This window comes from Coenobita brevimanus, chromosome 42 (genome assembly GCF_032717465.1).
Source record: "Coenobita brevimanus isolate Jiangsu-jjx chromosome 42, ASM3271746v2, whole genome shotgun sequence".
NCBI classification, from domain to species: Eukaryota; Metazoa; Arthropoda; class Malacostraca; order Decapoda; family Coenobitidae; genus Coenobita; species Coenobita brevimanus.
This window is the reverse complement of record NC_136995.1, coordinates 1,914,211-1,986,299: the sequence shown is the minus strand read 5'-3', so window position 1 is coordinate 1,986,299 and position 72,089 is coordinate 1,914,211. Positions and strand designations below refer to the sequence as shown.

Here is a 72,089-nt window from a genome sequence, read left to right as displayed (position 1 = left end):
ATATGTACTTATCCATCTCATATCCATTAACTGTATATCTGATGTTCTTTATGTCAATCTCTCTCTCTCTCTCTCTCTCTCTCTCTCTCTCTCTCTCTCTCTCTCAGTAGCACCCCTCCTTTCTCTAAGTTGTACACCACTTTAATGCTCTCTTTCTTGTCTCTTATATATTCTCTTTCCTTCCTCGTGGTTCCACATTCTCAAATCTTTTATCTAATTTCCTGTCACTCTTGTTTATTCCTTCTGCCCCTCCCCTCCCTTATTCCTTTTCATCTTTATTTTTCTTAATCTATTTTTCTATCTACCACGTCGTTCTCTTGGTTATAAATTAATCACTTCTTCTCTTTCATCTTTTATTCTCCTCTTCTATCTTTCTAATATATAAATAACGTCGTTCTCTTCGTTATTATCAGTCTAAAGCAGGAAAATTACGGTAAGTGATTATTGCGAGGCTCCAGTAACCCCTTAGAAAGTAATCTTCAATGATTAATGTTACTTCCAGAACTACTGTGAACAAAACTGATAAAACATACGTGCGACTGACAAGGAAAGCACCAGAAACGCTGTGAGGGTTTGCCGCAAGTCGGGGGGAAGGTGGTGGACAAAGGAAGAGTCTGATGGTGAGGAAGAGAATTTTTGGAAAAAGGATTAAGTGCCACAGCTTAACATACCGGTACGTGGGCAATACTCTGCAAGAAATAGAATAATAATAATGCAGTAATAATAATAAAAATATATATACAGACGCAACTCCATCATCTGTTACAGTTAGGTATAAAAAAAAACTGTTGCCTTAAAATGTGAAAAAGGCAAATAAACGTATTGGAAGCGAAACCCAAAACAAAAGGCAGAACAGGAAAGAACCTCACACGCCTGCCTCACAACACCACCGGTCTGTTGTTGACATGTAGCGCTCGCTCTCTCTCTCTCTCTCTCTCTCTCTCTCTCATTGTTTTTTATCACTGCCTGTCCCCCTTTTTCCTTCTGCCTCTACTTATCTCTGTTCTTAATAATACTGTACTTGCATCTCTACCTCCCTTTATAGGCTTGCCATATACAACAGTTCTCTCTCTTTCTCACTCTCTCTCTCTTTCTCACTCTCTCTCTCTCTCTTTCTCACTCTCTCTCTCTCTCTCTCTAACAGCCTCCCATTACACTGCACTGAAAACGTATCGACCCCACCAAAATAATGTAGTTCTCGCTTTCTTTCTCTTTTCACTCTCTTCTTTCTTTCTTTCTTTATCTCATGACAAAGGAAAGGTGTGTGTGTGTGTGTGTGTGTGTGTGTGTGGTTAAACCCTTCACTACAATGACGTCTTACAGAGGCAAATGTAACAGTCTGGAAATAATAGGAATCTATGTAACAATCGTTAAGAACTTTTAGTGAATATGTAGTGTGGTAAAGGTGAAAATGATGATGATGATGATGATGATGATGATGAGGAGGAGGAGGAGGAGGAGGAGGAGGAGGATGGTGGTGGTGGTGAAGATAAAAGTTACAAAACTTTAATGAAGCGAGGAAGAGGCCAGGGACGTATCCTTGCTCCCGCACTTTTCAGCACAAATGGATTGGGTACTGGACCGTGCTGAGTCGAAGTCACTGCGGGGTATCAACTGGCAATTTCAGGGTTACCGACCTTGACTTTGCTAATGATGCAGTTATCCTTGCGTAGATGCTGAAAATACTACTGAGTACAATCGACGAATTTCACGAGAACGCGAAAACATTTGGATTAAGGGTCTCTTGGGCCAAGACCAGGATCCAGGCATTTGGTGGCTTGTTGGATGAAGCGGTTCAGTCTGTCCAAGCATATATAGAAGTCTTGGAAACATTCACTTATCTTGGTAGTGTGGTCCATGACAACGGTACATCAGGCAGTGAGATCTCTCGTCGCAATGGGCTGGCCTACGGAGTTATGGATTCACTCAGTTCGGGTATTTGGTGCTGTTGTTATTCGTGTAGAAGGACGAAAGTTCGTATCTTCACGGCGCTGGTGCTCCCTATCCTACTTTATGGCTGTGAGACATGGACACTAAACAGTGACTCGAAGCGGCGAATTGACTCCTTTGGTATTGTGTGTCTTCGCAGGATCATGGGATATCGCTGGAACACCCGGGTGCGTAACGAGCGGCTACTGAATCGAGACCTATTACCCATATAATACGTCAACGCCAACTCCAGCTATATGGGCACTTGGCCCGCTTTCCTGAGGCTGATCCTGCTCACAGGGTGATCTCTGAACGAGTTAACCCAAGGTGGAGGAGGCCAAGGGGAAGGCCACGTAACCCATGGCTGGAGCGGGTCGATCACTCCTGTCGGGAGATAATTAGAAGGGGAAGAGTCGGTGTCTGGAGGGCTGCACAGAGGGACCCTTGTCGGTGGAGTCTGAGGGTGAGTGAGGCTATGCGCCCTACGGTGTTTGCCCCTTCTTGACTGATTGAGGTAGAATGATAAGGGGGGAGGAGTTGGGCTATACCATTTTTTGACAAGTGTGCATCTCTAGGCGCGGCTCTGTCAGTCTCTCTCACGATTTTTGCCATCCTATTCTTAAACATCTAAAAGGGCATAGCCAGACCACAAAGTCTCTCTCTCTTTCTCTCTCTCACGTTGTATCTATTTTCATTTTGGAATATTACTACCACTGGAAGCAAATTGCAATACCCTGCTTCCCTCTCTAAACTGTGTGAAGAGGAAATGGAGTGATATCAGCTCACTGGCGGCAATGAGCAAGAGCGCGCGTGCGCATGCATGCATACACACACACACACACACACACACACACACACACACACACACACACATACACAGAATTTATGGTTAGTCAAGGAGCAGTCTAATACAGAATCAGCGATGTGACAGTACTTTAAATCCATTTAAAATCTGGCCTAACCTAACCTTGTTCCGACTCAACCTGACTCCAACCCAACCTAAACCAACTCAATCTCACTCCAACCCGACCTAAATCAACCTCACTTCAACCCAACCCAACCTAAATCAACCTCACTTCAACCCAACCCAACCTAAACAACCTCACTCCAACCCAACCCAACCTAAATCAACCTCACTTCAACCCAACCCAACCTAAATCAACCTCACTTCAACCCAACCCAACCTAAATCAACCTCACTTCAACCCAACCCAACCTAAACAACCTCACTTCAACCCAACCCAACCTAAACAACCTCACTTCAACCCAACCCAACCTAAATCAACCTCACTTCAACCCAACCCAACCTAAACAACCTCACTTCAACCCAACCCAACCTAAACAACCTCACTCCAAGCCAACCTAACTAAATCAGCCTAACTCCGACCCAACCTAACCTAACTTAAGGAACAGAGGGGCCGAGTCAGTCATGGAGAGGGGGGGGTGTCCATAAGCAAGTTAGGAAACCTCTTGAACTCGGCAATGTGGCAATAGATCCACTTTGCATGCACTTGGGAGAGACACGGAGGAACCCACCAAGTTGTAAGTGGTAAGTTGGCTGTGGTGAGACGCTGATACCAACTTGATGACGCGTGTGTGGGTGGTGACGGTGACGTGAGAGGTGAAGATGGTGATGGTGTGATGGTAATATAATGAGATGATGATAGGAGGTGGACTGATGTTTGTGCAGTGATGGTGACGCTTGTGTGGGTGGTGACGGTGGCGTGAGAGGGGAAAATGGTGATGTGGTGATGATGTGATGCTGAGTGGTGATGAGATGGTGACAGGGAGGTGTGGGTGGTGAGGACAGTGACTGAGGAGGAAGGAGGTGGAAAGAACGGTGGCACTGATGATGATGGTGGTGGTGGTAGTGGTGAGAGTATAGTGCTGATGTGGTAGTGATGGTGGTGGCCCAATGGTGATGTGGTGGCGGTAATGGTGTTGATGGTGATGACTGTGGTGTGGTGGTAATTTTGTGTGGTAGTGTGACATGCTTTGGTGTGGTGGCAGTGGTGATGACTGTGGTATAGTGGTGCTGTAATGGTTTATAACAAGTGTGGCTGTGATGGTGGTGTAACTCACCGTGATAATGGTACGGATGTTGGCGATGTAGGTGAATCAAATACCCAGTTATTATAAGTTATCTGGGAAGGATTCACAAACGGAAGGAAGACATACGGAAAGAACAACAAAAGTAAGCAAAAATAATAAAATGATAAAGCAATATAATAATAATAATAATAATGATAATAATAAAAGTAATAAAATTATAACTAATAATAATAATGACAATCAGAACCATCCACCTAAGGTAAACATAAATATAGAAACTGATCAACTATCCAGCTTTAATACCGAAATAATAATCATATTCATTATTCTAACCATTTCCCACAATTCAATGGATTAAATTCTGAAAAAGGAAAAAAGGATCACAAGAGGAGAGCGACCAATAAAGCAAAATAACGAACTCAGTAAATTTTCACAGGTAATGATGATGATGATGATGATGATGATGATGATAATAATAATAATAACAACAGTAATAAGTAAAAGAGGAGAAGAGGAGGAGGAGGAGGAGGAGAAGAAGAAGAGAAGAGGAGGAGGAGAAGGAGGAGGAGGAGGAGGAGAAGGAGGAGGAGGAGGAGGAGAAGAGGAAGAAGAAGATGAGGAAGAGGAGGAGCAGAAGGAGAATTATCAGCATCATCATCATCACAATTTCCCATATTTCAACTGAGTGGGTAACATTCAGGCTCTTTGGTATTACTGAAGGGCGCTAAGAAGCCATAACCACTCAGTGTCTAAAAACATACATCAGCTTTCAAAATCACGCCTATGGGAGAGAAGACATGGCCGAACTGAGGGTTTGAAGGAACACAGTCGTTCCTATGGTAAACATTCACTAGGTCTATATATCAACAAAATCAGGGAAAATACACGAGTGCCACCCAAAACTAACAAGCCTAACTTAATCTTGACCTACCCTTTAAAAAATGACCCAAATGCTGGCCAAGCAAGATACTACCCAAAACTAACGTAACTGCGACGTGCGAAATATACGGCAAATGTTATTCTTCACTGGCGCCCTTCAATAGCACTAGAATCATGCAAATGAGAGAGAGAGAGAGAGAGAGAGAGAGAGAGAGAGAGAGAGAGAAAGAGAGAAATAAACTGCACTTCTACGAATGAACATAATCTTGACATTTACCCGCAATCCATAAATGCATCAAAAGCTAATACGATACGAAATACTCCATGAGAACTCCCACTACCAGATTTTAAAAACCTGACGACAGGGAATTAAGGCTGAATACGGATTAATTCAGCTGACACCCAAATTCTCCGTAAATTCCCTAATATGATGAGCGCTAAGAACGAACAAAGCTGCTTTCACAGTTAGGCTTGGTCCCGTTATGTTTCGTTTGCAAGTAAAACTGATGAGGTTTATATTAACTTCAATCAGGTTACATTTTACACGGCAAAAAATTTGTTGAAATGAAAGCTCTCTTACATGTGCTTACAAATATTAACTTACGCCTCCCACTGTTGTCTCCATAACCAACTTCAGCTGAGTCTATGACGCCTTGGATTTTACATTATTTTCACTCTAATTGGCCCCCGACACTTCACCGCCATATACGTGTGAATATTGGTGTGAAAAAAGCACAGGGCGCGCTCATACACTTTCCTAGGCTTCAACTGCGCAGATTTCTGTACTAGTTTACACTATTTTCATGCATACTGGTACCAGACACTTCAAATAAGAATGGATATTATGATGAAAATGTGTGACCATGATCACGCTTTCAAGCTTTTGCACTGGTGGTGCATTAAAATGATTGCTCTCATCTTAATTTTTACTCTTACCACCTCGAAACACTTCACAACCAAATAAAAGTGAACATTTAAGTGTAAAAGTATAAACATTTTCACAGATATTCTCGATTCTGAGTTTATTTTTACGTTTCCTCTCACTTATACAGCGATCACTTTACAACCATATTTGAGTGAATATTAGAGAAAAATTGCGATCATGACAATTTCTGATAACTCACTACGATATACATACCATATATACAGAAATAACTGGTTAAGATCTTTTACAAATATTTCCCCATGGTGGTGAATCTTGCCACACACCTTCTTTAGCAAGTAAAATGATATACAGTGGTAAAAGATAATTAACAAAGGGGGGGGGGGTGGATTTGTAGTCTTACTTTATTTTTGGCATACAATTCCTTATTTTACTTTGTTCAATTTAGGAAAAGGTGAGAAACAACGCCCACTTACCACTTCAGCCAGAAGGCGAGTTATTTTCGCTGCTCCATGACGATTCTGTGCAGCGTTACCGTAGACGATACTGGAGGGGCTAAATAATCCTTCCTTTATCTCTGTTACAAGGGGACTCGTCTAGGCTGAGTAAAATCGTCTGGTGTTTGCAGGAATAGAATGCCAGAGCCGTCAGCACCATGACAGGGCTAACGCACTTCAGTATTCCGACGCAGTTTTTAGTAGTCAACGCACAGAATAAGGCTTTCTGAATTGTGACGTTTTTACCACATACTTTTTTTTATTTTGGCTCAGTTCTTGTTTTTTAAAATTGCTTTACGAGCCTTTCTCACACGCAAAATTGGGGGGAAAGGGGAAATGGCGTCATATCGCACACACTTTGAATTTTTGAAAAATGATGATGCCTGTATAATTGTGTATTCCTACGCGTACAATAAAACCTACAAAAACAGAAATTATATGAAGCAAAAAGAAACAGAAGTGAAATATGGCTTTAACGCTATACAAATCATGTCCAAAAATGAAAAAAAAAAAAAAATGTTGCAGGACACGAAATATATAAAAATTTGACTAGTGAACACGGGCACTACTTAACTGAGCGGATGAACACTGCCTCCTCGTCTTGCAAGGCCTTGTAACAACCCTTGGCGATTTCAAATGCATACATCTTAACATCCGCCTGAATGCCCTTTATTTCCTCTCGATATACCAACACCTTACAAAATGGCCACGCATGTCTTTTCTAACACGCCATATGCAAAAATAAATAAATAAATACAAGAACTAGCAAGAAAATGTTGACTAAAAGTTTAACGACTCTTGGGGGGGAATGTATTCTTCCGCGTAAGAAACTAGTGCCAATGTCTTACCTGCTCCGCTCTAGATTATAAAATTTTCGCTTCCTACAACCTTCCCATTATTTCTAGACACGCCTCCAGCTCAAATATATACTATAGGTGGGGCATCTGGAAGAAAAACGATTATAAATAAATTGCTCCGCTCATCAGCTACGCCTGAAAATGGTACAACACCACAAACGAAATCCCAAGGTTAATATCAAACCAACTGGGGTGCTATTCTCTCAACTTACCCTTTTAGTTTATTCTTCGCACGACCATGCGATTATATTCCACTCACTAAACACCCTGATATGGTTAACAGCTCAACAGGGTCAAAGGAAAGCGGTGGCAAGCAGGCTAACCAGTTAATGATAAACCACCAGCATCCTCCCCATTTAAAAGACAAAATTCGATCATTTGTCCCCTTTCTAGCACACAGCCACATATTATTATATTCTGCTATAGTTTATGATTACACAGGAAGAACATGGCGATTACTTACCTTTAAAAAGGCTTAAAATTGATGAAAAATTACCAAGGTACTGCGCACCCACCCACTCGTTAGACAGAGTCCGCCCAAGTAGTTAATTGAACATCTTAAGCAACTGGCGTCCCCAAGCATCACTTCGTTCTGCGTTTATTTCTGTATGACAAGTTAATAATGTTCTTGTATGCTGTTTATGAAATCTATGTCGCTAGAAAGACAGCATACAAGAAGTCAGTAAAGTGTAATAAATAAAATATTCGTAAATACCTAAGGAGGGTGACAAACTGCCCTACTAGAATACGGCCCGATGCAACACAAATATCGGATCTCTATATATGGACAATTACTTTCTTTAACACCATTCTAGAGAAATCCCAACGATCTTGTGTAATGCAGTAATGCAAATAACAATATCACCTCTAAAATGTACTTTCATCATTCATTCCGTCGTAGTCCTACTTTTGCATTAAATAGCTTTGAATCAAACTGGACATCACTTTATGATCCGGAAGAGTTTCAAAGCCCATATAAACCCCTCACTACTGGAGACCCCTTCCAGATTTAATAAAACAGTCTAGTGATTGCTTGATTCAAAATGAGACAGCCGCTGTTATAAAGAATGCAGTACACGTATGATCAACAAGCACCTCTTCACTACGATGACATATCTTGCTTTAATTTTTATTAAGTTTGGGAAAACGCCTTTTCCAAACCTAACGAGTTATACATAGCTTCCATTTACTACTCCAGTACAGATGCATTTCCTAAGCTAAATATCGTGTGAAAATAGAAAAAATAAAACCAATAAAAGGCGGGAGTAGAGCACTGACTCGCCTTGACCTCCTTAAATATGCAAACGTGAGCCAGTGTTGCGATGTCAGGCTCCCGTGTTCCCTCCTTCCTGGATATGAGAAAAAGGGAGACTCCTTTCAAATTCATTCTTAAAGATGATGTGCATCCCTGACAAAAAGGTTCACAAGGGATGGGGAGGGGAGGATTACAAAATTAATAGCCTCATACAATGAGTCTGAGACTGGAGTTCATTTGAAGGTGACAATGTAGACTAGGGACGAGCATTCCCCAAGCAATTAGCCATCCACAAAAGAAACGCCATTATTCTCGATGACGTACACTCCTTAAATACACAATGAAGAGTTTTAATTCAAGTACTCTGTGGTACTACTGCCAACTACAAAGCTGCCAACCTATTTGCATCAGGGCTTGAACTGGGTAAATGCATCTCAGTATAAGTTATGTTAAATGGGTACTTAGGGTAATATCTATCAAAGGTAACTGTGATAAACTGGATGATGCAGTAGCCCTGTACCTTAGGACAATGAGTGAATAACCTGCCACAGACACAATGGCCAAAGTTATGAGATGAGCACAATGGCTAGGTGGCTCTTCGCCCTTATAAAAGCTGCTCAATAGGGATGCCTTCTTGCAAGACATTACTGATTGGCTTCACTGCCTGATTACAGTCATCCCTCAAAGGCGGGTAGTGGACTGCAGGAAAGCAGCTTGTCTGTGGTCCACCACTTTCACATTCTGATGAGCCTGAGGTTGCAACTACTACTACTATTCCACAAGACAGGATTTTTCTGGGAAATTTCAGTTTTTACATTCCTGTAGTTCAGTTAGATTTCATTACTGAACCTTCCAATTACTATCATTGCCTTACTTGAAAGTATGCTTTCCCTGCCAAGTGTTTTATGAACATAGGCCTATTCTATAGCCATTCATTACTTAATAAGCATACAAATTGTCTCTTGTCCTGCAACCATATCCTTCACGATGCAGAGAAAGAAAATAAATACAATGAATATACAACGCAAGCAGGTATGCTACAACTGCCTTTCAGGCAAGACTTCAGCAACATGCAAGAGGATATATGGGTGTAATGTGCAAAGCAAAGCCCACAATAATAAGTGTTACAAAATCTGATAAAACACAAATACAGTAAAGATGATCATGTCTCCCAACTAACTCATGGCAATGAAGGACAGAGATGTCTGGTGGCTGGTTACACACATCCCGCTGTACAAGGTTAAGATCAGGCAATGACAGAGGTCCTACAGAACTGGCACACTACATTTTAGATGTGTATATTAGCATGTAAGTATGGCATGCTACCTTGTTTTCTGTATCCAATCACCAAAAATGTTAAAAATGTTAAGGAATACAATACTTATGGTCAATGATTCAATGATTTGCCAATGTGTTTGTTAACAACATACTATAAATGAATAAAACCTTCATTCAACATTCAAATCTTTTTAGTGACTTATGTCAAAGCTACCACCTGTCAGTACAGGTGCATATAATATTGTCACCCTTCCTATATTCCACTGAATTATTAAGTCTCAGTACGTCTACTTCTAATCTCTTGCTAAAGTTTGTATACAAGGAAGTTCCTGAAAATCTGGTGACTTATCAACTTCCTGTTATGTTGGTGTCTGTATCTGAAGCTGCTCAGTGAATCAAAGATACATTCTCACATTGTTCACCCATCTATTCACACCTAGAACTGAAACAGGAACCTGGATCCATAAAGTGACAGTCATTTACCCCAGCCTTCGTATCTACAACTCAAACACAGGATTTGTAAAGCAACACGGACTTGCTGGAGTCTGGGGGAATGTTTGTTGGATGCTTTCCCTGTCAGTCACATTCCCACCTCTACACACTACACCAGTACCACCAGACCTACCCTCCCAATGACAGCTGTAAGAGTGGTGTTAATAGCAGTCCTCAGTGCCTTCCTCCCTGAGGGGTTCATTGTCCCCCAACCCTGCAACACAAACACCACACTTGTCCATCACAGCTGCACCATATCACAGCTCACATCCATCTACCTTCGCCTGGAGACCCTAAATACCTGCATCAAAGTGTACATGTCAGATGGGAACTGCCTTGGTATCAATAGCAATGCACTGGGGAGTGGCTGCTGTTGTGGCAGTTTGCAACGAAACACAGTCACCACCATCAGTTCCCAGTATTTAGTTTCTGGACTCTGGGAAAACATTCTGACTCTCCTTAAAAATGTAAAACACCAAATTAATGTTGATGCAATTCAAGAACTGGATGAACTTCCCCGTGTGTGTGTTCCTGAAGGGGCAGATGAGTCAACCACTTCCTCCCTGGGCATTTCTGATGGTGAGGCATTTCTGTATAACTCTGACACCACAATTTCCCTCCTTGTCAACCCAGGCTTCCACTATATGAAAGTTTCAATGGAACTCAAGGCCTGCAACAAAAAAATTGTACACAGAGGGATCTACTACCTCAGCAGCAGAGAACTACAGAGCTGTAACTTCACACACGGCTGGCTCAAACTGCACCTCAACTACACAAGGAAGGCCGACACACACTTTTATCAGCTGGCCATTCCAACTCTTCACTTACTCCACAACATCACATTTGAGACCTGTGGGAGCTTCCAGCATTACAAGATAAAAATGAACAACTCTGTGTTATGTGAGAGGTGTGGATCTACACCATACAATGAAACTACACCAAACAACGGAACTACGTCAAACAGCAGCCATACACAACCCCACACTCCTCCACCAAATCTCACCTACCTTCTACTCCTGATATCAGCAGTGGGTGTTTGGCTAACAGTCATCCTGGCTCTATTCTCACTACACTTGACCCTCAACATCAGATTCCTGTGAGCTCTTGGCCAGGTAAATGCAAAATATATACAGTATCATCATCCTTTTAACTCCTTCAGCCAAAGTAAATAATTTGTACAGTACTTTATCCTTGACAAGGCATCATTTTTCGTCTGACAGTGTGAGTTTGTGTATCCTCAACACCAGGTGATTTTATTCAGTTCAAGACACACTATTTAAACTCAAGGCATCTGATATACCAGTAGCATTATTTACTACTCTACTCACTGGGAAGCTCACCTAAACTGAAATAAAACATTACCTGTGTCTGGCAAAAATAAGATAATACATCCTTGGGCTGAAATGATAAAGGCTGGGTTTCTTTCCTTAGCTAAGTAAAAATCATTTGGCAGTAGATAAAATTAAATCCTGGTGTCCTTGCTGTCTTTGGGGTGACAGCAAATGAAAATAGTCATTATATCCCGCTAGTGCACTTGTTCTCACTTAATGGAACCAGGCCACTTCTACAACTTAAATGAGGTATTAAGCTGTGGTTGCCTGAGTTATGGGGGAAGAACGAGTCTCCTTGGGTATTACACTAATCAAACCTCCTGTCTGACCCACTAGGCCATCAACTGACATGATGGGATTTAGGTACCTCCATCAAGTCAGAACATATGCACTAAAATTATTTCAACGTTTATTTAGTACAAAAAATAAATGCCATACAAAAGAGTAACCTTCCATACTCTGTTAACGCCAACAACTTAACACGTAACTGAAGTTCATTTACTTAACTTGGCCGAGATTTTCATCCTTTTGTAGCAAATTTCACACAGGCTAGCTCAGTGGCAGAAGGTAATGCAACCTTTTCACAGCACTTCGTAACTGGTGCTGTTACAGTCTGAATCAGTTGCTACAACTCCGAAGTCAAGACAGAGAAAGCAATTTACAATTTAATTCCCCAGCCATACCAATTCGAACCCACTTTGTCATGTGGGAGTAAAATTATCAATACCAACACTTCACAGTGTTATCTTTTTCAATATGTACTAGCACATTAATCCAACACAATTAACCTTGATCCACTGCCAGCTGAATTCATCTTGACTGAACTACTAACTTCCATAAATGTTACTAATTTTCAGGGTTGTGATCAGTATTATATTCATCCACAGACTGTATACAATACTCAGTGTGTCTGTATCACTGTCCACATGAGGAACAAGCTCCTCATCAGTCATTTTATGCCATTATGAGAGAAAAATAGTTCTGTCACCCTCACATATGTCTGTCAAACTGATTCTTGTGGTGAGGGACATAACTAGAGTTGCCACAAGTCACTGGGCTATATACTGTAATACAATTACTATGGGAAAAATGGAGGGGAGGGGGTCAATGAAAAACTGCATTACAGAGATTGAGCACACCACTGATGAAACATGTTTCATCACATCATTGTAACAAAATACATCACAAACATCACTGCTGCCACAACAAAGGCTCAAATGTTACATATGGGTTCTGGAAAGGAGTATACTGCACTGCTTGTCTTTAAGTTCTCTATGCCACCGTTATTTAGCAGGTGTGCTTTCAAACAACAATCCCAAATTTAAAGTCATGCATATTTTCATGTGATACACATACACTCCTGAACAAGTTATTAGTAAAGATGGGTTTACTAAATGTTGCAGTGTCATACTTATTTTTTCCTTAGACTGGGAGGGAATGATAATCTTTTATGTTATAATGATAATTTTTTTTGACTGGAGCTTCCTGTTGTGTTAAAATTTTCTTCCTGTTGTGTTAAAATTTTCTTTCTCCGAGGGTCATCTGGAATGGTAATCTTCTCCATTTTCCTGGCCATCCAGATAATGTGCCACCTCGATGTCTCACACACCAGGCTCATCAGTTTCACCAACCATCTGAAGTTTGCTGGGCACTTACTCCACACCCTCACATCAAAGCTACGCCCAACAGCCGTGCTCAGTTTCCATGATGCCTCCAGCGGCTGGGGAACAAAGTGCTCTGCCCCTGTACTCTGTTGCTTCTTCTTTTTGGTGCAGGAGTTCTTAAAAGCAGGTTCCTCCTGACATGATGTAAATAACTGGGTACTTCCATCTACGTAGCCATCCTTATGAACTTTACTAGGGGTCAGGCGCAGCATGGAGCCTCGTGCCTTGAGGTCCTCCTGCACATCTGTTAGGTGGCACATCCAGTCCAGGGAATGGGAGGTGAAGGACACTTTCATCAGCTCATCCCCAAACTGAGGGGGAGAAAAAAAAAAAAAAAATCAACACAGACTTTTTCCTCAGCTCATCACCAAACTGAAAACTATTACCTGCAATCAGCATACAGTTCGTTTTTTTTTTTTTTTTTTTTTTTTTTTGGTGTGTGCTCGACTCTGGGCATAGGCTTCTCAGCCTGCTCCCAAGGCCCAGTAGTCCTCCTACATATCGTGCACCTCTACATGTCATCACTTCGGCGCTAACACCCACCGTCCATATTGAATACATGCTAGGGCTGTCTCATACAGGACTGGTGTATTGGTATTAGCAGGGGTATTTTTAAGACATGTCGGCGAGTCTTCTGGTAGATCGGTAAAGTCTACCGTAATGAAATTCAAATCCTTAAACTCTTCCCTGCACCAGCAGGGATTTGAACCTGGGTCCGGTAGGACCGCAAACAAAAGGGAAAAGTTTTCACTATCTAGGTGACCATGATCAACACATGCAAGAGTGTTGGAACCTTTATAAATGATATGATACAATATATGCTGGTATACTCTAAACACACAATGAATATTTGATTTCCCCCAAATGCTAATTCTTTTCAATACAATAAATGTACACTAAATAAAACAGGTAACTAACTAAGAGTAAAGTTTGTAAAATGCAACTGGTTTTACAGCCTCTAGTTGTCATGTTGTGCTACTACCCTTGCTAGCACTCCAAGTAGCACCAGACACAAAAGTTTTGTCATTTACAGCGTCAACAACATATAAGTACTGCTGTATCTGTGAGAGGCTGACCAAAAAAGACTTGGAATGAGGTCATAGAGTGTGACCTCTGGGATATGGGACTTAATGGAGGAGCTGCAAGAGATCAAACAGCGTGGACAGTTGCCATTAGGTACCACAGCTGACACAAGCAAGCCTGTTGGAGCTTTCATAAATGAATAAGTGAACTGTACACTGCATTCACTCTGAAGTTTACAGTATGGTGCTGGGAAGGATGGCATCATGCAGTACCAACAAGCATACAAATGTCCCCCGACTCCTCCCTTATCCCCCAGAAGAAGAATGGCAGACTACAGAAAAATGAATAACTTCAGACTTCCTCCCTCAACTCTCTCTCTATTCCCCCAAAGGAAGGATGGTAGATTACAGATAATGAGTAACGTCAGACAGCAGTCCACCAGGTTCACATCCAGATAAGCCTGTGGCAACTACTTCAGCAAAACCAATAGATTACATTGCAAAGCCCTTGTTAACTCCTTCAATATAAGGACATCTATCTATCTATTGCCAGACGCCTCAATCCCGTTTGGGGTGGCCACAAACAAATCGCCTCCAAGTCGCCCTGTCCCCCGCCATTTCACTGCCCTGCTCCCAACTCACACCCCCCTCTCTCATATACCTCTCCACCCCATCCCTCCATCTCATCCTCGGCCTCCCCCTCCCTCTTCCCCCCTCCACCTCACTCACATACACTCTCTTCGTCAGTCTTTCACCCTCCATCCTCTCCACATGGCCAAACCACCTCAGTGTGTTCCTCATAACGCTTCCTATCACATCCACATCCACATCACAACGCTCCTTTATATCCTTATTCGTCAGCCTGTCTTTCCACGTGACTCCACAGGCTCCTCCCAAACAACTCACTTCCACTGCTCCCACTCCCGACCTGTGTCCCCCCAACAATGTCCAAGCCCCACCTCCGCACGCCATCTTTTTCATATTACTGTTGATATCCACTTGGGGATATGAGAATGGGAGACACTGTTAGAGATTGAGCGGCCTAGAGGCAGGAAGAGGAGTTATAAATTACAAGCAAACACAAACTGACTAACTTATTATCCATATTGTGTGTGGGCAGCTACTGACTGCAGTTCACAAGTGTACTGGCAGTTATATACCAACCTTAACATGTATAGGCAGTCATATACTAACCTTAACATGTATAGGCAGACATATACTAACTAACATGTCCGTTTGTTCATTTTTTAAGGCTCCAACATGCTTGCATGTGTTGGCTTTGGTCACCTAATGGCGAGTCTCCACGTTGCATGATCTATTGCAGCCTCCCTGTTCAGTCCATTAACCTTGAGGTCACACTTAATGACCTCGTCCCACATCTTTCTCGGTCTACCCCTCACAACCCCACCCCCAATATGGGCAGACTTACAGTATACTAACCTTAACATGTATAGGCAGACACACACTAACCTTAACATGTATAGGCAGCCATATACTAACCTTAACATGTAGAGGCAAACATATACTAACCTTAACATGTAGAGGCAAACATATACTAACCTTAACATGTAGAGGCAAACATATACTAACCTTAACATGTATAGGCAGGCATATACTAACCTTAACATGTAGAGGCAAACATATACTAACCTTAACATGTAGAGGCAAACATATACTAACCTTAACATGTAGAGGCAAACATATACTAACCTTAACATGTATAGGCAGACATATACTAACCTTAACATGTATAGGCTGACATATACTAACCTTTAACATGTATAGGCAGACATATACTAACCTTTAACATGTATAGGCAGACATATACTAACCTTTAACATGTATAGGCAGGCATATACTAACCTTAACATGTATAGGCAGACACACACTAACCTTGACATAGTCCTTAATGCCTTGATCTGTATCTGTTCGGTGTTTGCTGAGGAACTGGTGTAGTGTGTCTGTGAGGGGTACGCGTGATGGCTGGTACATGTTGTCACCACGCAGCACGTCCTCTAGGTTCTCTCCTCGTGCCTGCAGGACTCGGTTGGCAAGGGCTTGCAGGGCTTTCTCTGTTAAGGGTGCAAGGAAAGAGGGTGTCAGTGATTTGTGCATGGAAAAAATAATAATAATAAAAAATAAATAAATAAATCCAACTTAGGAAACATCTCTAGCACTGCATATGCTTAATAATCCTCTAACAGCAGCAACTGAATTTCTGCTAAAGTACAACTTTTTTTTTTTTTTATGGAAAGCATAATGTAAAAAATAAGGTCATTACTAAAAACTTTTTAAAAACAATTTTGTAGCTTTGATCACCCTGCTGTGGTACTATGTACCAGTTTAGTAACTTCTGGCCATTTAAGACAGAGAACAGCAAAATTGGAGACTCAAGCCTCTTGAAAGCTACCAGAGACAGAGCAGAGCACTCTTCCCCTACGCTGGCCCACCTCTGACTGAGTGAATGACAGAAGAACCACCATATACAATAAGACTTGGAAAAAAAAAAAAAAAAAAGAGGGGGGGGGGGGAATGTGTCACGTGATGCAGGGCTAAAGCTACATCGAACCCTTTCAGTTCAAAAAATCTATCCTAAGCTGAATAAAAAAAATTAATAAATAAAAAATCAGATGACAAAAATAGTGAAAACAACAACACCAACACATTGAAGGAGTTTCGGGATTTACTGAAGTGAAGGAACATACTTACTCCTGATTAGATTGGTTCTATGAACATTCCAGGTTGCATGCATCCAGTGGCTCTATGTTAGAAAGGGAGGGAGAGGGTGCCTAGTGAATAAAATGAAAAGTACATCATCCTAATGAAAGGGCTGGGGGGATACAAGTGGCTCCACTCCCATGTGACCCACCCTTCAATCACAGTATAATAATTATACAACATTATAACAACAATTATTGTTGTCTCAGTGGATGCCATGTGCTAGTCTGCCTGGTCATTGTTTACAAATCTGACTCACATGTTATTGTTACGAGTTTTCATATCAAACTGGGATAACATTTGCAGTGCTGGGTGCCTTAGGTGGATCACATGGGAGTGGAGCCAACTGTACATCTTGTAGTGATGGGGTCTGAAGTCACCCCTCACTCAATCCTTCAATCTGCATGATGACTTTTTATTAATTTTTTCCCCATTACCAAACAACTTTATTAACTTCAGGGGAGACTTTTCAAATTAGGAGGTTGGCTACAGCCCTCACTGATCCATTCACTACAAAAGGACTCCCATAAAAAAAGCCACTGGTGTTGGCTGACTGTTTCAGGATCCAACCCCACCTTCTTTCTTGGGTGGGATTTATGGTACCAGTACGAATCATCAACCTCATCACCACAAATGATCTCCGAGTGAAATCACCTTCAAGTGGAACAACTTTAATGCAATGAGTCTGAGGATGTTTTTTTCATTATCAGCTTATCTTGATCAGTCTAGGATGTCTTTTTTAATTCTGTTCTTCCAACCTCCAGACACCTGTATTCAACTCAAGAAAGAACGCTGGTGCTGATGGGATTAATGAAGGTTACGTCTAACCCCACCGGTTTCCTCCTTACCTAAATAAATCATCTGGGGGCATCAACAAAACCAAAAATAAGTCACCTGAAAGAAGAGGTTAAGCTTAGGATAGACTTTTGATCTGGCAGGTTTGATACAGCCTTAACAAACTTCGTAAAAACATGAGGTCTTTAGGAGGTTACGTAAAATCATCTGGTGGCAAAAAGAGCAAACTAAATAGATTATACAGAACCTTAATAAACCTCTTCCATACAAGAGACCTTTCCTAAGTTAATTAAAATAATTAGGTGGCAGCAACATCAAACTACAGAAGAAGTAACCTGGACAGAGAAAGTTATAGGAGTTTAATGGAACCCATAGTACTGAGAGGATGTAAACTCACAATTATTCGTTATAATTTAGCCAAGCCTTACATCAAATGACGTGAAACACCGAACAATGCACTGCACTCCCCCGTCAGTTCAATATTCAGCATCGGGCCAGATATTGTATTACTATCTGTCTCGACCCACTATCCTGAAAACTTTCCCATAAGAGATGAAAACTAAGCATAAACTACAATAAAAATAGTGATACACAACAGTAATACAGCACTGACTGGCTACCGAATATGAGTCAGTTGATACACCTCAATGTCGGATATTGCATAATTTTACTGGAAATTGCATTAATGGAGTTGAACCAGCAGTGCCGGATATTGCTTTGGGCCAGATATTGCAACAATGGATACTTAGAGAGTTTACTGTACTTACTCCTAATAGAAGTGGCCCTGGGAATATTTTCAGTTATCATACATCCAGTGGCTCTGACTGAGGAATGCTGGGAGTGATCACACAATGAATCATCATCATTATCTTGACCGATTTTCCACCTAACGACTGGGTGAAACGCGATACAGAAAACAAGGAAAAAATAAGTAGGAAATTGGTGAAATAGGATTGTTTCATTTTGTTTTGTAATGGCTCCAATGTGCTTGCATGCATCGGCCTTGGTCACCTAATGGCAGTTCACCACGCTGCTCGATCTCTGGCAGCTTCCCCATTTAGCCCCTTATCCCTGAGTTCACAGTCAATGACCTCGTCCCAGGTCTATTTCGGTCTACCTCTCGTAACCCTACCTCTAATGTTAACACTTCTCACTTGCTGCACCTAATTATCATCCCCCATCCTCTCCACATGCCCAAACCATCTCCATCTGCCTCTCCTCATCACAACACCAATACACTCCAGTCCCATCCTACCTCCCAACTTTTCCATCATAAAGCTAGCCCTCCCAGGCCTTGCACTCAGGGACGCACTGCACATCAACTTAATCATTGTCATTTCTGTACGTTTGAGCCTGCGAATATCCTCTACCTTTACTGCCCAGGTCTCACTACCATACGTCATTACACTCCTAACACATACTGCACACAAAGATCCCTTAACACGGAGGGAGAGCCCTCACAATGTCAGGAGAGGAAACAGTTCCCTGAACTTTTTTCAGTCACTCCTCACTCTAGTCACAGAGCTAGTTCCAGCCCCACCTCCAGCAGATAACATGTCCCCCATATAACAAAACTCTTCCACACACTCAAGTAACTCACCAGCAAAATTAATCCTTTCACACCTGACGATCTCCACAGACTCTCCCTGACACACAGCACACATGAAATCAGCATTATCCAAAACACAAAAAAAAAGTAGAAAAGAGGGTTAGAAAATAAAGTATATAAAAAAAAAAAAGTCGCCATTGTATTGAACTAATCGTGAGGGACCTCTGGTAATTGCTGCTTAACCATGGCCTGTCTGGTTGAGGAAGCCTGTCAATCACAGGTAAGCCTCTATGGGGTCATCATACAAGTACAGGTCAGAACATACACTTTGCAGGGAACCGATGCCCCCTTGTGGTACACAGCACCTCAGCTGAGTCAGACCAGGATCCTTCCCATGGCAAGGTGAGAGGAAATATGAGTAGGTTTTGGCTTACGGGTGGATGCCACAACTGCTCCACTCAGGGTCAAAGAACCACCACACGTAGGCTATGAAGGGTATACTTACTTCTGGTAACAGTTGTTTTGGGGACATTCCAAATGCTGTCTGTCCAGTAGCTCTGAGCGATGAAAGCAGGGAGTGGCCGGCCAGTTTTGGGCAGCAAGCTATGGTAATGCTTTGCTGAGACAGGATCAACTACACAGCACAGCCATGCCAGAGCAGTCAAGTGTCTGTGAGTTAAAAACATGGGATGATCATCATCGTCATCATCCAGACCACTTTTTCCAAACTAAAGATTGGACAAGGTAAGGTCCAGAAAGCAAGGAAAAAAAAACATGACACAGGGAGAATTAACCAACAGCAATCCAGGACTGATTCACTCACCACTCCAGCCATTGGAATCTGGTTCTACCTCACACACCTATCCAGTTGCAAATATTTTTTTACTTTGTTCTTTAGAGGTATATGAGAGAGGGGGGTGTGAGTTGGGAGCAGGGCAGTGAAATGGCGGGGGACAGGGCGACTTGGAGGCGATTTGTTTGTGGCCACCCCAAACGGGATTGAGGCGTCTGGCAATAGATAGATAGATAGATAGATAGATCTTTAGAGATGTGCTTTATATTACCTACAGGATAATGTAAATCTAGCAACTATCAGAATGAAAGAAAAAAAGGGGGCTGCCAAACCTTTATCAGGTGCTCTACCATCATAATTCATGCATATCCATCTGCACATATTTGTAGTTTTTTTTGGGTATATGTGATTTAAAATTACCAATCAGACTGTGAATCTGGCAACTATCAGATTAAGAAGGGGGTGCCAAACACTTATCATGTCTATCCATCTATCTATCTACTGCCAGACGCCTTAATCCCATATGGGGTGGCCACAAACAAATGGTCTCCATGCCACCCTGTCCCCCACCATTTCACTGCTGGGCTCCCAGCTCACACCCCCCTCTCACATATACCTCTCCACTCCATCTCTTCCTTGGCCTCCCCCTCCCTCATCCCCCCTCAACCTCGCTCACATACACTCTCCTTGTTAGTCCCTCACTCTCCATCCTCTCCAAATGGCCAAACCACCTTAATGTATTTCTCCTAACGCTTTCTATCACATACACATCCACACCACAATGCACCTTCGCTTCCTCATTTGTTAGTCTGTCTCTCCATGTAACTCCACAGGCTCCTCTCAAATAACTCATTTCCACTGCTCTCACTCTTGACTTGTGACCTTCCAACAACGTCCAAGCTTCACTTCCATACATTAGAAATGGTATCACAACACTCATCCAGTGACTTTTTTACTTCCACGTTCACTTCCCTGTTTCTTATCACTGCTTTCAAAGAACCAGCATCCTTTCTTCCCTGCTGTACCCCTTCAAGCACTTAACCCCCCAAACTTCCATCCGTACTCATCACACTGCCCAAGTACTTAAATGCACTCACATTTTCCATTTCCTCCTCATCCAACCTCACTCTACATTCAGTGACTTCATTTCTCTGAACAACCATGACTTTACTCATCCCTACATTCACCTTTAGACTCCATTTCTTACACACACTTCTAAACTCATTCACCAAGTCTTGCAATTCCCCTTCGTTTTCACTTATCAATGCAGTATCATCTGCAAACAATAGTACAGGGAGTTTTTAAATGCTGCCCTTACCCATTAGGGATGTCCCAACATCCACTGTCCTACCTTGTATCTCAACCCCACCCATATACATCTTGAACAACCATGGAGACATATCACATCTATGTTTGAATCCAACATTAAAACAGAAAAATTCACTTAATTCACTATCCACACACACTGCAGCCTTAGCCCCCTCATACATACTCTTCACGGCATTCAACAACTTCCCATTATATATACAGTACATATATGTATATTCATCATTCATTCATTCATCATCAAATCCTACACTGCCCCATGAGAAGTGTAAGAGCCCGGGGCTAGGCAAGTTGGTCCTGACATTTAAGACGAGAGTGACCAGCCTCACTCATCCCTGAGTGGCATTACATGAGCAATAAACCCCAACCATCCCTTGGATATAAATCTTCACCGGCTCTATCCGATTGGAGCGCCGTAATTACTCACTAAACCACCAGGTACCAAAATCTGGTTATATGGTTATATATTCCCTTTCCTTGGGGGAAGCAGCTTAGGTATATAGATATATAGATGGTTAAATGGTTTCCTGGTGTACAGGAAACCATTTGGCTTGTCACTCAGTGTAGGGTCACCCACAGGCAGAAAGAAGAGGAAAGAATGAAGGAAAGAAAGACAGAAGAAGGAATGTAAAGTCACTCATAGGCAGAAGGGCTAGGAACGACTGAAGGAAAGAAAGAAGGACGGATGAGAGGAAAGGGCAGACACCCGAGAGCAGCACTACATCGAGTGAGTGGATGGTGAGCGTCCCCACCTACCACATCATATATGTATATATTCTTAATATTTTCCACATACTTTGTCTATCCACCCTGTCATATGCTTTCTTATCATGGGCTCCTCTATATAATCCAAGCAACCATCCTGATTCCCTGTCTGTAAATATGAGCCATGACCACTACCAGCTTGTGCCACAGGTGTCAGGTGAAAAGTTGGTGTGAGGCGTGGGGCGTACAATTTTTTCCTTCCAGCTCCTTGTCAGCTGCTTGTGCCATCCATAAGTCTGCCCTTAAACCAAGCTTTGAGCCTACACATCTTATCCAAGACTTATGCTTTGGGGAAAAAAAAAAAAAAAAAAAACTCTGCCACTAATGCCATGAGAAGGGGTGGTGACAAGTGTGGTGTAAGGTTAGTGAATGGGTTGGATGTGGTGAAAGGTGTGGAGTGTATACTAAGAAAAGGACGAATAAAATCTACATCTGTTAAGGTGGACAGTGTATGCTTACTGAAGGACAAAAATGTATATAATGATGATCTACCGACCTCTGTCACTAACAACACGAGAATCGTTGCGTGGTGTGTGGTAACTCAGAGAAAAGGTGGTGTGAGGAGTGGGGCATACAGTTAGTGAAGGGTTTAGATGTGGTATATGACTGGTGGTGGATGAAAGTCTACCAAGCTATGGTGAACAAACAACACCAGCCTCTGCCACTGGTGCCACAAGAAGGGGTGGTGTGCAGTGCAGGATGTGTAAAGTTAGTGAAAGGTTTAGATGTGGTGAGAGGCGTGGAAGGTATGCTTAGACATGAGTGAAAATCTACCACGTCAGGGTGAACAAACTACACCAACCTCTGCCACTGCTGCCATGAGAACAGGTGGTGTGAGGTGCGAGGTGTGGTATGCTCTCCCTCCAGCTCCTTCTCCACCGCCTGTGCCGTCCATGAGAGTCTGTCCTCATACCAGTCGTTGAGTCCACACACCATCTTCAGCACCAGGACGATACTAGCAGCTGCCTGGCACTCCACTGGGGGCAGGGCGAAGGCGGAACTTTCTATGGTGTCAACTTTGCTACACAATTCCTTACTCAGTTTACCCACCAACTCTGTAATAAATAAATGGCAAGAAAAAATATAATTAGGTTAGTTTTGATTAGGTTGGGCTGGGCTGTGTTGTGCTGTGCTGGGCTAGGCTGGGTAAAGTTGGGTAGGGTATGGATGAGTGGTTGGGTTGGGTTGGGTCAGGTAGGGTAGGGTAAGATAGGGTATGGTTGGATATGGAAGAGTGGTAGGGTAGGTTAGGTTAGGTTAGGTTGGTTAGGGTAGGGTAGGGTAGGGCAGGGTAGGGTAGAGTAGGGCAGGGCAGGGTTAGGCTAGGCTAGGCTATGTTAGGGTATGCTTCAATATATACGCTAGGATAGGTTAGGTCATGTCCAGTGTTGCATCGTTCACTCTGCCACACAGTTCCTGAATCAGCATAAACATCTACTCTGTAATAATAATAATAATAATAATAATAATCATCTGGTCTTTTGTTTCTCAAAAGCGCCAGTTCTTCCTTTAGGGAATTCACTAGCGCTCGACACACATATATTATTTTTACAATTACAAGAATTGTGACATTTCTTGTATATAATACATGCTACATCATATATACATGAAAGTGGCAATAATTAAACCCTATAATCATCCGTCATAGTACCTCTCTCCAGGTCATAGCATTTTGAAAAAAGAAAGGCTTTCAGCTGTCTCTTAAAGGATTCATTCAGCTGTCTCTTAAAGGATTCAGCAGTAGAGAGTTGTCTTATGGACAATGGCAATCTGTTATATAATCTAGGGGCTCTATATGCAAAAGAACGATCAAAGAAAGATGACTGGTGAATGGCTCCTGGCTCATCAAGACGCAAGGAATCAACTTCACTGCGTAACATCACACCCGGGCGTGACGATGGGAGTTTTAACAATTCAGCAAGATACTTCGGTTCACCTTGAATGTAATAAGACAGAGTTTAAATTCAATTCTAGCCTTTACTGGTAACCAATGCAACTCAATCAAAAACGGGGTAGTTGAGGTTCTCGGGGGGAGACCAAAGATAAGCTGTGCTGCCCTGTTCAACATAGACTGAACTTTTGTTAGTATATTATTTGGAAGACCAACCCACAGTGAATTACAATAATCAACACGAGACAAGACCACTGCAAGGACCAATGTTAAGAGGCACTGTCTGTTCCGGAATTTTCTCACAGAGTACAGATTTCTGATATGCAAGTTACACCCTCTTACAATCTGATTATTATGTTCTTTGTAATTTAACTTAGAATTAAAATAAACACCCAGATTTCGAACAGAACTGACTGGATGCAGCTGTGACACGCTAATGTTCAAAGCCAGGGCATTGTCAGTGTCATCATCCCTTCTGTTTCCTCTGATGATGATGATCTCAGTTTTACCATCATTCAGCTTAAGTTTCCTCTTAGCCATCCAAATCTTAATATCAGACATTAGAGATTCAAACTCTGTCTTAGTATCATTGATATCTGGCATCTTAACATAAAGCTGGGTGTCATCAGCATAAAAATGATAGGACACATCATGAGCATCAAGTAGAGATGATAAACTACTTGTGTAGATAGTAAATAGAATTGGACCCAAAACTGATCCTTGAGGGACTCCAAATAGAAGAGAAGCAGAATCAGAGCTAGCGTAATCAACAACCACTCTCTGAGATCTGTCCAACAGATACGACTTAAGGAGCAAAAGGGCACTATCACGAACACCATAAAAATACAGATCATCCAACAATAGTTTGCGATCTACTGTATCAAAAGCTGCAGACAGATCCAACAGAACTAGGAGAGAGGACATCCCACTACACGTGTTTGCCACCAAGTCACTCTGAATCCTTGTTAGTGCAGTTTCAGTTGAATAGTATTTTCTGTATGCTGATTGAACAACAGGAACAACTCTTGTGTGTTCCAGTAGTGGTACGAGTTGATTGAGTATGGCCCGCTCAATAATCTTGGATAAAAAAGACAGGTTAGAGACGGGACGATAATTTGTCATGCTCTCGACATCAAGGCCAGGTTTCTTAATTAGGGGCCTAAGCAAAGCAAGTTTCTCAGACTGCACAAAATTACTTTCTAAGAAGCATCTATTTATTATGTTGCAGATAAAGTCTGCAGCGTGCTCATACACATCAGGCAGTTGTGACATGTTACACGGATCAAGTGAGCAAAATATTTTATTAAGTTCTCTGACGTAACATTTGATTTTGTTTACATCGCTGCTGTTGTGCAATATTGTGGCCCAAAGCTTAACAGACTGTAACTCTGATGGAATGCAGGCTGATATTACCCTTTTGCAGTTCACCATCCTCCTTTTGAGGGATAAGAAGAAAACTGTTGGATACCTGCATAATTGGGTAGTTCCACCACCTGGTTATACAGGTGCCATACCACCACATGAAAAAAATCCCTCTCCAGCACCAACGCACTGGCTAATACAAGTGTTGGGTGGGAGAGAAACACACATTATGGCTTATATATATATGTTCTCTCTATGTTTTGGGCTATACAGAACCCATCTTCAGAGTCTGTGTAGTCTGTGTTTTGTGTAGCCCAAAATGTTAGAGAAAATAAAAGAATTCAAGCTCCAACCTGTGTTTCTCTCCCACCCAGAATTTCCACTTGTCGCAGTGGATATCTACACCAGCTAATGGATACAAATAAACAGTTACTGTACCTGGTAGATTTAATGTGCATACTAGCTTGGTAACAACATCTTCTGGGGATGGCAGTGGCACCTCCCTCAGTGACAGGAATATGGCCACGTTTCCAGCGATCGCAATAATCTTTCCGGCACGTGGCACTTGGCGCAGGGTTGTCAACAAGTTGAGGTCATAGAAGAACAGGCGCATCGATGGCGGTAAGAGGTACTGAGCCGAGAGGTAAGGGATGTGGCCCTCACGACACCATCTGAATGAGGGGCGTCACATGTCAAAAAGATCGTTTACACCCTGCCTTAGGGTGGGAAAGGAGGTCCAGATGATGATGACGATGTTGATATAATTGTATAGACATCAAAGCTATAATTACCAGTACCACCATTACAATAATCACCATCATCACTGCTACTACAGTTACTGTCATCATCATTACAGTACATACATTATCATCATCACTGTTACAATCATCAACATTACAATCAACACCATCAGTCATCGCCACTGCAATCATCATCATCATCATCATCACCATCCCAGCCCAATTTCCCAGATGGTAAAGTGTGAGCTGGGAGCAAGGCAGTGAAATGGTGGGGGAGAAGGTGACATGGAGGTGACTTGTTTATGGCCACCCCTTACGAGATTAAGGCATCTGGCAATAGACAGACAGATAAAATGGTAAAGTCAGAGAATGAACCTAAATATTTTGAGGTTACAGAACAGCAAGCACATGGATGGCAGTAGGAGGTAGTGGGCCAAGAGGTAAGGGATGTAGCTCTCATGGCACCCACATTAAAGAGGGATGTCACACACAGTAAGTGAGAACATGACAGGCAGCCTTCGTTAAGTAGACTTCCTACAAAAATCTTGGAGTGACCCAAAACATCACCAGACATTCTAATCTACTTTTCAAAGGTGTATTTTCTTTTGATATAAAATTTTGCTTTACTATTCTCATTCATTCATTGCCAGACACCATGTATCCTAAACGGGGTGGCCAAGGGCTCAGAGTTAATTGTTTTACAGGGAGGGGCACTAATCCTCCACCAACCCCACTTGACACGTAGGGATGCCAACAGCATCTGGTGTTCCCAGGCGGTCACCCATCCAAGTACTAACCAGACCCAACGTTGTTTAACTTCACTGATTGGACGGGAAGCGGTGTACTCAACGTGGTATGGCCGTTGGCTTAACTATTCTAAAATACAAAAACTAGCATATTTTGTGATGATTCTAGTGTTAATCTATTGCTACAACTCATTATTCAAGATGGAGAGATGGCAATTTTAGGTCAAATTATGGGAAACATATCATAGTATGTACAGGCCAATGGTAGAACTGACAGGGAGCGAACATATGCAAGCATGATAGAACATACTACAAGCATTCACTTTAATTCTTTGCCACAGCCTGGGTTTTAGACCAAGACCTGGGACACAATGAGTATGCTGCCAACCAAGCAAATGCATTTCCAAGACAATTATAAAAAGAATTACCAAAATCTCAGGCAAAGCAAGACATAGTGCTTGGCCAAAGTCTCATGGAAGGCAAGACAAAATGCTTTCTTAATTCTGATGCGTTAAGAGCTACAGTACACACCAATGGCAAATACCAACCTAAGTATGTCCATGAGGAGAATATCTTCCTTGGCCAGTAAAACGGCTAGATAGAGAAGAGCCAGAATTTTATGGAAGTTAAGATGCAAAGCTCCTCTTTCACGTATATAGCTCTTATGCAGTTCGCTGAGTCGAACCTCCTGCCTCTTGGTATCCCACCTAGGACAGCTACGGCCAATTTTGTAGCCCTTTAAGGAACCTCTTGTGCTTGATGGGCGGCCCTTCCTGTTTTTGTGGCCATTGACAGTACCTTTTAAGTTCCTTTTGTTGCTGGAGACACTGCCCCTCCTCTTCCTTTTAGGAGCAGGTGAATGATTAGAAGAGCTAACTTCTGGGTCTTCATTATGGCTGCTGACACTACCTGTACCCTTCCTCTTCCTCTTACGACAGGACAAGTGGCCAGATGAGCTAAAAGATGGGGAAGTGCTGGAGTCGTCACGCGCCTCTCCGGTGTTCTCAACTGCACAATTCTTCAAATCAATATTGTTGTCACTGGCGGCATATATCTGCTTCTGGCTCTCAAGCCACTTGCGAACAAAGGCGTTGCGACAGAGGCGGGTACTGGTGGAATAACAAGCATCATACGTTAAACCCCAGTGGGCTGATTATTTGTACGGCAGTTCACCTCCACTGTCATTGTTATATAACCAGTACCGGTGTATGAGATTGTTAGCCTGGCCTATGCAGACCTTCACTGTGCTTCATGTGAGGTCTGCAGTGAGGCAAAGTATAAGCTAATATTCATTCCAAAATATCAAGCCTTTATTCACTTAGTCAGTTTGTTTTCACCTCACACAACAGGACAATCCCACAACCTGAATACTAAGCTATGGTTGAATGAAATTTGATATGCCTTAGTTATGAGCTAGGAATAAGCCTCCTTGGTTACTAGCCAAATCAATCCTCAAATCTGACCACACAGTAGCTACCTGGCCATCAAATGAAGTGAATGGGGTTAGGGATCTGTCAGCTAATAAAATAAAGCAGTAAACTGAGTAAAGCTGGAAAAAACAACTTAATATGGCAGACAGAGGTGCCTACTATTCACTCGCTGGATGCAGTGGTCAGTCTAAAATGTTAGGACTAAGTAGCTTAGTCCCAGGCCACTACCCTCCTGTATAAATGAGACAACATGGGACTAGATGATGATGATAATCCTACGTTTCCCCATAAGAAGCATAGGAGCCTGGGGCTAGGCAAGTTGGTCCAGACATTTAAGAAGGGAGTGACCAGCCTCACTCATCCCTAAGTGGCACTCTGTAAGCAATGAACCCCAACCACCCCTTGGATATAAACCTTCACCGGCTCAATCCGATTAGAGCTCCGTAATTACCCACTAAATCACCAGACGCCAAAATTTGGTTATATGGTTACCACCCAGAGTAGTAAATGGTTTCCTGGTGTACAGGAAGCCATTTGGCTTGTCACTCAGTGTAGAGTTATCCACAGGCAGAATGAAGAGGAAAGAATGAAGGAAAGAAAGACAGAAGAGGGAGTGTAAAGTCACCCATAGGCAGAAGGATGAGGAAAGAATGAAGGGAAGAAAGACAGACAAGGATAGAAGGAAAGAAGGATGGAGGAAAGGAAAGTGCAGACACCCAAAAGCAGCACTACAACGAGTGAGTGGATGGCGGCACCCCCAACTAACTCTTATTCTTGATACTTCCAGACGATTTTATCCAACTTAAGAGAGAGACCACACATCAAGGAATTAATGAAGGTTCTATTCAACCCATCCAGTACAAACAGCTCCTCTAGGACTGAGAAAATCACCCTAAAGTAGCAAGAATTACACAGAAACTACATTCTCAGAATGAATGGGTTAATAATGTAACTTGTGAGTACAGTGGTTTCTTGTGGACGTCACAGTATAATACAGTATTTACCGGTACCTATACGTCTATCATCCACTCCATTTTTGCTGAATCAGGGGCACAGAGGTCTTGAGTATGGCATAAAATATATCTATATATCACACATCTCATTGTGTTTGCCCCATCAGGAGCACAGAGGCCTGGAGCAAGTCAATTTACCTCCTAATTTTCAGGCAGAGTGATCAGACACTTTGGCATAAGTGGCCTTCTAAGTGTCCAATAAACCCCATACGAAAACATCAAAATGGGTAATTTAAAACCATGCTTACTATACATGTACTGTAACAACAAAAACAGCAAAAGAACCTACGTGGGTGGCACAGGATATTCCTTGCTCGGCTCTGAGGAGCTGGCCTTCGGCTCATTAGTTTTTTCCTGCAAAAGAAAGGCGGCTTACATTAATGCCTGTCAGCAACATGACAGGTAATCATAAGAGGACCACACATGGTGGTTCTGTGCACCCTGAGTGGAACATTTGTAGCATCCATCAGGAAGCCAAACCTCCTCACATCTGCCTGCACCTTGGCATGGGAAGGACCCTGGTCTGACCCTGGTGGGACACTGTTTACCACAAGGGGATGCCAGTTCCCAACATGGTGTATATATTGTACTGCACTTCCAGGGCCATTCAACAAAAGCAGTTGCTTACCTATGATCAACAAATCTACTCGGCGAGACAGACCAGCGTTAAGCAACAACAACCATACGAGGCTCAGTAACCCTTTTGATCCGGTGATGCATTTCCTACTTTATTCTTACTACAGTGCCTCATACATTTTTTTTTTTTTTCCAGCTTAGGAAGCTTCTTTTCCTGAATACCATCATATTCTGGTATTGCACCTCAACATTTATGATGGAGAGACAGTAATTTCAGACCAAAATTAATGTGAACAGGGAACAGCATGCATGATGGAGAAGGAGAGGAAAGGAGAGGAGAGGAGAGGAGGGGAGAGGAGAGGAGAGGAGAGGTGAGGAGAAGAGGGGAGAGGATAAGACAGATAACTGCTACTGTGAAAATCATCCCTGTATATCCTTAACAATTAATAATGAACAATGATGTGGTGTGTGTGTGTGTGTGTGTGTGTGGGGGGGGGGAAATGACATTGATAAACAGCTTTAGAAACAGTGAAAACTGAGATGAGTGAGTTTGTCAAATAAGGAATTACTGTAAAGCTGCATACTGTCTGCAAGTGGACTGACCACATAGCCTATATATCAATTATTATTGAGTACCTATAGGTCTCTCCACCACTACACACATAAATGTTGTGTATGAAAGCACTCTAAATAAGACTCTGTAAGATCATTAGAATATGACCATTCACACAGCACTTGCTCAGCACATATCCTAGACTTTGAGTAAGGGCTGACTACACTGGACTGGCATCTTACTTGTTCCACTTGTGAGGAATGGTCTTCTTCTTTCAATATAGCCTGGTCTGCTAAGAACTGGTCTGCTGTTATCGATGACTGGGCATCCCATACAGATGACTGATCTACCGTGGACTGGTATCCTGGCACCGACGATTGGCCTCCCCATGCTGAGGATTGGTCACCTTCCCCCTCGTCATCCTCTGTGTTGAAGCTCTTTAGTGACTGGTCTGCCACTGCTGAAGATTGGCCTCCCCACTGTGAGGTCTGGTCCGGCTCCTCCTCCTCATCTTCAGATTTGAAAACTGATGAATTCTCAAAATCAGTGAGGGAACGGCTCAGCTGACAAGCCACTGCATAGGTTAAGGCTGCTCTCTTTTTTCCTGTTTTCATTTCATACTTGAGTTTCCTTCCTTCAACCTAGAGAAGGAAAGGGGAAATTTTAATGGATAACTCAATATACAGATTCATATTCAAAGTGGATTACATCTCATCACCTCTACCTTGGTGATTCATTCTGTACTTTACACCTTGATATCCTCCTGTATGTTAGCTACTGGCCATATGGAGAGGATGGAGAATGAGACTGACTAGAAGAGTGTATGTGTGTGAGGTGGAGGGGGAGACCAAGGATGAGATGGAGGGATGAAGAAAAATATGAAAGAGGTGCGAGCTGGATGGAAGGCAGCCAAACAGAAAAAGACAGAGCAACATGCAAGCAATTTGTATGGCCACTCCTTAGAGGATTAAGGTGTCTAGTGATAGACGGAAAGATACAGATGTTATTGATGAAAACTATATTAATATCAAAACCATATAAACAATATATAAGTAAATATTAATGTGCAACTGAGCCTCCTACGCCACCCAGAATACAGCCCAGGTTGACATTTATACATGCAAGCATAAATAAAAATGATGCCATATTTCCCCTTAATGAATCCCAATACTGAAGCTGGTCATGGTACCACTGATGTTTTCTATGAAGAGGGAGCTAAACCAAATGATAAAATCTGCCAAGTTTGTCACAACAGTTCTGAAAGCTGTTGGGATAAAAAATCTGAGACGTGTGTTAAGTTTTTTAACAATGGGAAAGTCTAAGCTTTGACTCTGACTCTTGTTACTTGTGAATGAATAATTTACCAAGGAGAGATGACTGTGTGGCTAGTTTCCAAGCTTGTGGCTACAATTAACTCTAGTAGATGCAACCCTAGCTCATCTGAATGTCAACCCAGTAGACTGCAGGCCAAAATGGTCCTTCTTCCACAGCTCACCATCCTTATTTTGTGGGACAGGGAGGGGACAAGAAACATTTGTAAAACCAGGCAGTCCCACCACCCAGTTATACCTGTGACACCACATGAAAGTGTCTCTTTAGCACCATGGTGTCAGGCTAATGGTAAATGCAGCTGAACCACATTCAACTCCTTCAGGCCAGGCGGCGTCCTTTTTTTTCATTTATTCTTGCCGTCACCACGTGATTCTATTCAGTTTTGCAATAGCCTCACATACTGATGGAGTTTAATAAGACTATATATACAATCCATCCAGTACATCAGTGTCAAACTATTCTTGCTACTGCCTAACAATTTCACCCTGCTTGGGAAGGGTGGGAAGTTTCTCACCCCACAAGGATGAATGTTCACCAACCAACACTCACATCATTTCCTTATTTAATGCCTAATTTTGTCAAACTTACATAATTGACACTTTAAACTTACTCTTGTCCAATGCAGATAACCCTTACTTAATTCTTTACTTGTCCAATTCAGATAACTTTGACTTTATGCTATCCAATTCACACAACTCTTACTTTACGTTTAATCTTCTCCAGTTCCGTTTCAGCTGCAGTTTTGCTCCTGCGAACTCGCTTCCTAAATCGAGGCGAGAGGTCCTCCGAAGTCACTGAAGTCTTTCCCATGTTCAGTAGCATCACGTCTCTGTTGAAAAAAGTAGTAGTAGTAGTAGATAGTTGTAACTCTAAGCTCATCTGAATTTAAATCCAACAGATTGCAGGTTGCAGTTCACCACTCAGCTTTCTGGGGACAGGGAGGGAGTTAAGGGATACCTGCACAACCAGGCAGTGAAGCCACCCAGTTGTGTCAGTGTCACTGCATGAAGGTGCCTCTTTCCAGGACTGGAGAGAAAAAAAAAAAAAAAAAGCACCCACCCACTCACCCACACTCTGTAGCTTCCTTATTAAGCTGATACCCTCATAACAGAAAACACAACTTTAGAATTCCTAACCAAACACTCCTTCAATGCAGTCCACACACTTTCCAAGTCCATTTGCTTCCAAATCAGACCCAAACTTCTCCAATACTCTGAAAAAAAAAAAGTTAGTTTTACGCCAGGTACCCCTTTTCTGGATAAGGGCTAAGACGTTGCCCCTGGGTTGAGGACTTTGGTTTGGAGCGTGTAGCATTTTATGACCGGATGCCCTTCCTGATGTCTACCAATGACCCTTGGGTGGATTCGATCCTCCGACCCTACGGTCAGAGCGGAGCGCTCTAACCCACTGAGCCACGGCTGCTACTCTTATTTATCTGCCACTGCTTTGTTTCTCGCTTTTCTATTCTATCTATCTATCTACTGTACAGCCCGACGCCCTAATCCTGCAAAGGGTGGCAGCAGACAAAACGCCTCATTTGACTGCCCTCCCCCCCAACTCCCTCCCCGCTCCCTCATATACCTCTCAACTCCATCCCTCCACCTCATCCTCGATCTTCCCCTCCCTCCACTTCACCCACATACACCCTCTTAGTCAGTCTTTCATTCTCGATTCTCTCCACATGTCCAAACCACCTCAGTGTATTTCTCCTAATTTTCTCAACCACATCCACATCCACTCCACAATGTTCCTTCACTTCTTCACTCGTCAACCTGTCCCTCCACGTCACTCCACATGCTCCTCTCAAGGAACTCATTTCCACTGCTCTCACTCTTGACCTGTTCCCCTCTACCAGGGTCCATGCCTCGCTTCCATACGTCAGGGTAGGGATCACAATACTATCATGCAATGACTTCTTAACTTCCATACTCACCTCCCTTGCTTTTCAAATTTCAATATTTCACTCTCAGTACTCTTCACATCCTACATCCTCCAAGCTCCTCTTAACTCACCTTGAATGATACAAGCATATGGTCAGATATACCACTGTACCATTTTCTTGATGCAAAAAAAAAAGAAAAAAAGAAAAAAAAATTATCACTACAGACCTAAACAAACTACCTTAGTCAATAGTTTCTATATAAAAATGTTGCTTTACTCATTATCATTTGTCATATGGTTTATTAGTATCCAAAATCTACATATCTATTTACCTACAGCCAGATGCTTCAATTATCTGAAATAAAATAATACAATAATGTCGATACTTCACCCTATTTCATAATTTAGAATTCCATACATCATCATCATCATCATCCAGACCGCCTTTCCCACCTTAGGGCTGGGTGAGGAGTAGTAATGTCCAGACAGCTCAAATTTGCCCAATCCAATGGGCGGGCCACACTTCCATTCACTCATCATTCAAGCCCCTGGAATCCTGGTTCTATCGGATACGCCAAAAACATTCACCAAGTTCTGTAGCTTCACATAAACATATCCAATTGAGTTAATCCGGACGCTGCCACGTTAAGAAGGGGTGTCAAATCCCTGATCATGCACTTCTCCTCACAACATTCATCCAGCCAGCTCAGTCTCTTGTCAGTTCCCTAGTCTCATCAACTTCCAAACCTCTCTTCCTCACACACTTACCCATCATATCTCTCCACTTTCTCCTTGGCCTACCTAGCCTCCTCCCTCCTTCAAATTCGCTCAGATATACCTTTTTCACCACTCTATTGTTATCCATTCTCTCCACATGACCATACAATCTCAGTACACTCTCTTCGATTCTGGTGTCCACAGACTTCCTCACTCCACATCTTTCACAAATCACATTCTTTCTTCTCACTTTTTCCTTTCAGTTTTAACTGGAGGGTTTGGGGGGGGGGGAGCCTTCTTGCATTACTATATATCCTTATCCTTCAGCATGTAGGAGAAGGTCTCGTTGTCAAAGTCTACTCGGTAACAAGCAGCCTCGAAAGGACCATGAGATCTGTTGCTGTTTGCTTTCGTTTAATTGTCCTTTGTAACATATCCCACTCACACCTGTACTTGTTCATTACAAGACCTTTTCTAAATTCAATATAGGTTAATATTCTTAAAATGGCAGGAACAAACTAGGAAAAAACATCAACACAATGAAGGGGTTAAGTTTATTAGTGACTTAGCACGAGATTCTGAACACTTAAACTTCTCACCTTCTATGCGTCATGAACGAGACTCTTGGTGTCGGTATCGTTGTAGACATAGCCTTTGTTTCAAAGAAAGCCACTTCAAGTCTGTGTAAGTATGCAGTCCAAAGCTTGAACACTGTGCGACGAAACACATCTGAGGCACCCAGTCGGCACATTGCATTGGTCCACTCGTGAAGCACAATGTTGTACATCTCATAGCTGGTCCAGTTGTTTAGCTCTTGTACCTTCCCCTTGTCACCTGAAAATGTACATCATCATCATCACCACGACCACCACCACCACCACCATCATCAACACAGACCTCGTTTTCCACCCAAGGATGGATTACGGTAGGGTTCTGTGTGCTAGAAAAATCTGGTAAGAATGAGAGCTAACAAATATACAGCCCAGCACAAGCTCACTGACACTTTTCTGCCAGCTGTGGCAATGGAAGTTGTTATATGAACCATTTATATGTGATAGCAATATGAAGCACACAACAAAACTGCATGAGGAGGAAGGACTTCTTTTTTTTTTAATAACAGAACAGAGAAAGGAAAAACAAATGAATAAAAAAATAATCCATACACCAGATTACAGTACTGGTGTCCTCCATTCATAAAAAATCTGTAACAATTGGACTTGAACAGCTGTAGGTTGAAGTTTGGGGGGAAATAACTCTGGGGAAGCGAGTGCCAATGAGATGAAGTTCGGGGAATAAGAGATTTCTGATAAGCATAAGTTCTGCAATATGGCAGTGTGATATTCCAGTCATGAGTGCTACCAGATGCCCACATAGCACAGGGGAAGGAATGGTGTTGTAAATGGTTTCTTGGCTTACAGGAAATCATTTGGCTTGTCACTCAATGTAAAGCAGATATTTTTCAAATTGAGGTATTACACTACAGCCTCCATTAACCCCTTCACTGTTAGGGAACCTCCTATGCTGAAAATTCAACTTAAGTGTACAAAATGCACCCCTGGATCAAAGGGCTTAATTAGATACAAAATTACGGCAGTGTGTAGATCATTTAACTTTTCGTTGCTCCCAGGAAATGTGTTAACTGGAAGGTAGATACGTGTGTGCTTCGAGAGTAAGATCATAAAGACTTGAATAGGTTTATTGTTGTTGTGGTCCCAGGCTCATTTGGATGTGAACTCAGTTGGCTGCTGGCTGAAGTTGTCCTTTACCTGAAATCCAATGCCCTCCTCTTGTGGGGTGGGGAGCTGAAAGGTGCTTGTATATCCAGGCAGCTCCACCACCCAGTCACACCGGTGGAAGCGCATGAAGGCATCTTTCATCAGCACCACCCACCTGTGGTGCTGATAAAGGATGCCTTCATGTGGTGCCACTGATATAAATGAGCATCTTCACTGCCCAGTTGTACAGATATCCCTCAGTTCCCTCCAAATGAATGGTGGACTGTAAGAGGACAACTTAAGCCTATAGGCCATTGGGTTCACAATTCAGGTGAGTCAGAGGCCACAACCACGACACCAACAACACCTAGTTCCTCTCAGACGGTACGAAAGAGTCAGTTTAAGTCTAGAGTCTCCTGGGTTCAAGTTCCTGATAAACCTGCAGCCACAACAGCAAGAACAAGTGCCACTCACCTGCTCCCTCGTGATTGCTAACATCGTCCTGCATCATCCTGCCAGCAGAAATGAGGCGAGAGCGGTCCACCAGACAAATTTCCTCCTGGCTCAGCGTCTCTCTATAACCAACCACCACCATCTGACACTCATCACATATTTGCTCACCCTCTACGAAGCAGAAACTATTCGCACCACACTCTTGGCATGTCTCGGTCATACCTGTACTACCCTGTGAGGTGGGGGGGGAAAGAATATACATTAATTTCTCACCTTATCATATTCCAGTAGATTTCCCTTACAAAAAAAGTGACCTTTACATAATCAACCTGATAGCTATGATGTACACACAGCAAAAAAACTATCGTTACAGGGGGTTCCGATGTGTTTCATACTGAACAACCTGGCTGTCTCGCTAGGGTTGGTAAGCCTGACAGTGGGTGAGTTGCCAAATAGGACGAGGTAGAAATATGCATGGGAGAAGCAATGGATATAGCTTATAATAAATATGCAACAAACACACGCAGGGATACCAATGGAGGAGGCTGTTATCAAAAACCTTCATTCGTGTGTCATTTTATATCGCGCAGAAGGTGTAACGATAGTTTTTTTGTTGTGTGTACATCATATGATGGTAAACTTGTAGCTGTGATGTATACCACACAAGCAATTTTTTTTTTTTTTTTGAATGGGCATGCTACATATTTCTCCCACATGTCATCATACCTTCGCCACAGCTGAACTAAGGTGAATAATGAACTCATATTTGTTTTTCCTATACTTTTCCATGCACTCTTTCATTTCATTCAATTCGTTTAGTTTTTGAAGGCTCCAACATGCTTGCATGCATCGGCCTTGGTCACCTAATGGCGGCTCTCTATGCTGCTCGATCCATGGCAGCCTCCCTGTTTGGTCCCTTAACTCTGACGTCATAGTTAATATACTCGTCCCACGTCTTTTTCGGTCTACCCCTTGCAACTCCACCCCCAATATTAACGCTTTTCGCTTTCTGCACCCAATTATTATCCCCCATCCTCTCCAAATGCCCAAACCATCTCAATACGAACAAAATTTATTTTTGTGATAAAAAAAAGAAAATTTCCACTTTTTTTTTTCTTGGCACGTGGAATAGACAAGGAAACCTAATGCCACAGTTGCCGTGTTAACAGCTTCCACTATCTGTCTACAGCCGTTTGTTTTAATTCCAGAAAGAGTGGCCATAAATTAAATGCCTCCATGTCACCCTGTCTTCCACCATCAGGGTGTCCCCCTCTCACACACACCCTCATCTATTTACCACACCTCTCCACCACAGGAAACTCAAACGTAAAATACATCCAAGTCAACACTGAGACTCCCATACTGTTGCACATCTTATTACAGTTTCCAGCAACTGTTGAGAAATAATTAGTTGGTTCTGGCATCTGTTTTAGCTTCCAGTGCATAGAAAACATCAGCAGTACCACAGCCAACCACAACATAAGGACTCAACAAAAGGATGAATGGCATACCTTGAACTGATCTGAAGTGATTTGCTTGAAAACATAAACTAGCCTCCAGTGAAGAGAACATGACTGTCATATACACATCAAGCTCAACATCCCTTGTCACATAACGCTCTTATTCCCCTCGTAATAGGTAGTACGCATCCCCTGACATAAACCGTCCATATACTTCTCATAATATTCAGTAAAACCTCGTTAAGTCGACCCCGCAGATGGAGGAATTTCCGGTAAGTTGAACTCTGACAGTGGTGTGACTTAGTGTTTATTCAAAGAGTTACTCCATGGTTGTTCAATCTGTATGTGGATGGGGTTATAAATGGAAAGAGATACAAGGTGGGGCAGTGGATGCTGGAGCGGTCCTAATGAAAAAGGGCAATGTGTGTGGAAACTCCCTGTATAGTACAGTCCTATTGTTTGCGGTGGATGTTGGAGCAGCCCTAATGAGAGAGGGCAGTGTGAGGAAACTCCTTGTACAGTTGTCTGCAGATGATACTGTGTTGTTGAGTGAAGACAAAGGGGAGCTGCAAGGCTTGGTGAATGAGTTTGGGAGAGTGTCAGAAACGGAATCTATTGGTGAATGTAGAGAAGAGTAAAGTTACGGTCTTTGAGAGAAATGAAGTCACTGAATGTAGCTACAGTGAGGTTAGATGAGGAAATAGAAAATGTGAGTGCATTTAAGTACTTGGGTAGTATGATGAGTAAGGATGGAACTTTAGAGGGTGAACTACTTGAAAGAGTACAACAACGAAAAAAAGTTGCTGGTTCTTTGAAAGCAGTGATAAGAAACAGGGAAGTGAGCATAGAAGTGAAAAAGTTACTGCACGGCTGTATTGTGATACCAATCCTAATGCATGGATGTGAACTCTGGACCTTGCTGGAGGGACAGAAGTCAAGAGTGAGAGCAGTGGAAATGAGTTACTGTATTTGAGAGGAGCATGTGGAGTCACATGGAGAGAGAGACTGACAAATGAAGAAGTGAAGGAGCATTGTGGTGTGGATGTGGATGCGATAGGAAGCGTTAGGAGAAACATACTGAGGTACGGTAGTTTGGCCATGTGGAGAGGACGGAGAGCGAGAGACTGACGAGGATAGGGTATGTGAATGAGGTGGAGGGGGGGGAGAGGAAGGGGGAGACCAAGGATGAGATGGAGAGAAGAGGTATAGGAGAGAGGGGGGTGTGAACTGGGAGCACGGCAGTGAAATGGTGGGGGACAGGGCGACATGGAGGCAATTTATTTGTGGCCACCCCTTAAGGGATTAAGGTGTCTGACAATAGAGAGATAGACTGATATTTCAAGTGTTACATTTAAGTTTCTCATATTCCAAGTGTTACAATTTAGCTTAATCAACTGTAAAGTGAAGTAATAAGTGCAGAACTTTACGTAATTAAGTGACTGTTGCACTCCTCCACCTATGCAACCTCCTATCCTAGCCTAGCCTATGACATGCACCGAATTGTTTTAGCTGTTTATTTTCACTTCTTAATAAATCCTTCTTTAGTGTTAATAAACAAGTAATCACATAATTTGTGACTATTGTGGGAGGTAATACTGGTACAGTACAGTACTGCATAGGTTTTTCTGCAATTAGGCCTATTTCCGGTTAGTCGGAAAATTCAGTGAGTCGAACTAACCTAGAGCCCCATACACTCTTATTATGGGCTTACTGTATGAATATTTTATGGGGAAATTTAAAAAAAAATCAATGACAAATGCTCAATGAAAACAAGGTACTTCTGCGCAGCTTCGGACAGCCATGAGATCTGATTAGTTGGGTTAGATACTGTATTTGGGTTGGGTTACATTAGTTAAGATTATGCAGTTGGGGTAATGACACAAAAAACTGCTGAGAAACATGAAGCATGCCTTGACAAATACTGGGGAAACCAAAGTCAGAAATTTAACTATAAAAAACAATTAACCTCCTTGCATGCTGACCACCCAAGCCATATTAAACTGCCCTTATGATAACTTAGGAATCAGGAGTCACAACCACTTTGAGTCTCTTCCGGCACAATGTCTATGGCAATTTATGGTAACACTTTCATTAAGACTGGGTTTGATTGGTTAGGTTGTAAAAAACTGAATAACCTTAACTACTGGAAACTAAAAATTTTGGAAAATTGAAACGCAAAAAGGCTGAGAAAATATAAATGCACGAATTTTCTGAAAGTACCCTCAGGAGCCACAACTGTAATTCAAGTATTTTTAAGTGTTTTATGTTTATAACTTACTTCCTAACACTTTTCTTCTTTGACATTTCCTTTGCAAATGACCCCTGGGGTTATTAACGATCCCCAGAAGGGGGGAATAATGACCTCCAGCGGGAAAGGAGTTCATCAGCAACGTGTCATGGAAAGAAGTTTCAGTAAATGGTCAGATATTAACAAAACATTTCAAACTACTTTTCAAGTTCTGGCGCCCGTTACACTTACCCCCTAAAGCACTTCTACCGTATTGGTATCCCTAGTCTCAGCTAAATTGATCACAGTTTTGAATGACAACTTGACCTGTCCAAACTTGCTGCTCTTGCCTGCTGCCCTGCTGAGTAAAATACGATGAAGTCTACTTACCTCTTATTTATTTTGTGCATTTTGTTGGGCCAGTGTCTCATGGTCTAGGCCTATAATGCACAAAACCGTTGTTTATAGGTATTAACAGCAGCTCCAATGGCCGTACTCGCAAAATTAGCACGTGGACGTGTTACAAGGGCACTGGCACACGTACGAACACGGAAAGCTTCAAATTCCACGTGCAATTTGTAAATCTTCTCAGCGCCATGTGAATCCACCTGCCGCCACTACCCCTCGGCCTCGGGATTGCCATTGCTTCGGCTCCCTGGTGTTATTGTTCTGACTATATAAGGTGTTTTCTCCTCATAATATATCTTCTTGTCCTCTAGATTCAAATAATGTATTTCCCATTCCTATTTTCCTGTCTGGTAAAAATTTCGGGATGATTCTGTTTCGCCTCAAGGTGGTCATTTATCTATCCATTTATTGCTAGGCACCTCACTGACGTAAGGGGTGGCTATGAACGCATGGCCTCCGAGTCATTTTGTCCTTTGCTATGTTTTCTCCAGTTCACCCCCGCCCCTTCTCTCTCATACCTCTCCATCTCATCTTCATCTCCGCCTTTCATTCTCCATCCTCTCAACATGGTCAATCCATCTCAGATTTTCGAGCACATTCCTATCAACACCACAACGCTCCTTCACATCATTTGTCAGCCTGTCTCTAACTCCACATGTTCTTCTCAATTAATTCATTTCCATTGCTCCCTTTTGAATTATGATGTGTCCATACAACAAGATCCAAATTTCACTTTCATATCTTAGAGTGGAGGACAGAGGATCACAATACTGTACTGTCATGCAGCAACTTTTTTACTTTATACTCACTTTCCTGTACCTTGCCAATACTCTCAGTGAACCAGCAACCTTTCTTCATTGCTGTACTCTTTAATACACTCCATCCTCTGAATTTCCATCCACACTCACCACAGCACCTAATAACTTCAAGACACATTCACTTTCCTCAGCATCCAATCTTGCCATACACAATACTCCATGATTTCATTCCTGTACAGGGCAGAACTTCACTTTGTTATTTATTTTTGAGTCTCATATCCAGGCTTGTTCACCATGCCTTGAAACTCCTATTCATCCTCAATTAATAGCATAGCATCATCAGCAAACAATAGCACCAACAATTTCATCACCCATCTCTATCACTGGCACTGATGAGCCTACATGTGGTGGCACTATGCATCCTGGGTGGAGCAGCTGTGGCAATCATCAAGAAGCCAAACCTTCTCAGCTTTCCCTGCATCTCACTACGGGCAGGACTCAGGTCTGACCATGGCAAGAAATGTCCACTACAAACAAGCATCGCTTCCCTACATGGTGTATGTACTGTACTGTACCTGCAGGATGTCCCCTCAGCAGTTGCTTGCCCATGGTCAATGGGTCTGCTTGGCCAGCCAGACCAGGGTTAAGCAACAGTAACAACCTTTCACTATAAATTGTTCCACACTATGACATTCATGGAGGAAGATATTGACATACTGGTCTTAATTTACTGATTCTTTATTTATTATTTACCGTACCAGGTATCGGAAATAGTTTTGAAGTGCATATCGCAGAAAGTGTATGGTAAGACACAAGGTTATATTCTAAGTGTTCTGGGAGATTTCAGGACACCTTTTATAATTTACTCTGCAACTTACACTTCAATATCCTCTTGCATATTACTGAAGCAAACAATACTTGATATTAACTTACAAACAAGAGAACGTTAAGTGCCACAAGCAAATTAAATCACTAATGGAACAGTGTTAAGAATCCTCCAAGTTCACTCAGTATATTACCCACAGATGTAAACAGTGATGAATAGGGCTGCTCTCTCGTAGCTGAGGGAGGCACAGTGTAGCAATCCCAAATAAAAGCAGCTGCTATATGTGAAAAATACAACACGCATATCCTCCACAGTTTGTCCACACTCTTGGTGTAATTACCAGTACAGTACTGCATTTAAAAATCAAAACTTGTAACCCCTTATGTCAGATGACATATTTTCACTTTCCTCATGGTATCCCATGAAATTTGTCCAGAGGACATTTTTCACTACATTCTTGTTACCCAACAATTTTTATTCAGCTTGAGATTTTATTTATACAGTAACTGGAGAGGTTATATTATCTGTTCAACCATGGGACATTTTACCATTTTACAGTATCCATGCTACCCAAGACAATTTTTACACAGTTTGAGATACTTTTCAAACAGAGAGGCTAGATATACTTTTTTAAAAACCTTTTTTACTATAGCGATCTCCATCAAAATGAATAAAATCATCTGGATATACCAAAAAAATTACATGGAAAATTATGTCTATAAGGTGAAGGGAGCTGAACCCTCAGACCAGTGCTGACAGAAGACATTGGCTGGGTTTGTCTATCACAAACTGATCACACTTTTCCTCTCAGGAATTTCCATCAGATTAACCCCTTTATTACAATCATGGTGTTAAAGAGGGATGCCTTTAGGTGGAGTCAAGCAGTTGGTTATATAATATCCCTCAATTCCAGCGGTGAGGGTGTTACTTGTTATTGAAGTTTACATTCAACCTCTGCAGTCTGATAAATTCTTTCCTCAGCTGAATGTCACAACACTAAAATTATGTCAATTATAGTAAGGGAGTTGAAAAGGAACTGGAAAGATGAGGAATGAAGGGTGCTGGGGGGTAGGGAGGAAGGGGAAGGAAGAGACAGGGAGGGAAGGATGAGAAGAAGAGATGGAGGAAAAAATGTAAGAGAAAGCGGGAGGGGTGGAGGATGGGGGAGGAAGTAACAATGGGAGGACAGGAGGGAAAGAGGAGGATGGCAGGAAGAAAAAGGAAGGAGAGGGAGGGAGGAAGACAAGGAGAAGGGAGGAAGATGGACAGGGGAGTATGACGAGGTGAGGAAAGGAAAAAAAAAAAAGTGGGGGGGAGAGGGACAGGAAGAAAGGAGATGGGGGGAGGGGAAGAGGATGGAGGTATGGGAGGGTCAGGATGGGTAAAGGAAGACAGAGACAAGGATACAGCTGAAGAAAGGGATAGGAAGCAATCCCATGAAGGATGGGGCAATAGAAGGGGAGGTAGTATACAGCACAAGGAAAGGCATAAGACATCTTAATCATTCTCTCTCTCTCTCTCTCTCTACTTACTTAACCCCTTCACTAAGATAGCATCTATTTTTGTTTCTGCTACCCCCATATGATTATATGTACAGTATTTGGCTTCAAAGAAGACCTCTCTCAGAAATGAAGGGTGACAGAAAGGCCTCTATTCCCCTCTTCAGTACAAGACTGCTCTCCATTAATCTCAATACAAGCATCTGGTGATAGCAAGAATATACCTGAAATTATGCCATCAGAATAAAGAGGTCAGCAAACACAAAAACACACACAGTTGCTTTTACTCAGCACACACATACACATGCACACACAGTGGCCTTGTCTGCTGCAGCTGATTACACAACTTTTAAACATGCATTAATGCAGCTAAACCCCTTCAATCCAGGCACATCATTTATATCTACTCACGCTGCTACCAGACAATTTTACTCAGCTGAGGAGAGAACCCTAGTGTACAGTAAGAAGGAGATTAATCAAAGCTACACATAACAGCTCACCATCTTACCTAAGCAGAGATCTTCGTCTATTTTATGCATACTGTAGTTCCAACAGCTGAATGGCAGAAAATGACAATACTCCAGCATAGCAGTCTTTCCATAAAACTTCCGTATAACTAGCAGCATATTCTAGTGCTAATCTCTTGTTATAGCTCAACACTGAACATGGATGGAGGGCACTTTTACACCAACTTAAAACTGACATATTGTAGCTCAAAAAAATCTCTCCTACGCTAAATAAAATCAACTGGTAATAGTTAGAATAAAATATGTCCTCAGATTGAAGGGGTGAATGACAATACTCTGCTGAACCATTTTTGATTAAGATACAAGGAGAACAAATTTTCACATAAACGTGGGTGGAACTTCACAAACAAAATCACGATAAATTGTGTTGTAACTATATTTTCACACGAAGGGAACTTGCCAGGAAAATTTCTACATTTATGTGTCTCTGCAGGGGGAACAAAGAGAGGAAAAACAGTATATTCCTGTCTCTCTCTCTTTCCTCCTACAAAAAATATTCTTTATGGGAGGAAAACTAATACAGGGTACACTCTCCTTTCGCTCTACCATGCAATTTCTCACGTGTTGTGGGAATGGCTCAGTGTTATCAATGTTTGCTGTGCACCATTTATTTATTTCCTCCTCTCACTGTCACACCTATGCCTCCAACAGCAAACTGAGCCTCATCACATAAGATACCAAGTAAGTTTCTGGCTGAATTTTATAGGCAACCCTGTATTAGTCTTGGCTGGAGGGACAAGGAAAAGAGAATACACTATTTCTTTTGTCCCTTGTTCATCCTGCAGAAATAATACCATAGTTACAATGCTGAATTTGCCATAAGTTTGTCTGCGAATTCGGACACCTACACTCCCCATAAAACTTACACCTCTAGCGACAGCACGCATCCATCCACACCGATATCTACACAGTACATATATACTGTATTTATATATTTATATTATATAAATCTATACTGTATATAACTATCATAAATTATCAAAATATATTGGAAGCAAAAATTGAATGAAAGTAAATGACCTGTCTCATTACAAAGGTCACACTAAAGTTAAAGGAACGGTCGTATATATCGTAGTCACTTACCAACATCAGTTAATATACTGTATATATAAAATCAATATACAATTCTTTGGGTACAAATGTAAACTAGCAGCACCACTCTGAAGCAATACTCACTTTTTCTAGCATCGTCATGCTTCATTAACTTATGTTTGTATTCTCACTGGTTTACGAGACTTTCTCACACTTCTTTCCTCTTGATTTATACTGCCTATTAAACCTTACTATTGTCTTGCATGCTGTCTGTTTTTTAACTCTGCTCTACCAACACATCTTTCTATGTAGTTTCGGGGATATTTCCATTAACAGAGGGTTTAATGAAGGTTATACCTAACCTCATTTTTTAAAGTCTCTCTTGCAATAGTAGTTGTAGACCCAGGTTCATCTGAAATGTAAACCTGGTGGACTTCAGGCTCAAGTTACCCTTCTCCCATGCTCCACCATCCTCCATTTGGGGGAGGGGAAATAGTCAATGGTCATTTGTATAACCAGATAGGTAAGATGCCCAGGTATATCAGTCTCAAGACATGAAGGTGTCCCTCTCCAGCACAACGTACATAAACAGTCTGTTAGTGGTAAGAATTAAATACACAATGCCAGGTACATCATGGGACTGAAGGGGTTAATATCAACACTCTGCATCAAGATAATATTAAAGTAACACTGACAGATAAACACGGTGAGGATGAGGTGTTGGTGAGCCTCCTTAACTGATAAGAATATGACCTGTTGCCAGATATGATGTGTGAAATTCTCTATCTCTCATACTTATCTATTGGTGCCCTTTTTATTAAGTGCCTAAAATTAACCTCGACATTTATGGGGCAGCTGCTCCGATTGGCAGTTCCTGTGGGCTCACAAGTTGAAAAGCACACTATCGACCAAAGGGTTAAGTGTTTGATCCCACCCTGACATCAACAAGGGCATCCAGTCACACACTACTGTACTATACTATCCACTCCAATGTAAATGATAACTGCCAATCTCATTTTACCCCCTCCAGATCACAGGGGTTCAAAACTACGCTGCCAAGCCTGCAACATTACAGTACAGGTAGGAGACCGACTTACTGTATTATGCCATCAACAACATTTAGCTTGATACAAGACCATCAAGTAATGGAACCATTCCATGGAACTGAACCCTTATAGGCCATACCTAACTGGACTACCTTAACTGGCTAGACCACCAGGTATCCATATTTCACTGCCACACAACACCTGCTAAGACAATTTTGAAATACAGAGATGATGTGGGTAGCATTCATATTTCACACACACAATAAACCCGACAACAGGGAAAATATTTATGAGAAAACGTGCTTATTGCCTCCAACCAAGTGGCACTACTGGTCTATACCTCTACCATTCTTCGTGGTGATGAAGAGAAGGATGAGAGTGGCCGGCCATGCAGCAGCTCTATGTAATTAAGTTAATAACCCTTTCAGCACAAGCACGTCTTTTATATTTTCTTCTTGCTAGGCTTACAATTTTTTTTATATTTTATTCTTGCCATTGTGGAGCATCTTTTATACACCATTTTGTTCTTGACACACCTACAATTCAGAACAACTTTTATATTTCAAGCTCACCAAAACAGGACATCTCTGATATCTCTCGTCACATTTATTTTCAAGGACATCTTCCATATTTCATTTTTGGTATTACTGTACATGAGATCTTTTATATCTAATTCTTGCCCTGTTCATACTTAAGGACATTTTCCGTAATTCATTTCAGACATAACAGGAAAACTCTTAACATTTAATTCCTGCCATGTTTACCTTTACATTTACAGAGTATTTAGAGACAACTGATCAAACCAGCTTGTGTAAGTCTGTTCACCTGATGGCAGCCTGCTATGTGATGCAATCTTGAGCCAATTCCTTACTCAGCGGATCAAGATTTTAACACACTGCCAACTTGCCATTTTTCTGTATTTAGTTTAGGGAGTTCACATATAGCTGAGAGATCAATGAATGATATATCTAACAACTTCAATTAAAAATGGCTCTCCTAAAATGAATAAAAGAATTCAGTGGTAGCAAGATTATTTAACACAGCGTCCTTGTAACACATGGTCTAACCTTTTCAGTATGGCAATGTCTCCTCTACCCCCACATGATTCTAATCAGCCTGGAAAAAGTCTCTCATGCTGCAAGATTTATCCACCATTTCTATCAACATTTATAGTATACACATATATTTCTTTCCTGCTAATGCTAAAAAAACTTTATTCAGTTTTGGATAGATACAGTATACTGCAGGAATCAGGGGACAGTCCACTGTAGCTTATTATGTATATTAGAGGTTTTACTGCCAGGCAATTATAAGCAATTTGGCTTTACCTCTCTTGCTAAAGGGTTTACGGAAGAAGTCTCCATTTTATATATATAATATAATATTTTATATATATATATATATATATATATATATATATATATATATATAATATTATATATGGCCAGAAGCCTTTCTTTCATACCACTTTCAGAAGCAACAAGTCTTTATTATTTTACTTTTTCTACAGATATTTTTCTTCTTTGTCCAGACATCTCGTACTGAAGGGGTTACTAAGCACTACAGTGGTACCAAAAGGCAGGACCCACTAGCTAGGCCTGCAGTATGAATCAGCAGGGTGTGATAAAAACATGTGCCTCCAGTAACAGTAGTGCAAGGTTAAGTGAGGTTAGGCTAGGTTACAGATGATTAGAGCGGGTGAGGATAGGCTGCACTGGGCTATTAGGTTAAGATAGGTTGTGGTGGGTCAGGTTGTGTCTTGGTAGGTTAGACTGGGTTACAGATTAGGCTAGGACAGGTTAGTATACACTGGGTTGGGTCAGGTTATGTTGGGGTGGATCTGACTGGGTTAAGTTAAGCTTGGTTATATTATAATAGGTTGGGTTAGGTCTAGTCAGGTCAGGTTAGATTAGATTAGATCAGACCAGGAGAGCAAAGACAGGATGGGACAGGTTTTGCTGGATCAAGTCAAATCAGGCAAATCGAGATGTAATGGGACAGGTACAGCCCGGTGAGGTAAGGTGTGGTGCAGGAGGCTTAGGTTTGTATTCTAGGCAGCATAAGAGGCTGTGTAGCACCTCTTCCCTAGTGATTCATTCTGCATATACACCTATCATTCCCTTATATGCAGTTAACATAATTTCTTAATTGATTTATTTTGCATTCACACCTACTACTCCTTTGTATGCTGTTTATATCATCGTTTCATTGATTTACTCTGCATATTACACCTATCATCAATTTATTTTGCATATTCCACCTACCATTCTTTTGTATGCTCTTTATATAATATTTCTTACTCATTTATTCCCTTGTATGCCATTTATATCACTTTAATATTGAAAGACAGTATATTAATGACATACAAGGTGATACCGAGATGTTAGGTGTAGAAAAAGTTGCTAAGGAAGAGGTGCTGGGAAATCTACGATGCCACTTAGAATACGACCCTTAAAGTGCAAACATCTGGTTGTCCTTGTTGTCATCCCGTGCCATCGTCCGCTGCCGCTGTCCGCTAGACCCCGTGGCGGCCTGGATGGTGGGGAGGGTGTCAGCCGCCGCCGCACGCTCAGCCAGGAAGCGGTCAAACTCGGAGGATGAAATGGTCTCCTCTTTGGCCCTCTCTCCACCTGCTTGTCCACTGTTAGGCTGAGGAAGGAGAGTCATCATCATCATCTCAACTCTTTTTCCCACCCATCATCATTATCATCACCTCAACTCTTGTTTCCCACCCATCATCATCATCATCATCATCGTCGTCACCTCAACTCTTTTGTCCCAACCATCATCATCATCGTCAACATCCTCCTTGCCACCCAAGGGAGGGGTGAAGTAGGGTCCAAAAACCAAGAATATAGAAAATACCTGACAGAGGAAGAACTAATCAACAGAATGGGAAAGGTGACAAGATGATTTACCCCTGGTGATTTTATTCATTTTAGGGATTTTTCTCATACTGAAGGGGATTATTAAGGCTATATCTATCACCTTCATATGTTACTATACTGATAGCCAAACCCACTGTTCATACTGAATATATACTAGGACTGTTTTACTCACGATTTTTGTGATGGTATCAGCTGAGAGTATTTTTGACACATCAATGGGTCTTGTGGATGAATATTAAAGTTTGCTTTAACAATCAGGAAGGGAGGAGTGCACGTGGAGGAAAAAGCACTAAATTGGTAGGAGACAGCATGAGGATAGACCTTGAAGACATTGTAAACAGGATATATACATTTTGTACAGTGAAAATCACACTAATTAACCATCAGTTTTATCATCCTAATAAGTTTCATGGGTCTGTGCAATAGGCATTACAGCACTTTAATATGATACTGTGAGTCCTTGTTATATGACGATGGTGTAATAAAATCTCACAAATTTTTCAATACAATTGTTGCTGTAAATTTATGAAACTGACACATCAACTTCAGAGGTAGTAATGCACTTAACACAGCAGCTAATTTTTCTGTAAATTCTGAGGGTCATAACAGCAAAAGGCATGTCCCAAAAGAAGGCATGTAACAAGGACCTTCTCAATATTCTTTCATCAACTCTTAGCTAAATTAGTGGTTTCATGCACAACAGAATTTGACACAGATGCAAGTTGCAGTTTTTATATTGCTAAACATTCAGTCATCTCTGAATTACCATAACAAGTCATAGCTTACCTAGGCCTAACCCCTTCACCCATATGTGTTTTACTGGTTTAGTCTTGCTACTCTAGATTATTTTACCAAGCTTAGCAAAATTCCCTTGTCATTGAGGGGGTTATTGAAAGCTGTATCTAACCCTTCCACTTCAAAAAGAGTCTCCCTGGGAGGTCAAAATTGTTTGCAGACAGCTGAGGAAAACTTAGGCTTCAAAAACAAGGTGGCCAAGCCCAGCTGTGCAGTGGCCAACAAAGGATTCATTAGGTGTCTGGGGGTGTTCTCCCCGAAATTTGGGGTGGCATTTCAGGTGCGGTCTGGCCTCTCCTTTAGACTACACCACTGGGGGATAGTACAAATAAAATATAAATACATCCTGTGAGTGATGGGGTTAATACTGTAATTCTAATGGACTCTGTTACTCTAACCATACTGAAGTGATGATGCTGGCAGAAGCAGTACAGCAGAAATCTGAACTTCCATTAATTCCTTCAATCCCTGGCACTCTTTTTTTTCACTTCATTCTTGCTACTTCCATATGCTTTTACTCAGCTCATGGGACATTAAACCAAATGGAGGAAGTAGATATAACCTTCATTATTCCTTTCACTACAAGTAATCTCTCCTGAGGTGCACAAGTGTCTGATGTACTGTAGTAAGAATTAAATGAAAAGTATCTCCTCTGGGTGAAGAGGTTAAAACAGCACTTTGGATATCTTGTAACTGCAACAGCCAATTCCATATTGCCCTACATCACTTACGCATTTTACTCAATTCACTCACATTCCCTAACTCTATCCCCTAAAGCTAAATCAGTCTCTTTCTCCCCAAGTTCTTTACATCCCACCTGCCCTCTACATTCTTACTTCTCTCTCACTTACCTTCCCTAACTCATATCCCTCCTACGGCCAGGCTACTGGTACCCAACACACTTGACCTCTTTGATATGATGATGTTTTTCATTTCTTTCTTGCTATCCCATACAATTTTATTCATCTCAGGACAAAATTAATGAACCGAGTTACTACCCACTTCCTTCTTACACACACCATCCACCTGCTTCTTCATATTCCAAACCATGAGGAGTTTAGACAGACATCTACTCTACCATGTTTCCTACACTGACCATCATCTACCTGTACATGATCCAAGTAATCAGACATCTACCATACCAAGCAGCCAAAATAAAGACCATACGCCGATCAATTTTCATAAAGTCTGTTCCCCCAATCAATTCTCATAATGACTGTTCCCCCAATCAATTCTCATAATGACTGTTCCATCCATCCATCATCCAATCCTGCGTTGCCCCATGAGAAGCGTAGGAGCCTGACATTTAAGATGAGAGTGACCAGCCTAACTAATCTCTGAGTGGCTTTACGTGAGCAATAAACCCCAACCACCCCTTGGATATAAACCTTCACTGGCTCATTCCGATTGGAGTGCCATAATTACCCACTAAACCACCACGCACCAAAATTTGGTTATATGGTTACCATCCGGCGTAGTAAATGGTTTCCTGGTGTACAGGAAACCATCTGGCTTGTCACTCAGTGTAGAGTCACCCATAGGTGGAAGGAAGAGGAAAGAATGAAGGAAAGAAAGACAGAAGAGGGAGTGTAAAGTTACCCGTAGGCAGGACAAGGAAAGAATGAAGGAAAGAAAGACAGAAGAGGATGGATGGAATGAAGGATGGAGGAGAGGAAAAGGCAGACACCCAAGAGCAGCACTACGTTGAGTGAGTGGATGGTGAACGTCCCCACCTACCACAAACAATGACTGTTACCCCATGCAATTCTTATAATGTCCTAGTCAACTCTCATAATGTCTATTCCCTCAATTAATTCTCATAATGTCTTTCCCCCTATCAATTCTCATATGTCCCAATCAATTCTCATAATGTCTGTTCCTTAATTTAATCCTCATAACATCTGTTCACATAAATGGTCAGACTCACTCTCCCAGTATACCCAATGCTTGTGGCCACACTGAATACCGGTAACTCACCTGTTCGTTGAGCCAGGCCTCCATCTCGTCAAAGTCAGTGTCTCTCTGTTGCTGTAACACAATGGCACATGGGAAGCAGCACATTAGCCACAGGGGTTGCAAAAGGAGGCACACAGAAAACTTTCATGGTGGTGGTGAGGAACATTTCAGTACAGCGAACCTTTGATTTACACAGACTAACTGGGGGGAAAGGGAGTGTGTTTGATAATGCTTTAAATCCAAATGACAGCATGTTAACTTTGGCTTCATTAATCCTGACTCCATTAAATCCAGTTATCCATTAATTCTGCTTGTCCACTGAGTCTTGCTGTCCTTTATTGCTGCTGTTTCTTAATTCTGATTGTCTAATAATTCTGACAGTCCATTAAATCCAGCTATCTGTTAATGCCAATTGTCTATTAAATCCAGTTGTTATTTAATGCTCACTGTCCATTAATGCTGGCTGTTAGGTCCAAAAGTCTGTTAAATATTGTACTCAGATCTACAGACAGCTTGCTTTTACATGATGGAACTGGGCCACTTTCAAAACTTGCATACTAACTTAAAATTCATGAAATTCAATAAGCCTTAATTGTGAAGCAGAAATGAGTCTCCTTGGTTACTAGTTAAATCAGTCCTCCAATCAGACTACACATGGCCATCTTGTGGGCTCAACAGGGTTACCAATTTTCATCAGGTGAGGAAAATTAAGTATGTTGTTTCCTAAATCTGGTAAACTGAAGTCCATAAATCAAGGGTTCACTGTGCATCAAGGGGGAAGTAGCAATCTAAGAAAATAGTAATGATGGTTTTATGTACTGAATAAATCTGCAAGCATTATTTCTAGTAACAAAAATAGAGAGAGATCTATATTACCCCCTCCCCCCTTAATTGCTACCCCATTATTTTGAACCTCTTCAGTCCAATGATGTATTTCTTACTCCATTCTTGCTGCCTCCTGATTTTATTAATCTTGAGAGAGACTCAAACTGGAGGAGCCAGGTACAGCCTTCATTAACTCAATCAGTAATTGAGGCTCCTAGTGATTACATTTATTTCAAGAAATTTTTCACTCTGGAGGGTTAAATACAACAATCATTTACTCCTCAGTACTTTAGGAGTTCTTCTTAAGCTAATGAGAATCGACTCAGGGCAGCAAGAATGAAACGGAAAAAAAATCCATCAACGAAATGAAGGCATCAACTTGAAGAAGATGGATTGAAACACTTGGCCCTTGATAATGAGTGCAGAGAACATGCTGACAGCTGACACTAGCCAAATACACAGTGGTCCATAGATTACACATTTCAATTTCCCTGTGCTGCAGGGATAACTCTTAGCATTAACAGTGTCCACCCTGGACAATTTTATACTCCCCGAAACCCTTTTCGTTCTTTTTAAATCAAATGATGCCAGACATCCACTAAATATTCACATACTGTGGTTAACCATGGTAAAGCTGATATTTTTTATAGACTGGAAGTTAAACTGGTGTAAACCATATCATTAATTCTTGACTGTTTTTCTTGCAGCATTCACTGTCTGACTGGAAGTTAAACCAGGTGTAAACCATATCATTACTTCCTGACTGTTTTTATTAAGCATCCAATGAAGGCATGGCTGATTACTAATATCATGAATCATGCCCTTCACACTAGCACACTGAGTCATCCCCACAACACACAAGACAGGAGGCACAATTTATGGAACACCCTGTATATTCAACCACCCGACAGCAAAGACTTAAACTTCTCTTCTTTATCAATACTTATCAATAAATCACTTATATTTAGTTAGAATATAAGAGTTAGAACTGCACAAGAATTAAAGTTACGGCCATTTCAATTTTATCCTTTGAATCTGAGTGACATCCTTTTTAGCTTACTCCTGCTGCTAACAATTTTTTTCAGCTTCGGAAAGGTTTCTCGTAATGAAGGGGTTAATTAAGGCTACATCTTACCTCTCCTGTTCGAAAAAATTTATCCTTAGCTGAATAAAATCATTGTGACAGTAAAGAATAAAATAAGAGAGACATCCCCAGGCTCAAAGGGTATAGTACTAAGCTTATATTACACACTGTACTATGCTTAGGGTTAGAAAATTATTACTTTTACACAAACTCATCATAACATGCAGGCAAGCTGGTGTATATTACTGAAAATATGAGCTGACTATCTTTTAAAACTAGGTATATACATCTCCTGTGTCAGCTGATTTACTTGTGTACAGTACGTCAGTGAAGGTGAGTCACATCACAGGCACGGTACAATTAGGTACAACCGAGTAAAAAAGTTCGCCTAATATTTCATCTCTTCTACGCCTCACTTTTCTCTGTTGGTTAAGATTCCCAACCTGAGAGAGGCTAGGTATGCTTCCCTGTCCATAAATGATGCTCTCTGATAAAATGCATCAGGGAGGAGAGTGACGGACATGCCCAGAGTGAGAAGTAGATATAGTGGAATAGTAGGCAAACTTCTGTATCTGACTGTACATGTAGCATACAAATCCTGTACACATCTCTATATGTTAACCACTTCATTATGATGATACATCAATTTAGCTTATCTTAGCTACAGTCACATTATTTTAGTCAGCAGAGGAGAAACTTCCCCAACACTAATAAGTTTCTTCTAAGCTGCATAAAATCAACTGGTAGCACCAAAAATAAACAACATAATTATATCATCATACTGGAGGGACTGAAGAGTTACAGTGAACAGTTGTCAGTACTACTTTCTGCTCACCTTCCACCTCTATGCCTGCCCGGCAGAAGTGACCAAAGTTTCACATGAATGTCATACCACTGTCCAGCGTTTAGCATTATGGTGGTAATTTGAGGCTCTGTCCGACTACACAAAGAACAGTCTGTTTTGACAGTTACTCATGCAGCAGGGAAATGCTTCAAACTACCAACAAGTTCTCATTCAGTGTGAAGCCCTGGTTACAAATTCCTTTCAGCCAGGACTATGATTAAATGGTTGTTGTTGTTGTTGTTGTTGTTGTTGTGGCCCCAGGCTTATCTGAATGTGAGCTTGGTGGTCTGCATATTGAACTACAATTCTTCAGTCCACCATCTTCCTTTATAGGGATTAGGAAGATCTATCTATCTATCTATCTATTGCCAGACGTCTCAATCCCGTTTGGGGTGGCCACAAACAAATCGCCTCCAAGTCGCCCTGTCCCCTGCCATTTCACTCCCCTGCTCCCAACTCACACCAATTGCAATGTCCTTTGTCCGGTCCTTGGTCGTCAACGTTTGGTCAGTCCTTGTCCGAGGCTTATTGTTTGTTTTTTTAGTTAGTTGTTTTCCGGGGAGGGGCACTAACCCTCCGCCAACCCTTTTAGTCGCCTTTTACGACAAGCAGGGATACTGGGGGAGTATTCTTGACAAACCGCTCTACCCCCAGGGGGTAGGAAGATGCTTTGGGTATATGCATAACCAAACAGCAGAGTCACCCGGGTATTGTCGATGCCACCACATGAATCCATCCCTTTTCCAGCACCAATTAGTAGGTGAGCAGAAACTACACCTGATGACTGTACAAGTCCGGTTACACTAACAGCTGTACACATAGGTCTCGTTGTGTGTTCAGCAGGGGTGCCAAGGATTTATTATTTTGATATGTACACAAGACACTCATCATCCGAGCCGGCATGCAAACACATCTACAGTAGATATCCCACCTTTGATGAGCTTCGACTAGTGACAGATGACTCCACAAAAAATGACAAAGTCCTCATTATAAGTTATCTAGTTTTAATTTTTATTATTATTTTTCTTTGCTCTTAAGCTGAAAGTAAATTTTTGAAAAAAATGACCATTAACCCATTACATTGGCAATTTATTTTTAACTCTATTTTGTTCTCTCCAGATGATAAGCTTAGGGAAGGCTTCTCAAACTAGAGAGGTCAGATACAGCCTCAATAAACCCCATCAGTACAAGCTGCCTTAAATGAGTTGGATAAAACAGTGTGGCGTCAGCAAGGAAAAAGAATGTCACCTGGATTTCAGAGGGTAACTCCTTCCTTCCAATGATGTCTTTTTCATTGTAATCTGACCACAACCCAATTTTATGCATCTGTAGGGAGATCTCTTGTTGTGAAGGGGTTAATGAAGGCTACATCCAATCCCTCCAGTCTCAAAAGTCATTCGAACACTGAACAAAATCACAGCTTTATCATGGACCAAATACAAAATACATCCTTGCTGTGAATGAGTCAAAAGTCCATTCAAAGCTGATTTAGTTGGCTCCCTCAATTTTACAATGCCAACCGTATGGAAAAAGTTATGATATTCTGGAGGGGATCTGTAACTTATAATGAGGACTGACTGTAACTAACGAACTAATGCAGCTGTAACATGGAGGGTGGGAAAAATAACTAATGATCAGGAGGAAGACACCAAAACCGTCATTCTCATTGGTTAAGGACACTCCCTTGCACCTCTTCCTTATCAAGTCATTTACGCATTATTAACATTTATATTTTCTTCTTCAACCATTCATCCATCCATCATCCAATCTTTTAATGCCCAATCCGTAGTGTCAGGGCCCAGAACTAAGATACTTGTCCTGATATTTGAGAGGGTGACCAACCACACTCAACCCTGTCTGACATTATGTGAGCAATAAACTCCAACTATCCCACTGACATAAACCTTTACATACCCTATCTGGCTGCAGCAACCTAACCCACCAGATCAACAGGCATCATTTGGTCATATAATTACCACAATTATGTATTTATCTTGACATTAATAACGCAAGAATAATATACAGTACAGGAAAATATAAGGTGTTGTGGGCAAAAATATGTAACTTAGGAAGAGGTGCAACACAGCTCCAGGCTAATGAAAATATAAGTCCAAGTGCACAGTGGCGATCCAATTTATTCAATGTTTCACAAAGATCGGCTTCAACAGGAATAGCTAATCGTAAGAAACCGACCTTGGCAAAACACTGAATAAATTGGGCTCCTACACAGCACTTGATGTCTTCCTCTCCAAATTGCTAGCGCCTATTCTGGATTTACCACTATAACTAACGGTCTAATTCAGCTGCTAAACGTGAGAAAAATAACAATGTGATGCCGCTATTCAATGGAGAGGCGAGAATATAACTGATGTACCAATGCAGCTGTTAAATGAGACAGAAAAAGAAAGGACTAGTAACAATATAATGTGGATGTTACACAGAAAGGTGGGAAAAAATAACTACTAATCAAATGCAGATGTTAAATGTTTAATAATAAAAAAACAAGTAAAGATATAATGTTGGTATTAATATGAAGAGATGGGGGGAAAAAAACAAGTGATTCAGTGCTGCTGTTAACTGTGAAAAAAATGAAGAAAAAAAAAGAAGTCTGTCATAACGAATTGTCATCGTGGCTCAAGGCTTATCGGACTTGTTACATAGAGGCAAAATAAGTAACAACGTGATGATGGTGTTACCAGGAGAAGTGTTACTTATAGAGGACAGAAGAAGCAGAACCAGGGTAATTTCATGAGTAATTAAACTTTCTAAACTGTTGTGGTGTTCTTAGTGTTGGTATTCTGCATGTGTTCTTGGCCTAAACAACTTGAACCTTTTAACTAAATAAATCTTCGTCCATTATTTTAAGTGTCATTTACAGTATCTGAAAACCAATAAAATCTTCCAGTGGGTGTGGAATACACTTGCATATTGCTATTAATATTATTATTATTATTATTATTACTGCCATTACCACTGCTGTATACAACTACAACTACTACTACTACTACGACTACTACTACTACTGTACTATTATTATTATTATTATTATTTCTGCAAGTCAGATTACGCATTACAGCCAATGGGTTAAGAGAAATTTGGTGATGAAATGCATATGGAAAACAAAATGTGGATTCTAGTGTCACTAAGTGTCTGGAGTGTATTACATCCCATGTTAACCATTCCACAACCATTCAGCAGAACTTCTGTACCTTGATTTCAAAGTACTGTATTGTTGTTCAAGCTTAACCCCAGTTTGTCTGGATGAGAGGAGCCACCAATTACAGGTCAGCAATGGCTTACACAGGGACATCCTACAGGTCCAGTACAGAACAGACTGTGTAGGGATTCAGTGGCCCCTGTGGCAGACAATGCCTCGTCGTGGTCAGACCATGGACCTTCCCCGCAGCAAGGGGCAGGGAAATATGAAGAAATTTGGCTACTGGATGGACACTGCAGCTACTTGGCTTCACCCAGTGTATGCAGTGCCACCATATGTAGGCTCCTCGTCAGTACCTCAATTGTTGTGAAGTGTTAAAATGGAAGAATTATACCATACCTATATACAGTACTGATAAAATATTTTATGAAAAGGCAGACTGAGGCAGACATGGGGTGAAGTTCTGCATGGAGACCTTTGGGATACGGGACTGAGGAGGTAAATGGCTTAAGATCAAGACACATGGAGAGCTGCCATCAAGTGAAAAGATTTACCCATGATACAGTTAGTTTGCTTTCACTGAGGGAATGACACCACACTAGAACACTATGTTGTGGTTGCATAAAATTCGTTAAGCCTTAGTTATGAGGTAGGAATGGGCCTCCTTGGTTTCTTGACAAACCAATTCTCCAATCTGGCTACACTTGGCCATCAACCAAGCAGAAAGGAGTTATGGATCACTGTTAAGTTGCCATAAATACAGTATAGCATGGTCACTGGTCTCTAAACACAACATTACACAATGAAACTGGGCCACTACCATGACTGGAATATTAGGAGATGGAAACATGAAATCAAATTGGCCGTAGCTATGAGACAGGACTGAATCTCCTTGGTCACTAACAAAATCAACCATCCAATTTGACTACACCTGGCCATCAAAAGAACTGAAAAGGGTTCGAGATCTTCATTTTACTAGAATGGACTCATTGCAGGACTTGAAACTCTTGTATCTTCTCAATACACACAAGTTTCAAATGTAAGTACAGTATGATTCTTCCAACAAGTTACCATATCTTCTTGCCTCTGTTTTTCCTGTTTCCAGGTCCTACCTACCTTAAGTGTGACAATAATCTCTTTGTTTTCTTATTTTTCCCCTGCTTCTCACTCCTGGCAATTTTGTGTGATACGAAAATTGTGAAAGAAACGGGTGTGTGGGTTGAAGTACTTGAAGTTGTTGTGTCTGAATGACACAAATGGAAATATATAACAATCAAGAGATGAATGTATATCAAAAAGGTGATGAATGAAAAAATGTGGCAGATCAAAAGGGTAAAATAAAAAATCATACATATACACAGAGAGAGAGAGGGGGGGGGGGAAACCTGGAAAGACAGGCTGGAAAGATTAGAGGAGGAGGAGGAGGAATAAATCACTCAGGAAAAAGTGTTACAGAACCTCCAAGCCAGTCAGAATACAACCCAAAGACTGAGGAGTGGAGAGATATATGGGAGGGGGGTGTGAGATGGGGGGAAGGCAGCCAAATAACAGAGGATGGGCCAGCATGGAGGCGATTTGTTTATGGCCACCCCAAAGAGGATTAAGGTGTCTGGCAATAGAGAGATAGGTAGATAGACTGATAGACCTAATGAGGTTGAGTGAGTACAAAATTAAAATGTAATGATGAGACTACTGGTTGGCGAGGTAATGTACACAGCAGCTACATGTACATGAAGCTCTGGCATGGTTAGTACTGCGCACACGTATGAACGCAATTACGCTTCTTACCCATAGTACTTCCTGCTCCGCCACACACATATAACAAAAGAGAAAAACAAATGAATGTTGGGCGATGTAATAACTGTTTGTTGTATAAAAAAAAAAAAATTAACACACAAGAATAGCAAGAGTTTCTATAAATGTAATGCAATGTAACAACTGCTGTAATTAAAAAGTAATACCTCCTACTATCAGGTAAAAACAAGTAATAAAAAAAGTCATGAAGAGAAACACAAATCAATATTTGCAAGTAAGGAATACTTTAAAATCCTGTACATTACTAAATGCATGAGGTCAAAAAGTAATAAAATACCGGTACTGTATTTCAAAATTAAAAAGTAATGTACAACATAAGAAAACAAATAAATACATTCATAGCATACGTTGTAAAATACTATATATCAACAATAACTGCTAGAGGTAAAAAAGCAGCAAAGAAAAGTAAAAATTGAGTCATATAAAACATTAAGAGAACACCAAATGAGAACAGATAAACATAAAACATGTTGTGGTAAAAATATATCTGTAAAAAGACATGTGAAGAAAAAGAAAAAGACTGAAATTATTAGCTAATACTTAAATACACATCCTATCATGAACTACAAATCGTAAAACTTCCCATCACAACACTACTGCAAGAATAATTTAACTGATGCAATTCTTTAACGCTACTACATTGGATACTTTAAAAACTAAGAGGTCAAACTACAGAAAGCAGGAGAAAGCAACTGAAAACAAAATAATGGAACACATACACAAACAGGCATACAAACAAACAGCAAAATCACTACACAAAAAGGGAAGAAAACCCAACAAAAAGCATATGGCCGTTGTTGTGGCCACAAGTTCATTGGAATGTGAACCAAGCACACTGCTGGCTGAAGCTGCCTACCTCCAGCAGTCCACCATCCTCTTTTGGGGAGATAAGCAGGGAACTGAGAGTTGTCTGATAAGAATAACCAGGTAGAGGAGCTGCCCAGTTATATCAGTGCCACCACAAGAAGGTGTCCCTCTCCTGCAACAATCCTCTCCTCACACACACACAGACCCACCACAACATAAGGGAAGAAGCTCCAATACCAAAATGGGGTGCTGGCCAGTCATCTAACCTTCAACCTCTGAAATTTACTTATATCTTTTTATTCTATTCTTGTCATGTTCAAGTGATTATATTAAGCGTATGGGAGACTTTCCAAATACAAAGGATCTGATATAGTCTTCACTGACCAATTCAGTTCAAGATCAAAGGGCATTATATAGGCTTGATACAATTTTCTAGATGCAATGGGAATAAACTAAAAACATTTCACTGGAAAGTGAACTCACAGAGAGTGAATTTAGCTCTGTTTGGTGCTGGACAGGGATGACTGTGTGGTGTGGTACCTACAACACAGGGTGGTGGAAATGCTCGGCTATACAAACGTCCCTCAAATCCCTCCCTATGCCCCGAAAGGAAGATGATGGACTTCAGAAGGGTAACTCCAGCATGCATTCCACTAGGCTCATGCCCAGAAAAGCCTGGGGTCACAACAACAAAAACAATGACTGTACAACAAAACATCAAATCAATAGCGCAGTCAATTAAAAGTAACTGTAATCTCTCACAAGACTACAAAAACACAGCACCAGGTTAAAAAATAAACTGAACATAACATGACAGTGCTCTCAAACAAGACAATACAGAGACAGACTCGAGTTCATAAATCAAGCAGAGAAAAGGTGGATGTACTCTTCAGTATGACTAAAAGGACTGTATCTAAGTAGAGAAAATATGACAGTACTCTTCCATAAAGCCACTGAGACATCAAAGTAAAGAGGACAAAAGGTGAAAGTACTCTTCAATAAAGCAAGGGAGAAACATCAAAGTAAAACTGACAACACATGACAGCACATCAAAATCAACAAAACAAAGCAATACTCTCGAATAAAGACAACAAAGACAAAGCATCAAGTTAGCCCTTCAAATCTGTGTTCCTCTTAGTTTATTCTTGCTGCTACCATTTTATTTTATTCAGCTTAATAAAGGCCTCTCTTACTGAAGGACTTTTTAATAAGGCTGGCTATATCTAACCCGTCCTGTTTGAAGATTCTATCCTAAGAGTAATGAAATTGTCAGAAGATGGCAAGAAAATATTAATGATGATATTGCCAAGGTCAGTGGATTAAAAGGAATGTGACAATACTCTCTAATAAACTACACAGACACGGCATAAAGGACAAGTAGACAAAACACAACATTACCTTCCACTATGACTACACACAGACAACATCAAAGTAGAGCTGACAAATTTTGACAGGGCATACCCACTGCAGCAAGATATGGGACTGGACATAAGTGGAATGGGAGTACAAGTGGACAAAACCAAGCAAGGAGTAGCAGGAGTGGAAGGGAAGTGTGTGTGTGGACAAAACTGTGGAAGGAAAATGAGAATGAGGAGCAAATGTGGAAAAAAAAAAAATGGCTGAAGTAGGAGTGGAAGGGGAGAAAGTGTGAATAAAGCTGAGGAAGGAGTAGCAGTGTAAGGAATGGAAAGAGTGAAAGGAGAGTGTACATGGAGAAAACTGTAAGAAGGAAAGAATGGATACGATGGAAGGGGAGTGCACACGGTCAAAACTGACAATGAAAGAGTGCACATAAATCAAACTGCAACAATGAAAAAGTGGAGAGAAGGGATGGGATATGCACATGTACAAAACAGCAACAATGAAAAAATCGACAGTGGAAAGGGAATACACAGGGATAAAACCAACAATGGCAGAGTGGAAGGGAAATGCACAGACAAAACTGACGATGGACGGCTGGTGTACTCACTGCAGCAATATACAGTACTCGGGGACTGGACACGACTGTAAGAGGGGTGTGTGGGGTTTTACTTACGGGGTTGTGTCTGTGCTGGGCTGTGGTGGCCAGGGAGGCGGGGGAGACGTCCGGCTCGCTGTTATCCACGTAATTACTTCCACTGTAGGCACACCACAAGTAATTATCATCAAGCTCTATGACTGGATCGAGAAATATCAGCCACACTGTCGCCACCACCACCACCACCATCATCATCATCATATTTGTCATTATTGTAAATCTACATGACTGGATTTAGAAATTTCATCATTATTACGTTGCATTGTCAACACTGTCACCATCCTGATCCCTTTTCCCAACTAAATATCAGATGAAACAGAATCTTGCAACAAGGAACTATCAACAGCATATCCAGTGAAATGGGCCAAACACATCACTCCTGGTTTTCATACCAAAAACTGCTCATTATCATCTTTATATCCGAATCCAACCCATAATTACAACCTAAATCACTCAGTTTCCCCAAAAGTTTCATACACATATAAATTTTCCCCTCCAGTTCCATGTATGGGTAAAATTTTATATTCAAATCCATTCTTGAGGAAAGGAATTTACTCTTAGATCTTCCATTTACCTTGTGTCATATTCCATGTGGTTTAATAATTTTCACACGATCTCTTCCTTGGCAACTTATTCTGCACATTATGTCTCAGAATTAATATTGTGTGTAGCTGATGCAAACTATGGGAATATTAAAAGACAGATATAACATACAAGGTGTCATTCATCATCAACATCATCTGAACCTCTTCTCTCACCCTACGATGCAGGGCAGTAGGGTTAAAAAAAAAGAGAGAGAGAGAGAGAGAGAGAGAGAGAGAGAGATAAATTTACCAGTTTCCCGAAACAAATGGCTCACACTCCCATTCACTTACCATTCAAGGCCTCAGAATTCTGGCTCCACCTCATAGGCATAAACATCCACACTTACACACTTCATGCCACCAATCAGTGAGGTGTAACATGGAAAATGCATTGCTAAGGAAGAGTATAATATGCAAAATAAGTTGCCAAGGAAGAAGTGCTATGTATTTACTTATGTCACTTGAAATATTGCAATTTCTGCATCAACTACCTGCCCATACAACTCTTTCCCACTTCTGTTAAAAACTACTTTCCCTATATATATCACTTGCTTTATCTTCCAGGAGCTGTGGCTCTCCAGAAGTATACGGTACAGAATACCAGTACCCGATGTTTTTCACTTTCAAATTATGTCAATTGTGCTTTCACCTTGAATACTTTTTTTTCTTTTACTTTCTCTCTCTCTCACCAGCAATCACATTCTTCTACTAACATCTCCATTGGACTCCTCTATCATTGAAATACAGTATTATTTTGTGAAACAACTTACTTTCCAAAATAAACACATTCTTCTATTGTTTCAGGCTACAAACAATTATACAAATATATACAGACAAATAAATAAACAAAACATAAAAACACAAAATATTCATCTCACAAATTTTTCAATCAGGTCTTACTCCACACCTGATTGCAACTCTGAGCCTAACCTATTAATATTAAATGAAAAGTAACCTTCACTAGAGATTTTCAAATGACTGCAGTCAATTACTATCTTTAAAAAATCATAACTGAAACCAAAACCAAGTCTTCTCTCCTTCACTAAGATCTCCTTCTTAAGCTAATCAGTCTGCATGGTGATACCCAGAATTAAAAAGTTATCCAGGAAACGACAGGTTCAAAATGCTTCATTTAAATTATTTGTCATTACTAAAACTGTCTCACCTCACAACCTACTGATGATATTTCACATGATCTTTTAAGTCCATTTTGCAAGTACGGTATTCCAATGAATTTTTACAAAGTAGCAGTTCTACCTCACCTGGTTTTGCTGGTACAGGTTCAACATGCTTCATTTAAATTATTTGTCATTACTAAAACTGTCTCACCTCACAACCTACTGATGATATTTCACATGATCTTTTAAGGCCATTTTGCAAGTACAGTATTCCAATGAATTTTTACAAAGTAGCAGTTCTGCCTCACCTGGTTTTGCTGGTCTCATAGGTGGCAGTGCGGGACTGGGCAAACATGTCAAAGTCCGCATCCTCATTCTTCTTTGCCTTCGGGGAACTGCCCACCGCTGAGAAGAGAAATGTGTTTATTGCAGGATTTAATTACAAAACCTACAAAAACTACTACAAGTACACTGGGTATTAAACTCCCTGAACCTGAGGGTGTGGGAAGAATTCCGGGCCTGGGGACTTAGCAGGGAAATAACTCTAGATGGAGACACAGGGAGACTTGCCACTGGGTGAAAAGGTCTATACAAGCTATACTCTTTTTACTCTAATATAGCCCACATTTTTGTCTTGATATGGTTTAATTCACTTAACACAGTGACAGAAATATACAATACTACTGCTCCACATCCTTTCCACAGCACCTCTTTGTGAGTAGCATCATATTCTAGTATAAATCTATAATTAACACTCAACACTCAAGCTAAAGAGAGGGTAATTTTAAGCCAAGTTAAAGTAAAAAGAGTATAGCAGGGTCCATGGTCTCTAAATGTCAATGTAAACTGAAGGATGTGAACTGAATCTTTTTGCTGTGGGTGGCACAACAAAGTGTTTTATCCAGGCTGACACCAAGAGATTTTATTCAACTAAGATATTCTAGAAGTCAAGCTGTTGAACTCTTGAACATGTACCAACAAAATGCTACTTTAAATGAATGAATACAGAATGAAATACTGTCTACTGTACTTTTGGTTCATGATTTCAGGGTATGGGAAAAAAAAAAAAAAAAAAAAAAAAAAAAAAAATTACAATGAAGCATGAATAAATTTACAATAAAAAATGGACCTAATTCACCAGCAACTTAAAATGAAACAACTTTAAGAAAAGCCACTTTAAAGATGAACTGCCTGTATCACATACGGCTGTGATTCTTGGGCAGTGAGAGAAGAAGAATTGTCCAAAGTTTCTGAAGACCATAAACAGAGGTAATAATGGTATACTGTATAAAACAAAAGCATGGTACAAGAATGCTTTGTTATATAGGAAAATGCAAGAGCTAGGCAGTGTAGTGTACTGCTAAGAAGCATGTGTTCAGAATTCCGGCAGTTGGTATGAGTTTTAGATCAACAGTAAGGTAGGAAATAAACAATTAACAGAAAATCAGCAGAAGGGTATGTGGATGCCTTTTTATAGAGGAGAGAACAAGCAGTGTGATGTAGTGCTTAGGAGAACTATCAGATTTCAACAGTTAATATTAATTTCTGAAGACCTCTAACTGGGTTGAAATTAAAGAAGAATGGTAATGAAAACAAAGTAGGGTTGAGAGGCTTTGACGGTGGAATAGAGATGAATACACTAAAGTGATACAGAAATGTGAACATAGGATACTATAATGCCAAGGGAAGTGTCTGAAAGATAAGACAATTAATGACACAGTAGGCAGAAATTCTTCTGTTACATGGAAGGTAAGAAGAATAGAGTTAAACAATATATTGATGGCAGAGCTACCATGGGATCAAGTGGTTTGAGATGGGGTGAGCGATGTTTAGGGAGAGAGTAACCTAGAAATTATTGTAATGATCACACACTTAGGGGGAGCTCATAAGAGGCAGCAAGGATTTAGGCAGGATAATATCCACACAGTGACTTAAAAAAAAAAAAAAAAAAAAAAAAAAAAGCATGAGGGAGCAAAGAGAATGTACGATACAGTGAACCCTCTGTAAACACACACTCCATATGACTGAATATCGTATGCATAATGACCATAACCACAGACAGGAACACTTTATATACAGAAAAGGAAAGCAGCATGCACAGTTCCATACCGTGAAATGTCACAGGCTGGGTGACATGACATTTTAACCCCCTACCTCACATCCCAAGCAGAGGTTTTACAGATATACCATATTTCACAGCATGTATGGAGCACCACACATTACCTCTACACAGTTAGCTATGCTCTTCAGAAGCACAGCTATCAGTGGTCTTGCAAAGTCCTAGCAAGAGGTTAGTGGGCAAGCTGGGGGCAGGCTAACATAATACTGTAATTACAATAGGCCAAAGAGGCCAATATTCACAGGCTTCTTTTGAACAGGAGCCTTGGTTAACACTTAAATTGTGCACATGGAGGGTCACCTGTAAAGACGAGAGAGGTAGAGAGGAAAAACAGTTACGGGGAAAAGGGTCAAAGAAAGAAGAAGAGATATGGAAAGGAAGGAAGTGATGAAAGAAAAAGATAAGGCCACTTCCAGCAGGGATCAAACAGAGTTAGAGGATATCAGAGCCATTAACATACTGCACGATGCCAGTTGTGCTGAGGGTGGGTCGTCGCTTAGGTCAATTAGACTGACTTCCTGTTGTGTTTGTCCTGTGTGTTGTGAGAGAATGACAAAGGGATAGAGTAGGCTTCAAAAAATAAATATATATATAAATAAATAAAATAAAAATAAAAAATAATGTGGATGTGTAGGGACTTTGTTGCTGCTTAACCCTAGTCTGTCTGGTTGAGCAGATCCATCAATTACAAGTAAGCAACTGTGTCTGTGGGGTCATCCTACACCGTATATACCATTCAGGGAATTGGTGTCCCTTGGTGGTAGACAGCACCTTGCCAGGGTCCTTCCCAGTAGCGAGGTGCAAGGAAATAAAAGGTGGTTTGGCCCCTGGATGGATGCAACAGCTGCTTTGCACCATCCATGGTACACAGCACCACCGCATGCAAGCTCCTTGTCAGTGCCTCCACAGGGACTAAACAGAGGAAATCTGAGGCAACAGTATGACGATAGAAGCCAGCCGTGCCTGGGGTGGGTCACTGTGTAGGTCAATTAGTCAGATTTATATTTTCAGAAGGGTCAAAACTAAGTCAGAGATAACACAACCAATTACATACTTAATGAAGCCAGCTGTGCCGAGGGTGGGTCGTCATTTAGGTCAATTAGAGTGACCTCCTGTGGGTTCTGTCGCACTGGTGGTGGTGGTGGTCGTGGGGGCAGGGCCTGAGACTGCTGCTGGGGTGGTAAGGGGGGTGGTGGGGACCTGGTAGGGCTGTTCACTGTCTTCATCTTATTCATGTGACGGTCGTACCTGCAATACAATTACGTCACCAACTGTAGTTGTTGTTTTTTGACACAGCCTACAGGGATTACTGCTATAATCCACTCTTAAAACATCTTTTTTTTTTTATACAGCAAATACTCGTATTAGGCTGCCCTTTCTTAACATTCTCTCTTTCTCTCTCTCACTGGGTATAGTAGGTCTTTGTCGTAAGTCCCCCATCCTGTACATAATTTTCTGTTCGTGGAAGTCCTCGATAGAGGTAGCTTTATTTAACATCCTTTTTGGTAGAGTATGTCTGTTTTTATAAACTTGCCTGACTGATGCAAAGTGGAATCAGGATTCCAGAGGCTTGAATGCTGAGTGAATGAGTATGAGGTCCATTCAATTGGAAAGACTTTTAGTTACTTTCTCCTTTTATTAGGTTTTTCCTGCTCTATGAACCCTACATCAAAGTGGAAGGGGCAGTCTGGAAGACGATAACGATGACGATGATGATGAAGACGACGATTGTATGCCAATGTTATAGGTCACCATTTAGTTTGCTTTTTTATTTTATCATTTTTTTTTTTTCTACACAAAAGCACTTCATTCCCACTGGGTAGGTGAAGATGCTCAACATCCACTCACTCAATGTAGTGCTGCTTTGGGTGTCTGCCCTTTCCTTTCTTCCTTCCTTCCACTTGTCTTTCTTTCCTTCATTCTTTCCTCTTCCTTTTGCCTACGGGTGTCTTTACACTCCCTCTTCTGTCTTTCTTTCCTTCATTCTTTCCTCTTCCTTCTGCCTGTGGGTGACTCTAAACTGTGAGACAAGCCAAATGGTTTCCTGTACACCAGGAAACCATTTACTATGCTGGGTGGTAACCATATAACCAAATTATGGTCCTTGGTGGTTTAGTGGGTAATTAAGGCACTCTATTTGGATTGAGCCTGTGTAGGTTTATATCTAATGGGTGGTTGGAGTTTAGTGCTCATGTATTGCCACTCAGGGCTGAGTGAGGCTGGTCACTCTCATCTTAAATGTCAAGACCAACTTGCCCAGCCCCAGGCTCCTACGCTCCTCATGGGACAATATAGGATTGGATGGTGGATAGATGTCTCCTCTCCTCCTTCAACCTCAGACTTATATGAATCAACATCTACTTCACCCTAGTTTATCAAACAAAATCATCTAACTGTAGAAGTTAACCCTTTCATGATCAAGTCAACTCTAGAAGACTAAAGCAAACATTCCAGCTATTGTCAGATTTATTTTTTAGCTATGTATGAGTATAGGAGCCTGAATGTGTTAATATGAGGTAAAAGGAAAAGAGAAAGATGCTGTCACTCTTACGTTCTTGTCTCATTCTCAACTGAATAAAATCAACTGGCAAGGGCTAGAACAGAATATTACGAGAATCCCAAGCATGAGAGAGTTGAAGTGGCTTCATCCATGTCCATATCATACCTAAGGAAGAGGTTGTTGAGGTTGTCGTTGATGCGTAGGAGGTCTGCAGTGAGGAGGTCGTCACTGACGCGTCCCACCAGTTCCACTACGCGCTGCTGCATCGCCCGACAGCTACTGTGAAGCTCCTGCCGTTGAAAATTATATTCATGATTAACTGTTCTTCTGCAGTTACAATTCCTTTGATACAGTCTACGAAGAATTTTACTTTGTTTTGAAAAGCTTTGTATGTGCTTGCATATGTCAGCATTGGTCACCCAATGGCAGCTCTACATGCTACACAATCTCTGGCAGCATCTCGGTTCAATCTCTTAACTCTGAAAACATTTCTAGGATCACATCTCATCTTCTGTGTCTCCTTCTTGGTGCTCTATCCTCAAAATTTAAACTCTTAAACCTTCTTATCCCCCCCTTTTTTTAACCTCCAATATCTCCACACCTCCAAAGCAGCTCAGTCCTCCTCTAAACATCCAATCACCAAGCCTTCAATTCCCAGCCATCTCTCAGCTGCTCATTTGCAATTCAGCTATTTCCAACTGTCATTCAGGAAAGGACTACACATCCATCTAACCATCCTCATCTCTGTGCTCCAACCTACACATATCCTCCCCCTTTACTGGCCAAGTTTCACTACCACAAAGTCATTACATCCATCACACATGCAGCATACAGTTTTCTCATTGTGCTATATGAAGCACATACGTGTGGATGGTAACAAGTGTGAACATGGATGTCGTGTGAATGCGTGTGTGGCTCATTTCACTGGGCATGCTATTGATTACTTCTCACCCCCCCCCACTCCCTTTCCTTCTGGGGAGGGTTCTACCTCATGCAACCTCTGGGTAGGAAAAAGGTGGGATAATGATGATGTAATGAAGTCCCCTCATTACCAAGTGAGGTAACAGTTCCAAAAATTTCTTTAACCTTCCCCTTGTGATGAAGCCAGCTTCAGCTCCCCCTCCAGCAAAGATTACAGCACCCACATAATACCATGATAAAACACCATAATAACAGTAGGGGGCCAGAGCTGATCCATCTGCTGATTATCAGGATGCCTGAGGATTTACCAAATGACTTTAGGACTGGCTTCCCTTGGGAGTGTAAACTGATGACAGGAGAAAACTGCAACATCAATCTTTGTATACAGCAATAATCTTTACTAATAGTAGTACCTGTACGTTAGATCTCATTCTGAATACTGTCATGGTTTTTAATCATCATCATCATCATCATCCAGACCTCCTTTCCCACCCTAGGGCAGGGTGAGGAGTTTTTAAACATTCTACGAGATAAATCAAGCATTTCAAATTCTGAAGGACAGTAACAAAAGGAACCTCAAAACACAGGACCAGCAGCCTACTGAAGCCAGCTATTCATCCATCCAAGGAGCTGAATGTCCTTTACTGCCTCATCAGAAGCAATGAGGCCTGGGACTAGGCTACTCCATCCAAAGATTTAGGTGAGCCTGGCTAGTCACTAATCCCAAGGTAGTTGACTCGACATGCATGTACTGTATAAGTATGCATTTATGCACCTGAAGGAGCTGAATGTCTTCCTGGTGTTCCTTGCCTGGAGTAAGCTCTGCCAACATCTCCCCGAGGACTTTAGCGTTGCTCTCCACCACATCCAATTCACTGTGTAGTTTGGCCCGCTGTTCCGCTGTAAGGGTCACTGGTCCTGTGCTGGCAGGTGCAGGGGTGCCGGGTTGTGGGGCTGCAGGTCTGCGGGGTGAGGTGGTTGTACCTGTACCACTACCTGTGCTGGGCCTCGTTGGTCGTGGCTCTGGAGCTGATGTCTATCAAAGGAAGGCAATTAGGTTATCACACTACTGCACTATCTTTTCTAACACTTCTTACAATACTCTTAACATACTGAACCTGGTCTCTGAGAGGATGGCAATCATACATCACTGATCTTTTTTCTCCCCACTTCTTACCATACTCTAACATCCTTAGCCTGCTGTCTATAGTTAGTCTCCAGCAAATATGTTATAGAACTAATCTCTCTCTCTCTCTCTTATGCTTCTTCCTGATCACTAATATCCTTGGTCAGCTCTCTGTAACTGGTTTACTTTCACCTGATGGAAGTGGGTAATAGGTGGGAACGAGTCCTCAATTTGCCCCCTATATTTGTATCTTATGGCTTATTTCTTTTAACTCAACAGCAGAAAAAGACAATACTAAGGCTCTACATCTGCTCCATCGCAATTCTTCATGACTTACATTATATTCATGTGTTTATGTCAAGCTACAGCTCAGCATTATGTAAGGAATAACCCCGACTACCCCTCAGATTGAAACCCTCATGGCCTCCATCCTGAGCCAACCACCAGGTGTCCCTTTGGCTATACAACTACCACCCACAGTACTGAATGGTTTACTGGATTACAGGAAACAATCTGGCTTATCACTCAGTATACAGTTACATGATGGTTGCACTACATTCATTGATTAGTTGGTTAGTACTCAAATACCTCTTTAGACAGAAGGATATTTGAGAGGAAATTAAACGATATAACATGGTGGTGAACATACCCGTTGTGGAGTGATGATAGGTGCCATTGTGTCGAGGTTAGTCATGGGGAATTCAACACCCTTGTGCTTCAGCTCAGCATATACCTGTAACACAATACTTACTGTAATACTATACCTACATGCCATACTAGGCGAAATTATTTTACTCTGGATATTCTACTTTATCAACTGTACCTTATCAATGATACCGACTCAGGTGGCACTGTAATTATACCATAAAAATGTAAATATAAAAAAGCATACACTTATTTCCATCTTTTCCACTTAACTCTTCATTATGAAATGTACTGTATTGTGGATGTCTTTCATATGTTATTTTTTTCCAATACTGGACAATTTACCCAGTTCAGGAGAGACTTTTCAAATTAATGAAGACTGATATACCCTTCAGTATCCTCAAATAAAAATAAATCTTCCACAGAATGAATTACACTGTATGCTGCAAGAGTAAGTAAGATAAGGACTTTATCATACTGAAAGAACTGAAAAAATCATGAAAAAACCAAGGCAGATCTAAAACCTATACTATAAACAATACCAACAGTATAAACACTAGCCTCTACAGTTTTGTAATGACTATGTGGCCTGTGAAAATTTACTTAAAGTTG

At 41.3% G+C, this 72,089-nt stretch overlaps 2 protein-coding genes and 1 non-coding gene across 4 annotated transcripts in view; all 3 read right to left on the bottom strand.

Moving 5' to 3' along the window:
* Positions 1–12,905: 12,905 nt before the first annotated feature.
* Positions 12,906–27,714, bottom strand: LOC145397666 (uncharacterized). The gene is made up of 6 exons (XM_080270706.1): positions 27,701–27,714; positions 25,776–26,008; positions 22,887–23,139; positions 19,706–19,869; positions 16,032–16,210; positions 12,906–13,427 (listed from the first exon to the last, which is right to left on the bottom strand). Exons 1-6 carry the CDS (start codon positions 27,712–27,714, stop codon positions 12,906–12,908), a joined length of 1,365 nt encoding a protein of 454 aa, XP_080126832.1.
* Positions 26,826–26,944, bottom strand: LOC145397703 (5S ribosomal RNA). The gene has a single exon (XR_013897018.1). It is a non-coding gene; the product is annotated as a 5S ribosomal RNA (ribosomal RNA).
* A 20,015-nt stretch (positions 27,715–47,729) lies between the features above and the next one.
* Positions 47,730–72,089, bottom strand: part of LOC145397627 (TOM1-like protein 2) — a 62,997-nt gene continuing 38,637 nt past the window's right edge. The window contains exons 6-13 of one of the 2 annotated variants that reach the window (XM_080270667.1): positions 71,482–71,565; positions 70,482–70,742; positions 68,951–69,075; positions 67,340–67,533; positions 64,475–64,571; positions 62,483–62,564; positions 51,937–51,987; positions 47,730–48,925 (exon numbers count right to left, since the gene is read on the bottom strand). In XM_080270667.1, the coding sequence (XP_080126793.1) occupies positions 48,728–48,925; positions 51,937–51,987; positions 62,483–62,564; positions 64,475–64,571; positions 67,340–67,533; positions 68,951–69,075; positions 70,482–70,742; positions 71,482–71,565 (1,092 nt within the window). In that variant the 3' untranslated portion in view covers positions 47,730–48,727. The remainder of the gene's footprint in view (positions 48,926–51,936; positions 51,988–62,482; positions 62,565–64,474; positions 64,572–67,339; positions 67,534–68,950; positions 69,076–70,481; positions 70,743–71,481; positions 71,566–72,089) is intronic. The other variant, XM_080270668.1, reaches the window with a different exon arrangement.

What these genes read in the sequence shown, in the direction of transcription:
- LOC145397666 (XM_080270706.1), bottom strand. An exon ending in ATGCACATTAAATCTACCAG is followed by an intron (nt 23,140 to 25,775) that starts GTACAGTAACTG and finishes TATTTATTACAG; the next exon opens with AGTTGGTGGGTAAACTGAGT. An exon ending in TCATGGCAGCAGTGGCAGAG is followed by an intron (nt 19,870 to 22,886) that starts GTTGGTGTAGTT and finishes TTTAACTCACAG; the next exon opens with ACACTTGACTGCTCTGGCAT.